Source organism: Arachis stenosperma, chromosome 6 (assembly GCF_014773155.1).
Source record: "Arachis stenosperma cultivar V10309 chromosome 6, arast.V10309.gnm1.PFL2, whole genome shotgun sequence".
NCBI classification, from domain to species: Eukaryota; Viridiplantae; Streptophyta; class Magnoliopsida; order Fabales; family Fabaceae; genus Arachis; species Arachis stenosperma.
The window spans coordinates 129,583,123-129,655,211 of record NC_080382.1 but is presented as its reverse complement, the minus strand read 5'-3'; the positions used below and the strand labels follow the sequence as shown (position 1 = coordinate 129,655,211).

Here is a 72,089-nt window from a genome sequence, read left to right as displayed (position 1 = left end):
ACATTTGCCGGTGAGTTTTGTGTCGGATCGTTTTCCGCACATCAAGTTTTTGGCGCTGTTGCCGGGGATTGAAATAGATTGACAATGATTAAGTGAAGTGGATATCTAGATCAAGCACTTTTTCTTTTCTGTTTCTTTTTTTTTCTTAACACACTAACTGTTTGAATTTTTGCTTAAACTAACAAAAACTTCACTCTAGCAGTAGATTGAAATTTCACTGGTTTTCTGGATCCGTGTGTTTCTTATTGTGTGTTTGTATGTCAGGTACAGGAAGAGCTTCCCCTATTCTCTCCGAACTTGACCAAAGAACTCTTCGAAGAATAAGAAGAGCTGAAAGAGGGAAGAACGTTATTGGAGAGGAAGAATTTGAGGAGGAATTCCAAGAAATGGAAGGAGATCCATTAAATCCCAATCAACCAGAAGGAGGGGCCAACAATAACCCACAACAAAGAAGAGTACTGGCTTCCTACACATTTGCAAATGCTAGACACTGTGGGAGTAGCATCCTTACCCCCAATGTCAATGCAAACAACTTTGAACTAAAGCCACAGCTCATCACATTGGTCCAAAACAACTGTTCTTTTGGAGGAGGGCCATTGGAGGACCCGAATCAACATTTATCTACCTTCTTAAGGATTTGTGACACTGTCAAAACCAATGGTGTGCCTCCTGACAGTTACAAGTTGTTGCTCTTTCCATTCTCTCTCAGGGACAAGGCCACTCAATGGCTAGAAACATTTTCAAAGGAAAGCATCAACACTTGGGATGATTTGGTGAGCAAGTTTCTTGCCAAATTTTATCCCCCTCAAAGGATCATAAGATTGAAGACTGAGGTGCAGACATTCACTCAAATGGAGGCTGAAAATTTATATGAAGCATGGGAAATATATAAGGCACTATTGAGGAAATGTCCACCAGAGATGTTTACTGAGTGGGATAAGTTATAGAACTTCTATGAAGGACTTACTCTGAAAGCTCAAGAAGCACTTGATCATTCAGCTGGAGGCTCACTACAACTCATGAAAATTACAGAGGAAGCTCAAAACCTCATTGATATGGTGGCCAACAACCAATATTTCTTTGCTCATCAAAGGCAACGCCAACCATCACAAAGAAGAGGAGTAATGGAGTTGGAAGGAGTGGATTCAATTCTAGCTCAGAACAAGATGATGCAGCAGCAGATTCAACAACAGTTTGAGCAAATGGCCAAAAGAATTGATGGCCTGCAAGTAGCATCAGTGAGCGCCACAAGCCAACCATCAACCACATGGGTGCAAAATGAAGAAACCCAAGAGGAGCAACAGCAAGAGCAAGTCCAATACATGCACAACCAAAATCCCTGAACAAATGAAGTCTATGGTGATACCTACAATCCATCTTAGAAGAACCATCCCAACCTCAGATGGGGAGACAACCACAATCAAACTCAGCAACCATGGCAAAGAAACTCAAATCAAAACAATTGGAAAAACACAAACCACAACAACCAGCCAAACACTAACCAGAACACATACAGAAAACCACAAAACACTTATCCCAACTCAAACCATTATCCACCCAATAACCAATCAACTAACCAAAACACCTACCATCATCCAACAACACCCCAAAACCAACCCATCTCACAAGAATCACAGAGGATTACTAATCTAGAGCTGCTCATGGAGAAAATGATGAAGAACCAAGAATTGACAACAAAGAACCAAGAAGCTTCCATGAAGAACTTAGAAAGGCAGATTGGATAAATCTCCAAGCAGATTTCTATTGAGAGACCCTCAAGCTCACTACCAAGTGACACCATTCCTAACCCAAAGGAAGAATACAAAGTCGTGCAATTAAGGAGTGGAAAGACATTGGTGGATGGCAACCAAGGAACGACCAAGAAATTTATGGAGAATGACAAAGAGCCAACAGAGAAAGATGAAGCTAACAACAAGGACATAACAAGCAAGAATGTCCCAGAAAAGCTCACAGAAGAAAACAACCAACCAAAGAACTCAAGGAAGGGAAAGCAGATCATGGAAGAACCAAATCCAAGACAGCAGCAAGTGGAAAAGAGTCTTACACCTCCACTACCTTATCCACAAAGATTCCACAAAGAGACAAAGGATCAGCATTTCCACAAATTTCTTGAGACTTTCAAGAAGCTGGAAATCAACATACCTTTGGCTGAGGCATTAGAGCAAATGCCTCTATATGCCAAGTTCTTAAAGGAGCTCATCAATAAGAAAAGAGACTGGAACGAGAAGGAGACGGTAATGCTCAGTGAGGAATGTAGCGCTGTGCTCCAAAAAGGAATTCCACCAAAGCTCAAAGATCCAGGGAGTTTTGTAGTATCATGCACCATAGGCAAACTAACTTTGGACAAAGCCCTCTGTGATCTTGGAGCTAGTATCAACTTAATGCCCCTGTCCATGATGAAGAAGCTTGCTATAGAAGAACTCAAACCCACCAGGATGTCACTAGTCATGGCCGACAGATCAATCAAGACACCCAATGAAATTGTAGAAAATCTGTTAGTGAAGGTTGGAAAGTTTATATTCCCTGCGAATTTTGTGATCTTGGACACCGACGAGGAAGGAAACAATTCAATCATCTTGGGAAGACCATTTCTAGCAACTGCGAGAGCCATTATAGATGTGGAAAAAGGAGAAATGATCTTTAGAGTACACAATGAGCAGATGATCATAAATGTTTTCAAGTCAATGCAACACCCTCCTGAGCAGGAAGATTATTTGAGAGTGGATATGATAGAGAGCCTGGTGGAAGAAATGTTAGACACTAATCAGCATGAGCAAGAAGAAGAAAATCAAGAAACAGTAGAGGAACACGCAGCTGAGATCTCTATTGACAAAGAGGTGGAACCAAGCAAGAAAGAAGAAGTGCAAAAACAGGAATTAAAGCCATTACCTTCCCATCTCAAATATGCATTTCTTGGCACTTCAGAGAGCTTCCCAGTGATCATCAACTCATTCCTGACAAGGAAAGAAGAAGGAGAGCTTCTTGATGTTCTCAGAGCTCACAAGGATGCTTTAGGATGGACCATTGATGATCTGAAAGGCATTAGCCCTGCAGTGTGTATGCATAAAATTCTCTTGGAGGACAATTCCAAAGCAGTAATTCAACCTCAGAGAAGGTTAAATCCTGCAATGAAAGAAGTTGTCCAGAAGGAAGTAATGAAATTGTGGAATGCAGGGATAATATATCCTATCTCCGACAGCTCATGGATAAGCCCAGTTCAAGTAGTACCAAAGAAGGGTGGAATGACAGTAATTATCAATGAGAAAAGTGAACTCATCCCCACAAGGACCGTGACGGGATGGAGGATGTGTATTGACTATAGGAGGCTAAATGATGCCACACGCAAAGATCATTTTCCACTTCCTTTCATTGATCAGATGCTTGAAAGGTTGGCTGGCCATGCTTACTATTGCTTCCTGGATGGCTATTCTGGGTATAATCAGATAGTGGTAGATCCAAAGGACCAAGAAAAGACTTCATTCACATGCCAAGTTGGAGTTTTCGCTTATAGAAGAATGCCATTTGGACTATGCAATGCCCCAGCTACTTTTCAAAGGTGTATGCTCTCCATTTTTTCAGATATGGTCGAAAAGTTTTTAGAGGTTTTCATGGATGACTTTTCTGTTTTTGGTGATAATTTCAATACTTGCCTGAAACATCTAACTCTTGTTTTGAAACGGTGCCAAGAAACTAATTTGGTTTTGAACTGGGAGAAGTGCCATTTCATGGTGCCTGAGGGGATTGTTCTTGGTCATAAAGTTTCAAGAAAAGGGATAGAGGTTGACAAGGCAAAGGTGGAAATTATAGAAAAGCTCCCTCCACCAACTAATGTGAAATCTGTTAGAAGTTTCTTGGGGCATGCAGGATTTTATAGAAGGTTTATCAAGGATTTTTCTAAAATAGCCAAACCTTTGAGTAATCTGTTAATGATTGATAATCCTTTTGTTTTTGATGAAAATTGCCAGCATGCCTTTGAAACTGTAAAACACAAACTCACAACAGCACCAATTATCACACCTCCGAATTGGGAACTACCCTTTGAACTCATGTGTGATGCAAGTGATATTGCAATTGGTGCTGTACTTGGACAGAAGAAGGGAAATTTGCATCATGTCATATATTATGCAAGTAAAGTATTGAATGAGGCTCAAAAAAATTACACCACAACAGAGAAGGAATTGTTAGTTGTAGTCTATGCATTTGATAAGTTTAGATCATACTTGATAGGATCTAAAATTATGGTTTATACTGATCATGCTGCCCTCAAGTATTTGATGTCAAAGCAGGATGCTAAACCAAGACTTATCAGGTGGATACTACTCCTACAGGAGTTTGACATTGAGGTAAGGGACAGGAAAGGCACTGAAAACCGAGTTGCTGATCATTTGTCAAGGCTGCCACAAGAAACAATTCAAAAAGCCTCACCACCTGTGAATGAAAGCTTCCCAGATGAACACTTATTGCTGGTTCAACAAACACCATGGTTTGCTGACATAGCAAATTACAAAGTAGGGAGAAAAATACCTCAAGAATTCTCTAAGCAACAAGTGAAGAAGCTAATCAATGAAGCAAGGAAGTTCTTATGGGATGAACCTTTTCTGTTCAAGAGATGTTCTGATGGAGTAATTAGGAGATGTGTCCCTGAGAGTGAAATAAGAGATATATTATGGCATTGCCATGGTTCAGCTTATGGTGGATATTTTGGTCCAGAAAGAACAGCTGCAAAGATATTGTAAAGTGGGTTCTATTGGCTAACTATCTTCAAGGATGCCAGAGAATTTTTCCACCAATGTAATGAATGCCAGAGAGCAGGAGGATTGACAAGAAGGAATGAGATGCCGCAGAATTTCATTTTGGAATTAGAATTATTTGATTTATGGGGCATTGATTTCATGGGACCCTTTCCCCCTTCCTATTCCTTCAGATATATCTTGGTAGCAGTGGAGTATGTCTCAAAGTGGGTGGAAGCCATAGCAACAACTACTTGTGATGCACAAATTGTCCTTCAATTCCTCAAGAAGCACATCTTTACTAGATATGGGGTACCCAAGGGTCTTATTAGTGATGGTGGTGGTCATTTCTGTAACAAACAAATGGAGAAACTTCTTCATAAATATGGAGTTATTCATAAAGTAGCCACACCATATCACCCTCAGACTAATGGGCAGGCTGAATTAGCAAACAGAGAATTGAAGAAAATCCTAGAGAAAACAGTAGGAAGCACAAGAAAGGATTGGGCTAGGAAGTTGGAAGATGCACTCTGGGCATACAAGACAGCTTTCAAAACTCCCATTGGGAAATTCCCATTTCAGCTATTATATGGCAAATCCTGTCACCTACCTGTAGAGCTTGAACACAAAGCCTTTTGGGCTACCAAACTCCTAAACCTTGACTCTGAAGCAGCAGGGGAGAAAAGGTTGTTGCAATTAAATGAGCTGGATGAATTTAGGCTAGAAGCCTATGAAAATACCAAGATATACAAGGAAAAAGCCAAGAGGTGGCATGACAGGAAGATCTTGAAGAAAGAATTCAAACCTGGGAAACAAGTACTCTTGTACAACTCACGACTCAAAATATTCCCTGGCAAGCTTAAATCTAAGTGGACTGGTCCGTATTTGGTAACAAAGGTCTTTCCTTATGGGAGTATTGAATTGCTGGACGAAGCAACAAAGAGTCAATTCACAGCAAATGGTCACAGAGCAAAGCTATACCTAGGAGGACAATGGGACAAGGAAAAAGAGGTTCAGAATCTAAACCCCTCTTGAAGTAAAAATAGAAGATGTCAAGCTAGTGACAATAAAAGAGCGCTTGTTGGGAGGCAACCCAACCTGAGGTAGTTTTCTTTTCATAGCTTTTTCAATAAAGAGGTTGAATAATTGGTATGCATTGCAAGGAGCTAAGTTTGGTGTTGCACACCAAAACAACTTAAGGGAGAATGAAGAATTCTAAGTTTGGTGTTCCACCAAAAATTTCATTTAAAAGCACATTCTCACCTCTTACATAATGCTAGCTCCAAGCAATCGAACAAATTTTTCAACTATTTAACTGCTTTCTAGCTTTAATCCCATAACCTTTAGCAAGGATACAAGGTTTCAAATATAGTTAACTTATTGCATCAGAGGTAGTGGCAATCAATTAAGTTTGGTGTTCACACACCAAAATAAATCCAAAAGCTACACTCAATTTATGCATACTAACCATACACTTAAGGGGTTGAGAAGCAAGCAACTTTGAGCAGTATGCAGGACATGAGTCAACAATTGAAGATATTGTGCATCTTAACTTAAAGAAAACACAACAGAAGGAAGAATCACAAGGCTGCAACTTCAAAGGTTGTATCTAAACTTAATCCTTGCTGCTGTGTATTATTTTGAACATGGGAACCATTATATATCCTGCTAAAGTGTTTATCTAGTTGCAAGTGAAGTTGTTTGATCAAGTATGATAATCTGCATAATACTTGTCATTCATCACTTAGCTTGAATTTTGTTTTGTTTCCCATATGCTTGAATAAAAGAGATTTTGTTTGAATTGAAAAGTAAATATCCAATGTTGCATAACTAGAATGGAAGCTAATGGTGGTATATGTGTTTGATTAATTGCATAACTCATGAAATAAGTGCTGCATAGTATCATGTTCATTGAAGTGTGAGCTAGCTTGCTGTTATGAAGGGTCCTATCAATAAAGAGAAAAAACCCTTGAGAACAAAAATAAAACAGAAAGAAAAGGAAGGAGAAAAAGCCAATGTGGCAAGAAAAACAAAGAATAAAGGCTGGACACCAATAGCTTGGACCCTAGGACACATGCCTGTGGTGTTCTTGTACTAGGATATGCTTGGATAAGTAAATTCTAAGGGGTATTTTAAAACCTGGTCACTTAGATCAACTGATTTGGGATGGCCAATTGAAAGTCCACAATAAAGAGCAACCTAGATACAGAACATTTAGTTATCCAAAGAGATGCTGGGCATCAATGATCCTAGGAAGAAGTAGTGAGCCATGTGTCTGTGGTGGAAGATGTTGATTTAAAAATAAAGCCAAAGGCTACTACTACAACATTAGACACCAAGCCTTCAAAAAAATTAATAAGCTTGATAAGCAACATGAGAAAAGAAAAGTTAGCAAGGGAGCAAAGAAAGAATAAACCTTATAACAGCAAGTTTAGCAAGCCTTTGAGGAAGAATGTATATTATGTAACAGCAACAATAATTGAGTTATCATTATCTGCATAAAAACCCCATGAATCACATTCTGCTATATGCCTAATAAGGATATGTTTCTTTTCTTGTTCATTTCATTTTCTCTTAGTTTTGATGCTTGCTTGGGGACAAGCAAGATTTAAGTTTGGTGTTGTGATGACAGGTCATCATATACCCATTTTTCAAGCTAATTTCACTTGTTTTACTAGTCTTTATGCACTTTCTTGCATCCTAAGTAAGTGATTTGGAGTGAAAATGCATAACTTCTTTAAATCAAACAACCACCATAAAATTAATGTTAACTCATGAGGTTTAAGCTGAATTTAATTGATTTTAATTGATTTATAAGCCTTGTGAATTTAGTGATACTTTGAGTGGTTGTTTTGGTTTATTGTAGGTGAAGAAAAGAAAAAAAGAGGAAGCGTGGCTTAAGAAAGCGTGGCCCAAGAGAGAAAAAGTGTGGCGCATAAAAGGAGGAAGTAAGCATTGCCCTCCACAAGGGCACACTGCCCTCTAGGAGGGCAACATAAGGAAACAAGGCTTGAGAGGCAACACTACCCTGCCCACAACAAGGGCAGAGCACAAATTGGTGCCATGAATCAAGAAGATCAAAAACACTGCCCTGCCCTCCTCAAGGGCAATATCGGGCTCACCAAAGGAAGAAATTCAAAGAAAAAGCTCACCAATGCTTGCCACAAGGATCGAACACGGCACCATGAGGAAACAAAAAACTAAGCCTTACTTTGGTGCCAAGAAAACCAAGGAAAAGTGTAGCGTGTGCATTGCCCGAGTTTCGAACACGGGGCTTCAACTTTGGAAACATTGCCCTGCCCTCCGCAAGGGCAGGGCAGCATCTTGTGGTGCACGGCCAGCGCACCAGATTGGCGCACCAAGGGAAGTCTCGGCAGCAACGGCACGCACGCACGGGCATCATTCTGGCGCACCAAAAATTTCTGCCCTGTCCTCCACAAGGGCAGGGCAGCGTCCTGTAGCACCAACTCACACGCAACGCTCGCACCAAGGCCGCACGCATCAATTCCTGCCCTGCCCTCCACAAGGGCAGGGCAGCCTCCTGGAAGCAACTTTTCTTGGGCTGAAAATTGGATTAAAAATCTAATTTAATTCATTTCTTCACCAAATCAAAAGCCCATCCAAATCCCAAGATCCAAGAATAGAAAGTGTATAAATAGGAGATAGTTTGATGTAATTAAAACCTTTTTTTGAGCTTTGAATCTTCACTTTTATTTGGAAACTTTTGAATTTTCTTTGAGAGACTTCACTGAGACTTCTGAGAATTTGGGAGGAGAATTGATCTCTCTTCTTCCTTATTCTTGCTTGAGCATCTTTACTTTTCTTGTTTGAGTCTTGGGTGTTAAGAATTGAGGAAATTCTGTCTCAATCTCCACTCAAGAGCTCTTTAATTTCTCTTCTGCATAATTGAGTTCAATTACATTCCCTTTACTGCTTCTTCTTTAATTTCTTGCTAATTGCTTTGTGAACTTGGATCTGGGAAGGCAATTGAGATCTAGACCTTGCTATCTAGTCTCTGGAGTCCTGAGACCCAATTTTCCTTTTGGTTCTTCGGTGAACCTCTACTGCAATTCAATTTCCTTACTGTTTGAGTTTTAGTTACTTCTAATTCAACCTCTGCTTTATTAATTGTTGCAATTCAATTTCCCTTTGCTTAAATTCTGATATCCCAGTCCTCAAATCCCTTTTTCATTCAAGCAATTTATATTTCTTGCACTTTAAGTTACTGCAATTTACATTTCTTGCACTTTAAGTTTCAGTCATTTAATTTCTTGTTCTTTAAGATTCAGTCCTTTTACTTTCAGTTCCTTTTCATTTCTGTAATTCTTCCCTTCCCCCTTTACATTTCCTGTTGTTTAATTACTGTTGGATACAAAACACTCAACCAATACTTGATTCGCTTGACTAAATCAACCACTAAACTAAAATTGCTCAATCCTTCAATCCCTGTGGGATCGACCTCACTCATGTGAGTTATTATTACTTGATGCGACCCGGTACATTTGCCGGTGAGTTTTGTGTCAAATCGTTTTCCGCACATCAAACGCCAAGTTGTAACGTGTTTTTGGCGTTCAACTCTAGTTCGTGACGTGTTTCTGGCATTTGACTCCAGAATGCAGCCTGAAACTGGCGTTGAGCGCCAGTTTATGTCGTCTAATCTCGAATAAAGTATAAACTATTACATATTGCTGAACAGCTCTGGATGTCTACTTTCCAACGCCATTGAGAGCGCGCCATTTGGAGTTTTGTAGCTCCAGAAAATCTATTTTGAGTGCAGGGAGGTCAGAATCCAACAGCATCAGCAGTCCTTTGTCAGCCTTCTTATCAGAGTTTTGCTCAGGTCCCTCAATTTTAGCCAAAAAAATACCTGAAATTATAGAAAAACACACAAACTCATAGTAAAGTCCAGAAATGTGAATTTAGCATAAAAACTAATGAAAACATCCCTATAAGTAACTAGATCCTACTAAAAATTACCTAAAAACAATGCCAAAAAGCGTATAAATTATCCGCTCATCAATTGGCATCTATAGGAACTCAGAATTTTAGATAGTGTTATTGATTCTCCTAGTTCAATATGTTGATTCTTGAACAAAGCTACTTTATGAGTCTTGGCCGTGACCCTAAACACTTTGTTTTCCAGTATTACCACAGGATACATAAATGCCACAGACACATATCTGGGTGAACCTTTTCAGATTGTGACTCAGCTTTGCTAAAGTCCCAGTTAGAGGTGTCCGAAGTTCTTAAGCACACTCTTTTTGCTTTGGATCATGACTTTAACCACTCAGTCTCAAGCTTTTCACTTGGACCTTCATGACACAAGCACATGGTTAGGGACAGCTTGATTTAGCCGCTTAGGCATGGATTTTATTTCCTTGGGCCCTCCTATCCGCTGATGCTCAAAGCCTTGGATCCTTTTTACCCTTGCCTTTTGGTTTAAAGGGCTATTGGCTTTTTCTGTTTGCTTTTTTTATTTTTCTTTTCTCTCTTTTTTTGCCATTTTTTTCACAATCTTTCTTATTCACTGCTTTTTCTTGCTTCAAGAATCAATTTTATGATTTTTCAGATTATCAATAACATTTTTCTTTGTTCATTATTCTTTCAAGAGCCAACAACTTTAACATTCATAAACAACAAGATCAAAAATATGCACTGTTCAAGCATTCATTCAGAGAACAAAAAGTATTGCCACCACATCAAAATAATTAAACTAGTTTCAAGATAAAATTTGAAATCCAAGTACTTCTTGTTCTTTTGTAATTAAGCACATTTTTCATTTTAAGAGAGGTGAAGGATTCATGGAGTTATTCATAGCTTTAAGACATAGACACTAGACACTAATGATCATGTAGTGAAGACACAAACATGGATAGATCCTACAGCATAAAGCTGAAAAACAGAAAAATAATAGACAAGGAGATTAAGGAATGAGTCCACCTTAGTGAAGGTGGCGTCTTCCTCCTCTTGAAGAATCAATGGTGCTCTTAAGCTCCTATATGTCTCTTCCTTACCTTTGTTGCTCCTCCCTCATAGCTCTTTGATCTTCTCTAATCTCATGGAGAATGATGGAGTGCTCTTGGTGTTCCACCCTTAATTGGTCCATGTTGTAACTCAAGCTTTCCAAAGAAATGTTGAGTTGCTCCCAATAATTGTGTGGAGGAAATTACATCCCTTGAGGCATCTCAGGGATTTCTTGATGAGGGACTTCCTCATGTTCTTGTTGAGTGCCACGAATGGGCTCTTTAGTTTGCTCCATTCTCTTCTTAGTGATGGGCTTGTGAGATGAATCTCTCCATCTCCCATGACTCAGAGGTGGAAGCAGTTGCCTTCCCTTTTCTCTTTCTAGAGGTTTCTCTGGCCTTAGGTGCCATAAATGGTTATGGAAAAATAAAAAGCAATACTTTTACCACACCAAACTTAAAATATTTGCTCGTCCCTGAGCAAAAGATGAAAGGAAGAAGAAGAAAATGGAGGAGATGGAAGGTGTAGGTGTTTCGGCCAAGGGGAGGGGAATTGGGTGGGGGTTTTTTTGGGGAAGAGTTAAGGAAGTGATTGGTGAAAGGTATTTAGGGAAGAGACATTGAGGTGATTGGTGAAGGGTATTTGGGGAAGAGTGTTGTAGAAAGGTGTGAAGAGGAGAGCGAGTGAGTTAAGGTTGGTGGGGATCCTGTGGGGTCCACAGATCCTGAGGGGTCAAGGAATTCTTCATCCCTGCCCAATTGGGTGTTCAAAACGCCTTAGAGTGCAATTCTAGCGTTTAAACGCCAGTCTGCTGCCCTGTTCTGGCGTTTAAACGCCAGCTTTCCTTCTTGTTCTGGCGTCTAAATGCCAGTTTGTTGCCCTGTTCTGGCGTTTAAACGCCAGTCTGGTACCTTATTCTGGCATTTGAACGCCCAGAAAGGTGCCAAATTGGGCGTGTAAATGCCCATTTTACTACCCTTACTGGCGTTTAAATGCCAGTAAGTCCTTTCTCTAGGGTGTGCTGTTTTTAATGCTGTATTTTATTTTTTTCTTTATTTTTGTAATTTTCTTTGTGACTTCACATTATCATCAATCCTAAAAGAAAACAAAATAATATAGATAAAATTAAAATAAAATTGGGTTGCCTCCCAATAAGCGCTTCTTTAATGTCAATAGCTTGACAGTGAGCTCTCATGGAGCCTCACAGATGATCAAAGTACGGTTGAGATCTCTCAACACCAAACTTAGAGTTTGGCTGTGGTATCCCAACACTAAACTTAGAGTGTGAATGTGGGAGCTCTGTTTGACTCTGTATTGGGAGAAGCTCTTCATGCTTACTCTCCATGGTTACAGATGGAGAACCTTGAATCTTTACTACAAGGCATTCTTCATTCACATGAAGGATCAACTCTCCTCTGTCAACATCAATTACAACTCTTGCTGTGGCTAGGAAGGGTCTTCCAAGGATGATGGATTCATCCTCATCCCTCCTAGTGTCTAGGATTATGAAATCAGCAGGGAAGTAAAGTCCTTCAACCTTCACTAGCACGTCCTCTACTAGTCCATAAGCCTTTTTCATAGATTTATCTGCCATTTTCAATGAGAATTTGGCAGCCTGTACCTCATAGATTCCCAGTCTCTCTATTACAAAGAGGGGCATCATGTTTATCCTTCACCCCAGGTCACACAGAGCTTTTTCAAAAGTCATGGTGCCTATGGTACATGGTATTAAGAATTTACCAGGGTCCTATTTCTTTTGAGGTAAATTTTACTGAACCAATGTATTTAGTTCATTGGTGAGCAAGGGAGGCTCTTCCTCCCAAGTCTCATTACCAATTAGCTTGGCATTCAGCTTCATGATTGCTCCTAAATATTGGGCAAATTGCCCTTCAACAATGTCTTCATCCTCTTCAGAAAATGAATAGTCATCAGAGCTCATGAATGGTAAAAAAAGGTCTAAGGGAATTTCTATGGTCTCTGTATGAGCCTCAGATTCCTTTGGTTCCTCATTAGGAGATTCCGTACTGTCCATTGGACGTCCCCTGAGGTCTTCCTCATTGGGATTCACGTCCTCCTCCTCCTCCTCCAAGGTTTCGACCATGTTGATTATATCAATGGCCTTGCACTCTCCTTTGGGATTCTCTTCTGTATTGCTTGGGAGAGTGCTAGGAGGAGTTTCAGTAACCCTTTTACTCAGCTGGCCCACTTGTGCCTCCAAATTTCTAATGGAGGATCTTGTTTTAGTCATAAAACTAAGAGTGGCCTTAGATAGATCAGAGACTATGTTTGCTAAGCTAGAAAGATTTTGCTCAGGATGCTCTGTCTGTTGCTGAGATAATGAAGGGAAAGGTTTGCTATTACTAAACCTGTTTCTTCCACCATTGGATAATTTTTCCATGAAGGATTGTAGGTGTTGCCAAAGGCTTCACCCATGTAATTCACATCTGCCATTGCAGGGTTCTCAGGATCATAAGCTTCTTCTTCAGAAGATGCTTCTTTAGTACTGTTAAATGCATTTTGCAATCCATTCAGACTCTAAGAGATCATATTGACTTGTTGGGTCAATATTTTGTTCTGAGCCAGTATGGCAATCAGAGCATCAATTTCAAGAACTCCTCTCTTTTGAGGCGTCCCATTACTCACAGGATTCCTCTCAGAGGTATACATGAACTGGTTATTTGTAACCATTTCAATAAGTTCCTGAGCTTCTGCGGGTATTTTTTTTAGGTGAATAGATCCACCTGCAGAGTGGTCCAGTGACATCTTGGAAAATTTAGACAGACCATCATAGAATATATCTAATGTGGTCCATTCTGAAAGCATGTTAGAAGGACACTTTTTGGTCAGTTGCTTGTATCTTTTCCAAGCTTCATAGAAGGTCTCACCATCTTTTTGTCTGAAGGTCTGAACGTCCACTCTAAGCTTACTCAGCTTTTGAGGAGGAAAGAACTTGGCTAAGAAAGCCGTGACCAGCTTATCCCAAGAGTCCAGGCTATCTCTAGGTTGTGAGTCCAACCATGTTCTAGCTTTGTCCCTTACAGCAAAAGGGAAAAGCATAAGCTTGTAGACCTCAGGATCAACTCCATTGGTCTTAACAGTATCACATATCTGCAAGAACTCAGTTAAGAACTGATAAAGGTCTTCCATTAGAAGTCTATGAAACTTGCAGTTCTGTTGTAGTAGAGAAACTAATTGAGGCTTTAGCTCAAAATTGTTTGCTCTTATGGCTGGGATTGAGATGCTTCTTCCATAAAAGTTGGAAGTTGGTGTAGTAAAATCACCAAGCATCTTCCTTGCATTGTTGTTTGGTTTGGCCATAATTGTTTCTTTTGCTGCTTCCTTTTCGAAAAGTTTAGTGAGGTCCTCTTCAGAGTTTTGTGCTTTAGCTGCTTTTAGCTTCCTCTTCAGAGTCCTTTCAGGTTTAGGATCAGCTTCAACAAGTATGCCTTTATCTTTGTTCCTGCTCACATGAAAGAGAAGAAAACAAAGAAAATATGGAATCCTCTATGTCACAATATAGAGATTTCTTGAGATGTTAGAGGAAAACAAGAATGGAAGGATGAGGTAGGTAAGGAAGAATTCGAACACACAAAGAGAGATGGAGTTCGAATTGACAATGGAGGAGGAATGTTAGTGTTTAAATAGAAAAATATAAGAGAGGGGGAAGAATTTTCGAAAATAAAAAGAATAAAATTTAAAATAATTTTTTTGAAAAATTGGTTGTGGTTTTGAAAAAAGATAAGAAATAGTAAAACAAACAAAAAGTCAATTAGTTAGTTGAAAAAGATTTGAAAATCAATTTTGAAAAGATAGGAGGTTTAGAAAAGATTTTTGAAATCAAATTTTTGAGAAAAAATATATGATTTGAAGAAGATATGATTAAAAAGATATGATTGAAATTTATTTTGAAAAAGATTTGAAAAAGAAATTTTAAGAATATTTGATTTTGAAAAAGATATGTTTGAAAAGATATGATTTTGAAAAAGATATGATTGAAAATATTTGAGTTGAAAAAGATTTGACTTTAAAAAATTATGAAGATTTGAAAAAGATTTGATTTGAAAACAAAATTCCTCTCCTTGTGTCATCCTAGCGTTAAACGCCCAGGAGCTGCATGTTTTGGGTGTTTAACGCCCAATTGCTGCATGGTTTGGTTGTTTAAACGCCCAGCCAGGTACCCTGGCTGGCGTCTAAACGCCAGTTTTCCTTCTTCACTGGGCGTTTTGAACGCCCAGCTTTTTCTCTGTAATTCCTTTGCTTTATGTTCTTGGATCTTCATTTTGCTAAATCATTTATTCAAGAAGATATGTTTTCAATTTTGAAAAATAACAAAATGAGTCAAAACATATAATTCTTGGAACAAAACACAAGATATATGCAAGAATATTATGAATGTCAAGATGAACACCAAGAACAATCTTGAAGATCAAGATGAACATCAAAAACTCAGTTTTCTTAATGAAAGAAAACATGGAGGACACCAAACTTAGAACTTTCTCATGTTTGGGCCACATGAATACAAGAATGCATATGTAGAACATCATGCAGTGCAAATCAATAAATCATGAAGATCAAACAAGGCAATTCATCAAGAATGACTTGAAGATCATCAAGAACACAATGTATGTGTTTCGAAAATTGCAAGACAATTAAAATCATGCAATTTACACCAAACTTAAAATTTGGCCCTAGATTCAAACAAGAATCATGAAATGTTTTTGAGTTTTTATGATTTTATGAATTTTTTGGATTTTTTTCAAAAAATATTTTGAAAAGAACGAAAAAGAAGAAAAAAATTTGAAATATTTTTGAAAACTTTTTGAGAATAAAATAAAGGTTGAAACAAAAAGAAAATTACCTAATCTGAGCAACAAGATGAACCGTCAGTTGTCCAAACTCGAACAAACCCCGGCAACGACGCCAAAAACTTGGTGCACAAAATTGTGATACACAATGGCGCCAACAACTTGTACGCACAATTGTAATCTCACTCTTTTTCACAACTTCGCACAACTAACCAGCAAGTGCAATGGGTCGTCCAAGTGCAAGCTATGGTCACCTTGTAAATCTCAGCCAGGCGGATTCAAATGGGTTATGGAGTTTTCATAATTAAAAGATAAATAAACAGAAAATAAAGATAGAGATACTTATGCAAATCATTGGTGGGAATTTCAGATAAGCATATGGACATGCGTTATTCCTTCTGAATCTCTGCTTTTCTACTGCCTTCATCCAATCCTTCATACTCCTTTCCATGGCAAGCTATATGTTGGGTTTCATCGGCGTCAATGGCTACCTCCCATCCTCTCAGTGAAAAAGGTCCTCTACGGTTGCCCGCATGGCTAATCAGCTGTTGGTTCTCGATCATGTAGGAATAGGATTTACTATCCTTTTGCGTCTGTCACCACGCCTTACAGTCACGAGTTTAAAATTCGTTACAGTCATCCCATCCCAGATCCTACTCGGAATACCACAGACAAGGTTTAGACTTTCCGGATCTCAAGAATGCTGCCAATGGATTCTAGCTTATACCACGAAGACTCTTATCCCAAGGAGTTGAAGGCTTTATTGTCAGGAGAGGCAATCAACACGCATGAGTCAGGAGTCCAAGAGATACACGCTCAATCTTAAGTAGAACGGAAGTGGTTGTCAGTCACGTGTTCATAGGTGAGAATGATGATGAGTGTCACGGATAATCACATTCATCAGGTTGAAGTGCAAGTGAATATCTTAGAACAAGAATAAGCTTGAATTGAATGGAAAATAGTGGTAATTGCATTAATACTCAAGGAACAGCAGAGCTCCACACCCTTAATCTATGGTGTGTAGAAATCCCACCGTTGAAAATACATAAGTGATCTGGAGGTCCAGGCATGGCCGAATGGCTAGCCTCCCCAAATATGAAAATATATCATCCAAAATGTCTCTATGATCCGAAGATGAAAATACAATAGTAAAAGGTCCTATTTATAATGAAAACTAGCTACTAGGATTTACAGAAATAGGTAAATGATGCAGAAATCCACTTCCGGGCTCATTTGGTGTGTGCTTGGGCTGAGCATTGAGCTTTACACATGTAGAGGCTTCTCTTGGAGTTAAACGCCAGCTTTTATGCCAGTTTGGGCATTTAGCTCCAACTTTTATGCCAGTTCTGGCGTTTTGACGCTAGAAATGGCAGAGAACTGGCGTTTTGACGCATTTTACGTCATCAAAACGCACGCAAAGTATGGACTATTCTATATTTCTGGAAAGCCCTGGATGTCTACTTTCCAACGCAATTGAGAGCGCGCCACTTGAAGTTCTGTAGCTCTAGAAAATCTACTTCGAGTGCAGGGAGGTCAGAATCTAACAGCATCTGTAGTCCTTTTTCAGCCTCTGAATCAGATTTTTACTCAGGTCCCTCAATTTCAGCCAGAAAATATCTAAAATCATAGAAAAACATACAAACTCATAGTAAAGTCCAGAAATATGAATTTTGCATAAAACTAATAAAAACATCCCAAAAAGTAGCTAGATCCTACTAAAAACTACCTAAAAACAATGCCAAAAAGCGTATAAATTATCCGCTCATCAATATGCATACTATGTGAATTGATTGAGATTGCCTATTTGTCTTCATATTACTTGCTATTTGTCTAAATGCGTTATATGTTCCTATTTGTATATCTCTTGTCTGATATAACTGTGTTTGCTATATTATACTCCTGCTGGTGGTTGGGAGGTCTGAAGGAATTGGAAAGGGAGGTATTAGTTAGACTGAAGAATCTTTAGTCCTTTGCCATTTATGGTTTAAGCTTTGATTTTATCTGGAGATAGTTCTAGGATTGCCTTCGGCTTTCCTCTGTTATTACATGTTTTATATGTGGGAACTGTTACCATGATAGGAACCTCTGGTTCTCACCCATGCGGATTTTTTTATTTTCAAATGCAGGACGTGAGGTTTCTCACTGAGGCATGCTGAAGACTTCTGGATTAGCAAAGATCCTTTATTCTCGGGACTTTGTTTTGGTTTATATGTCTCGCTTAGATACTTCTTTCTCCATTAAATAATACAAACGGTGATGACTCCTCTTAGAGGGATTTTGGAGAATAGGTTTTCTGTATTTGTGTCCCTTTGGATTTCCTTAGGGTATCTTATTCTATTTATATGTATATATTGCTATGCTCAGACCGTTTATCTTTGCATCTGGATTTGAGTTTTGATATTCCCGTTTTTGACACTCTTTTGTATATATATATATATATATATATATATATATATATATATATATATATATATATATATATATATATATATATATATAATCTCACGTTGGTTTATCCTTGTTTGTTACGTTATCGATCGAAGTGTTGCGCTTTCGAGTTACGAATTTTGTTTTACCCCTTTTTCTTAAAAAGGATCCTAGTTATAATCATTTTTCACAATACTATTCGTACTAAATTTTTATTTCTAGAGGTCGTAATACCTTACCATCTTTGAATTATGACTTAAGCATAAGACTCTGTATGGTAGGGTGTTACATTATGGTATCAGAGCAGTTCGTTCCTGTAGAGCCTGAGGGACGGACTGACTATGCTTCTGTGCATTCTCTGTATGTGTGTTATGTGCTATTAGTATATCTGTTTGATATAATTGGCATAAACGTTCATGAGCATGCATTTGGGACTTTGAAGCACTAGACTTCCAATATTGAAACTAATCAACTTAATATCGATTTTTTGGTGTGTATAGGGACCAGATGGCACTTCGTGGACGCGATAGAAGCTGTGCTAGAGGTCGTACTAATGCTCGTGCGCCGGAGGTTAACCCAAATGACCCGGTAAATTTTATGACGGTGTTGGAGAACATGGTTGCTGCTATGCAAGCCACTGCTGAGGCTCTTGGGCAACAAATGAACAACCATGGCAATGACGGAGGTGGAGCTCAAGGCCCGATGACACTGGAAAACTTCTTGAAGGTTAATCCACCTAAGTTCAAGGGGACTACTAGCCCGACTGAAGCCGATACATGGATTCAGGCTCTGGAGCGAGCACTACAAGCACCGATGGTGCCTGAAGGACAGCGTGTTGAGTTTGCTACCTATTTTCTCACTGGTGAAGCGTCGCATTGGTGGCAAGGTATCTGACGTCTTCTGCAGTAGGGTGATGACTATATCGCCTGGAATGTCTTCCGAGAGGAGTTCCATAAGAAGTACTTTCTGACTTCTGCTAAGACGGCTAAGGAACTTGAGTTGCTGCAGCTGAAGCTGGGTACTATGTCCGTATCTGAGTATACTGACAAGTTTGAGGAGTTGTTCAGGTTCTTCCGTATGTGCCAGGGGACTCTGGGAGACTATGAGGAGTGGAAGTGCATTAAGTATGAAAGAGGACTCCGGAGCGATATCTTCAGCTCAGTGGGACCAATGGAGATTAGAACTTTCTCCGAGTTAGTGAACAAGTATAGAGTTACTAAAGAGTGCGTGAAGAAGGCAGCTGCTGAGAGAGGGAGTCAAAAAGGATCATTCCCACAGAACTGAGGGAAGAGCTTTGCACCTAGAGGTCCGTCTTTCAAGAGGGGAGGCTCTTTCAGGAGGCCCAACAACAACAACTCCCAAGGAAAAGGTTTGGGAAGCAGCCACAGAATGAGCAAGCTTGTGCTAGGTGTGGGAGTCACCATCCGAGAGCCCCGTGCAAGGCCGGATGGGGATTGTGCTACAATTGTGGAAAGGCAGGACATAAGGCCGTAAACTATCCGGAGAAGCAGAAACAAGGTGTTGGAAAAGCACAACAGACTGGTCGGGTGTTCACCACCTCAGCTATAGATGCCGAGGGATCCGAGACACTCATTCGAGGTAACTGTGAAATGGCTGGTCAAACTTTAAATGTTTTATTTGATTCGGGAGCATCGCATTCATTCATTGCATTTGAGCAAGCCCATGAGTTAGGATTGAAGATCGTAACCTTAGGTTATGACCTAAAATTGTATAATGCTACCCATGAAGCCATGGTAACTAGAATAGGATGCTCGAAAGTTTCGTTTAGGTTCAAGCAGCGTGATTTTGTCCATAATTTAATCTGCTTGCCGATGATCAGTCTTGATCTTATCTTGGGATTGGACTGGTTATCTGAGAACCATGTCCTGCTTGATTGTTCTACAAAGTTGGTGTACTTTATGCCAGAAGATACAGAAGGGCCGGTCGTGGTGAATAGTTATTACTTGAATTTGATGATGGTGAATTGTTCTGGAATCGAATGTCAGGGTATCCTATTGTTAACCGCGGGTGTTTCGGGTGATGATCAAAGGTTGGAACAGATTTCGGTAGTGTATGAGTTTCCAGAGGTGTTTTCCGATGACATTGATGAATTTTCACCTAACCGAGAGGTTGAGTTTGCTATTGAATAGGTGCATAGGGCGGGACCAATCTCAAGTGCTCCTTATAGAATGTCACCGTCAGAGATGGCCGAGCTAAAGTCTCAGTTAGAGGATTTGTTGGGTAAGAACTTTATCCAACCAAGTGTTTCCCCGTGGGGTGCTCTAGTGTTACTGGTAAAGAAAAAAGATGGGAGTATACGGCTCTGTGTGGATTATAGGCAGCTGAACAAGGTCACAATAAAGAATAAGTACCCATTGCCGAGAATTGATGATCTCATGGATCAGTTACAAGGAGCTGGGATTTTCTCCAAGATCGATTTGCAATCTAGTTATCACCAGATAAGGGTGAGGGGGTGAGGATATCCTTAAGACCGCTTTCAAGACTCGTTATGGTCATTACGAATACAATGTAATGTCCTTTGGGTTGATAAATGCTCCTGCAATATTCATGGATTATATGAACAGAGTGTTCCGTCCGTTTCTGGATAAATTCGTTGTTGTCTTCATTGACGACATACTGATTTACTCCAAGACTGAAGAAGAGCATGCGGAACACTTGAGGACCCTGTTGTAGATACTAAAGGAAAAGAAACTCTATGCAAAACTGTCCAAATGTGAATTTTGGAAGGAGGAGGTAAAGTTTTTGGGGCATGTAGTAAGTAAGCAGGGGATAGCAGTTGATCCATCTAAGGTGGAGGCAGTGATGGAATGGAAGCAACCAACCATAGTAACTGAGATAAGGAGTTTTCTGGGCTTAGCTGGCTATTACCGAAGGTTCATCAAAGGCTTTTCGCAATTAGCTTTGCCATTGACAAAGTTAACCCGCAAGGACACACCATTTGTTTGGACTCCCGAGTGTGAGGAGAGATTTCAGGCATTAAAAAAAAAGTTGACCATTGCACCTGTGTTGGTGTTACCTGAGCCGTTAATTAGATAGGTATCATATGCTTTAGTATGCTTGTTATATGGATAATTCGAGAGATTTCGTCTAATAATTATGTTTATGTTATGTTGAAAACTTTCTTTCTTCAGTTTGCATGGAGAGTCTACGATGACCCCGCCCTACAGGCTTTGTTTCTGCCCTGGTTTCATGAGGAGGAGGAGTGGGGGACATGGTTGTCAGCCGTCCCCCTATTATGCTTCAATATCGTCTGATTTTACCACGTTGATCGGGTGAAACGGCATGTTATCTTTATTTTATTTGGATTGATGTCATGTTATCTTTATTTTCATAGTAACGGATAATTCAGAGATATGACGAACAAACTATTTAACAGTAAAGAACTGAAGGATAACGGTGACAATAAGAACTACAACATGGAATGTAATATTTTCAAAATGAAACTCAAAAAGCAGTAAAGTACAAAAAAAATTATTCTTACCCAACATCTATAACCAAAATAAAATATCATACAAAACTACTCAAATTCACAATTAACTTGAACTACCAGTATCTGAGATTCTGACGAAGGGCCACACGAAGGCTCCATTGACACCCACTGTCAGCTTGACGCCACTGCACAAGGTACTTTAACCGGTCGGACTTGATCACCCGATACTCAGCACTCTTGCAAATACTGTAGTTCTTCACACCTTGAAGCACCGCCTCTCGGCTTTTGAACCTGTGTCCGACCTGAAACTCCACACCACCGTCTAGGTTGTAATCCACTCCACAGGTGTCCGAAACCGGTATCCTCTCATGCATGACGTCCAGATCTACACTGTGATAGTGACTTGGCACAGCGGATAGCGCCGGAATCGGGTGAGGTGGAGGTAGCACATGGCGCGGCACAGCCCCTGCAAGTGTCTCCAGCACAAACTCATCCTCATCGCCACCATCGGAAGACTCACTGTCCGCCATGTAATCCTCGTCCGACTCCTCCTCACCCTCCTCTGCCTCATGCTTTGGAATCGCGACATGAATGAGCGGTGGTGCGAGAGGTCGGTCGTCCTGCACATAAGTTTCGTGTGCGAAACCCCCAGTACCACCGTGACCCACCTCAGCGGACAGCTCCATTACTTGTTCACACATGATCCTCCCATGACTGTCGAAAATGCTCGTCCCCGTGAAGTCAGAATAGTCGAAACTGGAAGATTCTATTTTCCATGGGTGCCAGCAACCTATACGCCACCCTTCCGATTTTTCTCGCTTGTGTCTCACCAATCTTACTCAATATCAAACACTTCGAATCCGACAACGTCTCCACACGCTGAGTGCGAAACAATATCGGATCTTGACACTCAAATGTCACCCTGTTGTCACCATTTCTCATACGACAATTCGGATAAAGAAGCACAATTATGAATGGATTGTTATTGGTCATTCAGCTTTGTTTTTTGAGACAAAGAGGAGACTGAGAAAGGATATAAAATGTGTGTGAAGAATACCAAGAGTTACACATCCTTTTATAATGTTGAATATTTGTCTTTTATATATATATATATATATATATATATATATATATATATATATATATATATATATATATATATATATATATATCGTTTACAGTGTAAATGAGATGACGTTTTCACGTATCTCGTTTACAGTGTAAAGGAAATATACACGTGTCAGCCTAACTTACCATATCTCGTTTGTACTGTAAACGAAATACGTGAGAAATCATCTCGTTTACACTATAAACAAATATAACAAGAATATTTAAATCAGTAAATTTTCTAAAAAAATATTTATTTTAGTAAATATTACATTTATTTTATTTATTAAAATAAAAAATCCACAACTTAAATTGAAGATATATAAAACCAGTTTTATCAACACAAATAAGAATTCAATTATATTAGTTATTTTGTTTGTTTGTTTTATTTTGGGTACGTACATGTACATTTCAATAATTATATTACTTAACAACACCGATGAGCAACCAGCCTTAGCTTCTTTATTATCATATACTAATGTTCAATGTATGCTGTTTCCGTTTGAAGTGCAATTTGAAACAGAGCTTTTTTTTTTTTAATTAAGTGGAATGGCTATTATTATAATGTTTATTTCTTCGTAACAATAATGATGACTTTTTCCTTAAAAGCGTGAAGCTTATAGTATAGACTATAGAGGCGGCTTATCTTCATATTGAACCAATACAGGAACAAATTTAAAGATATTTATCACAAATAATTTTGAAATTGTTTAATCATTAGCAACTATTTATTTATCAAGTCAACAAAAAAAAAACATTTATTTATCATATCATTAGCAACGTTTTTCTCTACTTAATTAAACTACAACTATGAAACAAAGCTTTTTTTAAGTGGAATGGTTCTTAATATTGTTATCTTTTTAATGCTTCACAATGAATTTCTTTTTAAGAAAAAAATTAAAACCTAAGTATATAACTAAATAAGATTATCTTAATTTATTAGCAATTTTTTTTATTTTACAACCTCTATTTTGAACGTTGCTCGAGGTTGAAAGGACACCAAATCTACAATACCTAAAAGATATATATATCTTAATATTCAGTCAAAATAATATTTTTTAGTCGCCTTTCGAGAGTTACCTTAAAGGTTGATTTGGGCCTAGACATGAGGTCCAGATCCCTTAGTATAGCAGCGTCCGATCTCTTTAATCCCGAAGTGCCGCTTATCCGAATTTTTCATGAGGAGGTGGGGGGTGGTACATGCAAGAAACTCCAATACTTAAGTTAGCAAGAGCTTTAAGCAAGTTTTTAGTAGATTAGGACGTGAGTTATACCTGGGGGCTCCAGTGTATTTATAGTAGAGTAGATAACCACCTTTGTTGAAGTAGTTCTTTCTTTTATGATAGATAAGCGTTCCTTTTATCTTGAGAGTTTGTTGGGATCTACCTTCTAGATGAGGTAGAGTTAGTTAGAGAGACTTAAGAAGGCAATTACTTGTTAGGTCAAGTAGAACTGGACCTCGACGTCATTATCCGACCTCTTTAAAGAGGTCGGGCTTATTGTGAAGTGCCCCCTTCATTGGTGGGCCCTTTTAAGATATTTGGGCCTGACCTTTATCTGTTGGGCCAAGGTATGAATAGTGTTCCTACTTGAGTCCGTTCCTTTTATAGGTCGGACTCAAGCATTTCGTGGCCTTTGCTGTGGACGTCAGGTTTAGCCTTGTCGGTACTACCCGACTTGTTTGAATTTTGAATGTTGGTGGAGCTTTAACGACTGTCGAATAATGTGCGGCAGCCAGCAGTTGTTCTTGGGGATCTGTGCACGCTTAAAGATGAGTGAAAGAGCTGTTTCTTGACCCATTGCTTCTTATAAAAGGCTTTTTAACTCTTCTTCTCTCTTTTTACTGCTTCTGAAAAAGAATCTACTCCCTTCATTTAGCGAATAACTTTACTGCGCTTGTTTCGACTACTTTTGTCCCTTTCAAGGTTATTTTCTTCGTGTCTGAGGGTTCTCGTCATTATGAAGGGGATCGTCGGTGCATTTGGTGTTCAGACGTGATCTCTCCCTGTGCTCTTCTTCGAGGTTTGGTTTCGTCATCCCTTTCTCTTAAGCTCTTCATTTCTGTTTTGATTGGGTTTGATTTTCTTATTTTGAGTTTTCTCCCTTTGTTGTCGTAGCCTTCTTTTCTTTTGTTGTTTTCGAGAAAGTTTATTTCGATGTCGAGCGTTTGAGCAGAGGAATTGTTTGAACCAAAAGTTTTGAAAGACTCTCTCCTTTTTTTTTGAAAGAATCTTTGTTAGTGTAGCTATTATCTTTTATGCATTGTACTGCCCCTAATGGTGCTAGTTTTGACGTAATGTTGTGTCGAAGAGGCCCCATTTGGTTGCTGTGTAGAAAGATTTTTGAAAAGAATGACTTTCCCTTGATTTAGTTGCTTTACCTAACCTCTTTTGAAATGATGTCCGGTTTGCTTAGTAACGGTCTTCTTTGCATTTGTATTTGTAGGTGTAGCCTTTATGTCTCACCATATTATTAAGAATATGTCAACCAGAGTTTTCCCTAATCTTCGTACTTCGGTAATAGTGTCATCCTTTATTGTATTCCTGTTACCGATAGTGAGTATTGCGAGAAATTTCGTAGGCACCATAACATTTGTGAGAATAGGGAGGAGGAGAGGAACTATGTGTTAGAAATGCCTGACCCCGAGGAGAGAGTGTGTTTCTCTCCTTTAGAGGATTCAGAATGACCCTTCTTTTATGCTTATGATTATTTTTTCACTAGGTTGAATGTACGACTTTCGTTTACTGCCTTTGAAATTGAGGTTCTTAGGTCTTGTAATCTTGCCCCTAGTCAATTACACCCGAATTCTTGGGCTTTTATGAAAATGTACGAGCTTGTATCCCGGGAGTTGAATGTTGATCCTTCTCTGAAAGTTTTCTTTTATCTTTTCGTTGCAACGAAGCCTTATAGTTCTTCTAATAAGTCGGGATGGATATCTCTCCGAGCTGTACAAGGTCGGAAAGTATTTTCTAATTTTTATGACTCCTTCCATGACTTCAAAAATCATTTTTCAAGGTCTAAGCTGTTGCTGACATCCGACCTTTTTTTCTTCCCGAGAATCAAGAGTCCCTATTCTCTTTGTACTAGAAAGAGTCCCTTGTAATTCTTAAGGTAGACATATCCGAGTTAGACGACCTAGAGAGGGAGGTGGTCGACTTTCTGTTGAATGCATGGGGCCAATCTCCCCATTTGGATACGAAAAAGATTCTAGGAGACCCCAGCCTTCTGAAATCTGAGCTCGGTAGCTCCTTTTTCCGTTGCTTTTTGTATTCTAATATTTGTAATATGTCCTTTCTAAGCATATGTTATTTTGCTTTGTAGAAAATATGGCTCCAAAGTCAGCTATGAGGGTTCCTTGAAACACTAAGAAGAGTGTTATGGCGCGCAACCTTGAACAATAGAAAGAGGCCGAATCTGGGCCATCTGTCCGATCTCTCTTAGGAAAAGGTCGGGTTTGGATCTTACTGATCTGAAAGTCATTATCCCAACTCCCCTTCCCCGCCTCATCTCCTCAGAGTCCACTCCTTCATCTCCTTCTTCCATTGAGCCTCCCTCCAAAAAAACATAAAATTGATGAAGAAGAAAGCATTTACACCAAAAATTTTGATGCTCTGACTTGGGGTGAGGAAAACCTTCTCCCTCACCACCGTGTCACCATGGACGATATGGCAATTCATAACCATCTCCAAACTCTTGCTCGCGGGGGGCTTAGCTTGGTGGGAGTTTGTTCCCAACTTTCCATGGAGTTAAAGAGCTTTCCTATCCAAGCTACGTCGAGGGCCTTTATAGCTGCCTGAGCCGATGTGGAGAGACTGAATAAATTTAAAGTAGAGTTGGAGCAGGAGAGAAGTACTTTAAAGGCCGACCTAGAGAGAGCTCGGGAGAGGGCAACTAAATTGGAGGCTGCTACCGCTTTAGCTGAGGAGAAAGCGAAGAAGTATCAAGAGAGCTACACCCATGTCTTTGGGGAGAGGATGGCTCTTGAAGAGGAGTTGGAGAAGCAAAAGAAAAAGTACGCCGAACTTGAGGAGACGACTGCTCTTGGAATGGACGAGATGTTCGAGAATCTCAAAACTTAGGTCAAGGTCTTGGCTCTCGACCTTGACCTTTCTTTCTTTAGTACCGACAACATTGTGGTTGATGGCAAAATTGTTCGAGCTCCAGATGAGGATGTCCATCTTCCTCTCAATCTAAAGATACCAGAGCCTCAGGTTGGTCAGTCTTCCATGTCGGATATTCATCACGAAGCTGTCCCTGTAGAGACTTCTGCTCCTGGGGTCGTATCTGCCGTTCCATTCTCTATGCATCCTCCAACTCCCCCGGTCGAAGGTCGAGACGTTGTGACCGGCAAGGCCCTTAACCCTCTCATGGGCAAGGGGTCTTAGGATGTTTTAAGTTTGTGTATTTTGTTGGCCCGACCTGTGGGTACGTATGACAATTTGGCTTTGTAATAGCTGGTAGTTTTTTTAACACTTTTACTTTTATTGCTTAGTTTCTTGTTCACAACTTTTGTTAATTAGTGTAAGAAAATTTTATCATAGTTTACTTTTGTTGAGTACTTATGGTAAGTCACAATTTAATTTGTCCTTTGAAGGACTTTATTAGTTTCCTTACGTATGCACAACTTTATGCAATCTGTATTGTTTATATAACTTCTTATATTAACTTGTACCTCTTCGCTTTATCTTGCCGACCACTTTAGGTCCAGCAACGATTTTTGCGATTTATCGAGCTTAAGTTAATGCATTTGAAAAATAGGAAACTTTTAAAAAGAAATAAACCATGAATCTCTTATTAATGTCTAAGAAATTCCTTTACAAAGCTTTTTTGCTAAAGGCTTGGGTGCCCTTAGCTCTTGTACTAGTGCCTCATTAAAAAATCCTTTCTTTCTTGGGAAAAAGAGTGCACCTAAGTACAAGGCTTTTTAGCTATAGTACCTTTTTAGGTTACAAGCGTGCCAAGACCTCAGAAGCTCCCATCCCTAGAGGTCAGATACCTTATAAGAACCTTTGTTTAGGACCTCTATTATCTTGTAGGGTCCTTTCTAGTTTGCAGCTAGCTTCCCTTCACCCGAATTTTGTGTTCCGATGTCATTCAGAATCAGGATAAGGTCGTTGGTAGTGAAGTTTCTCTTGATCACCTTTTTATTGTACCTTAGAGCCATCCTTTACTTCAAAGCTTCTTCCTTAATCCGAGCTCTTTCTCAGACTTCGTATAGGAGGTCGAGCTCTTCTCTTTGAGCCTGGGTGTTGGCTCTTTCATTGTAGAAAAAAACTCTAGCTGATTCTTCAGCTACTTCTATGGGGATCACTGCTTCCATCCCATATGCTAGTCGGAAGGGTGATTCTCCAGTTGTGGAATGTGGAGTAGTCTGATAAGCCCACAAGACTAGAAAAAGCTCGTTAGCCCAAGCTCCTTTCGCATCTTGCAGTTGGCGCTTTAACCCGGCCAATATGACTTTGTTGGCAGCTTCAGCTTATCCATTGGTCTGGGGTGTTCCACAGATGTGAACTGGTGTTTTATTTTCAAGTCAGACACCAGGTTTCTGAAGGTCGAGTTGGTAAATTAAGTTCCATTCTCCGTGGTGATGGAGTGGGGAACCCCAAACCTTGTGACAATGTTCTTATATAGGAATTTTTGACTTCTTTGAGCAGTGATGGTTGCTAATGGTCTACCTCAATCCATTTAGTAAACTTGTCAATCCCTACTATGAGATATTTGAGTTGGTCTGGTGTTTGGAAAAATGGTCCAAGTAGATCAAGACCCCATTTCGCGAACGACCATGGGGAGGTAACATTGATAAGCTCTTCGAGAGGCACCACATGAGAATTGGCATGTTTTTTGCAAGGCGGGCATGTTTTGACGAACTCAGTTGCCACTTTTTGCAAAGTCGGCCACAAAAAGCCAGCTCGGATCACTTTTTTGGCTAGTGACTGAAATCCTAGGTGGTTTTCACATATGCCACTATGTACGTCCTCTCCTTTGTACTGGAGGTCGGGATGCATTTTAAGAGTGGTGTTGAATTCCTCTTTTGTATAGGATATTGTGGACCAGTGTATAATTTTGTGCCTCTTTTTACAAACATTTTGGCCTCCTTTTCATCCTTGGGAAGCATGTCAAATTTGAGGTAGTTGACTATGGGAGTCATCCACCCTAAATGTTGATTGTGTATAGTCAATACTTCCTCTTCATTTGATATGGACGGCGTTTGTAGAGTCTATTGAATGAGACTTCTATTGTTTCCCCTAGTTTGGTACTGGCTAATTTTGATAGAGCATCAGCTCGGGCATTCGACTCCCGAGTAATATGTCAGACTTCACTTTCTAAAAAGTGTGTCAGTTGTTCTCGTGTCTCATCCAAGTATTTCTTCATAGTGGGGTCTTTGGCTTGGTAAGTGCTATTAATTTGTGAAGTTATTACTTGCGAATCACTAAACACGACCACCTTTTCTGCCTCTACTTCTTTAGCTAACTTCAAGCCAGCAAGGAGAGCTTCATATTCTGCTTGATTATTAGAAGCAGGGAACTCGAACCTTAAGGATAGTTCTATTTGAGTTCCTTTATTGCTTTTTAGAATGACACCAGCCCCACTTCCAGATTTATTTAATGACCCATCTACGTACAGACTCCATGTACCGGGGTTCCCGAGACTTTCAATGTATTCAGCGATAAAGTCAGTGAGGTATTGTGATTTGATGGCTGTTCAAATTTCATATTTTAAATCAAACTCGAACAGTTCCACCGCCCATTGTAAGATCCTCCCAACTAAGTTCATCTTTTGTAGGATATTTTTTTATTGGTTGATTAGTACAGACTTTAATAGTATGAGTCTGGAAATAAGGATGAAGCCGTCTGGATGTGAGAACAAGTGCATAAGCAAACTTTTCCATCTTTTGGTAATTTAGTTCTGCCCCTTGTAATGCTTTGTTGATGAAGTAAATAGGTTGATGCCCCTTTTCGTCTTCTCGGACTAGGGCCGATGCTATGGCCCGACTTCCAACTAATAGGTATAGCGGTGGTTGCCCCAATAAAGTCTTGAAGTCTTGGAAGGCTTGTTCGCATTCTGGTGTCCATTCGAATTGTTTCCCTTTCCTTAGAATTTAATAGGGGGGAAGTGATTTTAGAGCTGACCCTGCTAAAAATCTGGATAGAGTGGTCAACCTTTCATTTAGTTGTTGGACCTCTTTAACACAAGTCGGGCTCTTCATATTAAGGATAGCCTCACATTTGTTAAGGTTAGTTTCTATGCCTCTTTGAGTCAACATGAACCCTAAAAACTTTCTTACCTCAACCACGAAGGTGCATTCTGAGGGATTTAATCTCATTTCATGCTTCCTTATAGTGGAGAAGACCTCCGAGAGGTCGGACAATAGTGTTCCGTCCTCTTTGGTCTTAACGAGCATGCCATCCACATATACTTCCACGAGTTTTTCTATGCGAGAGAAAAATACATTATTCATCAGTCCCTGGTAGGTAGCTCCTTCATTCTTTAATCCAAAAGGCATTACGATGTAGCAATAGTTTTCCTTTGGAGTTATGAATGAGGTCTTTTCTTGATCTGGCTTATACATCGGGATTTGATTGTATCCCGAGTAGGCGTCCATAAAGGACAAGTACCTATAGCCTGAGGCAGAGTCGACCAAAGCATCAATGCTAGAGAGTGGATAAGGGTCCTTAGGACAGGCTTTATTGAGGTCAGTGTAATCGATGCACATTCTTTATTTTCCATTTTACTTTTTTACCGACACAACATTGCCCAGGCAAAGCGGATATTTGACCTCCCTTATAAATTCTGCTTCTAGCAGAGCCTGCACTTGCTCTTCTACGACTTGTGTTTCCTCTGGTCCGAGCTTTCTGCGCTTTTGCTGAACAAGTCGGTTGAACAAGTCAGGAACCTGGGTATACAGCAAGCCTATGGCACATCAAGTTGGGATCTATACCGGGCATGTCAGAGGCTTTTCCGGCAAAGAGATCAGAGTTTTCCTCAATAATTTAACGAGCTATTTCTTGAAGCTTTCCTCCAGGTTTGCCCCTATGCTCGTTGTCTTGTCGGAGTGGTCTCCGATTTGTATGTCTTCCATTTTGCCCTCAGGTTGGGGTCGTAGCTCTTCTCGATCTCGGACTCCACCTAACTCAATGGTATTGACTTTTTTGCCTTCCGATCTACCTTTCAAACTAAGGCTCTCGTTATAGCATTTTCTTGTTAATTTTTGATCTCCTTTAATGGTGGCAATCCCTTCAGCTATGGAAAATTTCATGCAAAGATGTAGGGTGGAGACAACACCAGCAAGTCGATTCAAAGTTGTCCGACCTATTAGCGCATTGTAGGATGAACTTACATCAACTACTATGAAGTCAACACTTAATGTCCTTGACCTGGAACCTTTTCTAAAGGTTCTGTACAACAAGATGTATCCCATACATCAGATTGGGGTGTCTCCCAGTCCAAAAAGGCTATCTGGGTATAACCTTAGATCCTTTCTCTCTAACCCGAGTTTGTCAAAAGCAGTTTTAAACAGGATATCCACCGAGCTACCTTGATCCACCAAGGTTTGGTGGAGGTTAGCATTTGCCAGGTTTATAGTTATCACCACTGGTTCGTCGTGCCCTGGTACTATTCCTTGAGCATTTTCTTTGGTGAAGGAGATAGTAGGTAAGTCGGATGATCGACTGTCCTTCCCGACTTGATATACTTCCTTGAGGTGCCTTTTTCATGAGGATTTTAATATTCCTCCTCCTGCAAATTCTCCGTTAATCATGTGAATATGCTGCTCGGGGGTGTGAGGACGGCGTTCTTGTCGTCCTCTTTCTTCATCCCTTCTTCTCTTCCTCGGGTCGTCCGACCTATCCATCAGATATCTATTAAGTTGGCCTTCTCTGGCCAACTTCTCGATAACATTTTTCATATCGTAGCATTTATTAGTGGAATACCCATACAACTTGTGGTACTCACAATATTCTATCTGACTTCCACCTTTCTTGTGCTTAATCAGACGAGGTGATGGAAGCTTCTCCGTGTGACATATCTTTCTATAAACATCGACCAGGAAAACCCTTAGAGGGGGTATAGTTGTGATAATTTCGATGTTTTTCTACATTTCGCTCATCTTTCTTCTTGGGTTTCCTTTTTTTGTCCCGAGCTTGATAGTAGGGCAAGTTAGATCGCAAATGAGGTTCCCTGAGTTGAGAGTTTTCCTCCATGTTGATATATTTTTCTGCCCTTTATTGAATTTTATTTAGAAAAATCAGATATCTCTTGAATATTGACTGAGAAAATGACTCTTCTCTAAGGCCATTGACTAGACCCATGATTATAGCTTCAGTTGATAGACTCTGAATTTCCAAGAAAGCTTTGTTAAACCTCTCCATATAGTCACGAAGGATTTTTTTGACCTCTTACTTTACTCCTAGCAAGCACAGGGCGTGCTGCGTTTTGTCTTTCTGAATGGAGAATCTGGTAAAAAAATTTGTCGTCAGGTTCTCAAAGCAAGTGACCAACCTGGGAGGCAGACTGTCAAACCATTTCATCGCAGCCTTGCTTAAAGTGGTCAAGAAGGCTTTGCAACGAGTGGCGTTAGAAGAGTCAGCCAAGTACATTCTGCTTTTGAGGTTACTAAGATGGTGGCTCAGGTTAGACGTTCCGTCATAGAAATCCATGTCGGGAGATTTGAAGTTCCTAGAAACTTTTGCCTTCATGATCTCTTCTGTAAACGGATCTTGCCCTCCCAAGGGACTTTCCTTACACTCCGCCTGATTATTCCTCCTTTGTACAATAGTTTCCAATTTCCATAACTTGTCTTCTAACTCATTTCGTTGCCTTACTTCCTTCAACAACTCCCGTTCTGCTTTCCGTTGTCGTTCAGCCTCGTGTTCGAGCTGTTGCAGCCGATCTCCTTGGCCATGGACGAGATCCAGAATCTCAGTCACATGAGGTTGATCCTCTGCCTCGGGATGGTGGACCTCGGACTGGATCCTCCTTTGTTTGAAGGTTTCCTAAGGTGCCTTCTCCGTGAGGGTCATGGCGAGGTGGAGGAGGCAGAAGCAAGAGGGTTTGGTCTTCTGGCTGGTCGTCCAGTTCAGACTCAGATGCCGTATAGCCATCTCTGAGTTCAGGTTCTGTCATCTGTCAGAGGGTGAATTCTAGGTCCCCAGCAACGGTGCCAGTGGTCCGAGGATTACTTGAAACGTTGATTTTGGCCTGGACATGAGGTCCAGATCCCTTAGTATAGCAGCATCCGACCTCTTTGAAGCCGAGGTGCCACTTGTCCGAGTTCCTCGTGAGGAGGTGGGGGTGGTACCTGCAAAAGACTCTGATACTTAAGTTAGCAACTTTTTAAGCAGATTTTTAGTAGATTAGAACGTGAGTTATACCTGGGGACTCCAGTGTATGTATAGTAGAGTAGATAATCACCTTTATTGGAGTAGTTCTATCTTTTATGATAGATAAGTGTTCTCTTTATCTTGGAAGTTTGTTAGGATCTACCTTCTAGATGAGGTAGAGTTATTTTGAGAGACTTAAAGAGGCAGTTACTTGTTAAGTCAAGTAGAGATAGACCTCGACGTCATTGTCCGACTTCTTTAAAGAGGTCGGGCTTATCGTGAAGTGCCCCTTTTTATTGGTGGGCCCCTTTAAGATATTTGGACCTGACCTTTATCTGTTGGGTCAGGGTATGAACAAGTTGTATGTGTTAGATATAATTATTTATATGCCTTTATCTATTAGTTTAAATTTTTAGTCCTATTGTACATTTAAGTATTTTTGTCAACCAGATCCAACCAAGTTGGTCTAAATCTAACAAAAATCACTCACATAACGTACACGTGAATCATATACTTTTCATTCTTTATGTTCTTTCTTCTTCTTCATACGTTTTTCTCCTCATCATCGCTCTTTTATTGTTACTGCTATTACAAGATTTTTTTTCTTCTCCTCCTCTTCTTCTTGGGGATTATTGTAGTATTTTTTATTTCTTTTTTTGTTTGATTTTTTCTTCTCTTTTTCTTGTTTATACTCTTGTTAATTAAGAGGGTAAAATAAGAAGAATTATAAGAAGGTGAACCAAGAAGGAAAAGACAAAGAAAATTTTTTTCTTAATTTTGATTGAAAAAATTTTTAACTGTGACATAGGTTCTTGTTAAGAAGGTGAAAGAAGAAGAACAACAACAACAATAAAAAAAAGAAGGTGGTGGTAGTGCTGGTGGTGGTGAAAGAGGAGAAGAAAAAAATATTAAAAAAAGTCAAACAAAAAAAAAAGAAAAGGAGGAAATGATAATAATAATGAAAGTGGAAAAAGAAAAGAAGAAGGAAGATCGGATAAAGAGGAAGGAGAACGTAAAAAATGTATGTACATACATAAATTTAACTTGATTAAATTTGATTGTCTGATATTTATATTAAATTTTTTGAAATAAATAATTTCGTTTATATAATAATAAAAAGTTTAGAGATTGATGTTGTTATTCTAAAAGAGAAATCATTTAAAAATATAAGATAACTAAAAAGAGATATATATATATATATATATATATATATATATATATATATATAAAATTAATCAAACTTAAAAGTATCTAATAAACAAAATTATTATGTGAGAAAACTTATTAAATATAACTATTCATATAACTTTAATATTTTTTTAAGTTTTTCATTCAATTAGTTCCATGGGATTCACTATATACTCTTAATATTGAGCAGTATTATTTTGAATATTATATATATATCACGAGACTATATAAATATTATTAAAATTAAAATTATATTTTTTTAAATATTATAATCACTACTGTGAAAAACATACTAGAATGCAATATATATATATATATATATATATATATATATATATATATATATATATATATATATATATATATATATATATATATATATATATATGTATGTATATGAAGAGTATTCCGTTTAATCTATCTAGCTGAATTATTTATTTATTTTCTTTGTTTTTTATTTATTCGAAAAAAAAAAGAAAAAATAGAGAGAACAAAAAATCAAGGGCAGCCAACAAATTGTTTTTTCACCCTGTAACCTTTTTGTTTTTGATGTATCTTCAACTACCCACTATATTCTAATATTGTTAGAAAGAACAAAAGCTATTGACTTTATATAGTTTTCTCCCCCCAATCTCCAAGATCTTAATTTTAAAATTATTCTACTGTTTCAGCACTCATAAAACTAATAAATATTAATAAATAATAAACCCATTTAAAGCATGTGCCCGGCGGCTGGTTAATTAAGAAAGTAGAGCTCTATTTTGTCTTCTACTTAATATTTGACAATAAATAATCAAACAAACCGATGAGTGTGATATGATATGTAAATTTAATAAATAAAATCAATTTATATTATAGGTAGGAGTTTAGGAGAGCGTAATGCAGGCTTATTAAATTAATGTTATACTCTAATTAATTTTAGGTTTGTTCTGTTACAAACATGAATGCTGCCAAAATTTCATTGAGGCAAATAATCAAATAATAAAATTCTATGGTAAAAGCTTAGCATAGATACAAGTATATAGAAATGTAGTGGTTTCTTGTTAGAGTGGCACATGGAACCTCAAAACATGGCATCATGTTGATTTGATCCAGCATGCAACCAATCAGACTTTTAAAACAATTTTACTATTCTAGAAATTGAAGTTATTAAATAAAAGAATATAAACAATTATATATTAAAAAAAGAGTAAATTTAAATATAAGACAAGAGATAAGAAAAAAAGATAATTATATGAATTTAATTTGTTTATCTTAAAAGTATTGTATACATACATTTAATTATATATATTATGACATTTTAATTGATTATTGTTTTTATTATTTATTACTTGAATAGTAGTTATTAGTGCATCAAATTTTTAGTGATTGACCAAACTTTGTTTTTTTTCCGTAAAGTCTCAAAATAAATTAAAGCATTATTTCTCCTAGCTAGAATATCAAAATTAGACTACAATTTAATAATGCAAAAAAAGGATAAATTAAAAATTGATCATGTACAACGTATAATGAGGGTTAGCTAATTGATGATGGGTGGTGATAATGAATGGAGAAAAGGATAAAGCATTAAATTAAAGGAAAAGTATAGGTAATTAATAATATTGGTAGATAATATGAACAATAGATATATTGAATGTTTATTTTATTAAGTGTGGGAATAATTATTCTAATATTAAAATTTAGGTAGATAATTTAAAAGTATAATATAATTTTATTTTATTGATAGTTGTTCATATTGTTAAAAAAATTATTAATTACCTAGTATTATCCTAAATTAAAATATTATCACAAAAAAGGGAAGATATGGTAGTCGTAGGCTAAAAAGAGAATGCACTATATAGATGAGGATAAGCACTATGAAAAAAAAGAAATGATTATCTAAGCGCCAATCAGATAATGAAGTCAAATTAACAGTAAAACGAACAAGGATAAGTATTTTAATTTCATAAATTCAAGTTAATAGATGTTGCAAAGGTATTGGTTCAATGATCATCAGTTGAGCATATAAGGACGTGAACCTCATAACAAGGTATATCTTCAATAAGATTCCAAACCTATAACATCATTGTAAAGCACATAGCTAGCTACGTGATGATCATATTTATTAATCACATGTCTCTCTTAAATTAATGGGGAGTGTGAAATTTTGCTGGAATTAATCATATTTATTCTTTTAACGTATATATTTTTATATTTGATTATGTGTTAAATCTGTTAAAAAATAAAAATAATTAATTATAACAATTTATGATACTATGCAATTTTTACAATCTATTATACGGATCGTATGCATTGAATTAGCTGTTTTAATGAAATCTTTTCTTTTGGCAAGAGGAGAAATTACCAAACGTCTTGCATTTTCTCACGCTTGGTGCCAATGAGTCCTTTAAAAGAAAAAGAAAAAGACTATGCCTTCGCCAAATAAATATTAAGTAATAATAGCATGGCACTTTGAGTTCGATATTAATTTTTTCTTAAAAATCATTCGATTCTGTATAAAGATTAGTATGAAAAAATCCGTAATTACTATTTCATATGATCTATCGGAAGTCTATTTCAATGTCACAAACTGTTTAGTTTTTTATTTTTATACTAAAAAAATTTAAACAATATTTATGTTATGCAAGAATATATATATTCTAACTATTTGAAAAAAAAGACACTTTAGGATTACTAAATAACAGACAAAATAATAAAACAAAAGAACCATCATAGTATTTTAAAAATATTTGTTATTTAAATATAATATTTTTTTACATATATAAACAAATAATTAGAAATGAGTATAAAAGAATTTATATTGATAGTTATAAAATTAATTTAAAATTATTTTTTTAAATAATTAAATCTTGATTCTAATTATTAATCATAATATTAAGATTCTTTCCAAATAAAAAATAATAAATATTTGAAGGAAGAAAAGTAAAAATATAGATTAAAAAGATAAGTAGCAAAAATTTAAAACTGAATAAAAAAAACAAAAAAGTATGCATATAATAATATATTTTTTTATGTGAATAATATTATAGAATTATTTTTTTAATTATATTTAATTATAAATTTAATGTAGTTTTTATAATTTTATGAATTTATTTAAATTATATTATTTTATTAATTTTATTTTTTGTAGAATAAAAAGGTAAATAGAGAAAGAAGAAATAGGGAGTTTATTATTTTTGAAAGAAAATATTTAATTTTAATTGTAATAAAAAAATATTTCGTGACATATTTTGATTTGTCAAATTAGTAATATAAAATATAAAATATAAAATATAAGTTATATATAGAGTGAAAAGGGTAGAAAGAAATAGAAAAGGGGAGAGAGATAGATAAGAAGATGGAGGAAGGGAATTTATTAATTTTGAAAAAAATATTTATCTCAATTTTAATAAAAGAGTGTTATGTGATATATTTTGGTTGTTAAATTAGTAATATATAATACAGTTATATTTTAATTTTAATTTTAATATTAAAATTTTAATTTTAATTTAATTTAATTTAATTTTAATTAGAGAATATCATGTTACGTATTTTGATTGTCAAATTTATAATTAATGATTAATAATAATATATAAGAGAGATAGAATGAGTGAATGAAAGAAAAAGAAATATATAGAAAAAGATAGAGAAGAGTGAAATCTTAATTTTAGAGAAAAAAATTTTATTTTAATTATAATAAAAAATAAAACGTAATAGATTTTTGTTGAATTAGTAATATATAATAAATATAAATAGGAAATATAAAATAATTTTATGTATAAACCCTTATCTTTAATTTATTATCTTCTCACACGATATATCGAAGCACTCATGAAATTACATGGGTAATCCATATTTTTTCCTTGTAATTATATACCATGTTATAGCTTGGAATTTAATTTATTTTCATTCATATTATATATTAGCATGCAACTAACTAACTAGGCCTTTCCAAAAGGTTAATTATTTGCATTTAATATTTTAATTAACACCCTTTACATGCAACTAAGGGTTCTGATATTAAGTGCATGCTCCTTCATATATATATCTTATAATAATATGAATAATTAAACGAGATAGTAAAGGAGAAAAAAATAAAATAAAATAAAGCTTTTATATACAGAAAATCATCATATACAATTTCCAATGGTTAAATTATATTCTTAAAAAGAAAAAATTACCACAAGAGCTGTATTATAATATTTTCCTAAAAATCATCACTATAATGAACTGTGAAATTTGTTGTTTTTCCAGATATATGTTTGAGATTCATACATTTGAACAATTCATCAAGAAACTAAAAACATAGAAACTATAAATAAATTATATATATCCTATATGCCCTAATCAACAATAATAATAATACTAATAAATTAGGCCCTTTTTGTATTTGAGTGTAAATTGAGGCCTAATTGAAGATCTAAAGCTTTGTTATTATTACTATGACTTTGTATTTGATGATTTGAAGAATCAGGAAAGTTGCAAGGCTCGAAGATGTTGTAAGCCCTATTATTATTATTATCTTCTGTACTAGTATTAGAGAAATTGAACATACAAGAATCTTGTTGTGAAGAAGAAGTAGTTTGATATGATGATGGTAGAGATGAATACCAATTACTATTTGATGCTTTTTCGACCAAAAAGTTTGAATCTTGATCATTGGGGTTGAAGCTAATTTGGGATTCTTCACAAGCTGTGAAGTCAGAATAGTAGTTGTAGGAAGAAGGATCATAGAACCAAGGTGTGTTACTGTTATTATGATTCTGATTATGGTAAGAAAAACCATGATAATGATTGTTGTTTGGAAAATTGGGCTGTTGAAGATAGTAGTTTATGGTGGCTTTCCTTGCTTGAAGCTGCAACCTTTTCTTCTTCATTCTCTCTTTTTTGTGAGCATTTTGGTGCCCACCAAGTGCCTGTGAATTTGCAAATTCCTTCAAACAGTATTGACACTCAAACTTCTTTTCATTATTATTATTAGTGATTGTGGTTCTTTGATCTTGTGCTGTGGTTTTGTCCCCTCCTGAAGAAACTGAGTTAGATGATGAATTCACACTTTCATCTGATCCTTCTGTAGTGTTAGGATCTTTCACACTGTTTGAAGGTGGATTCAGCTCAAATCCAAATAGCCTTAGCCTCTTCTCCACAGAATTATTGCCATTTTCACAATCCCATGTGGGAGAAAGATCACACACATCCCTTTCCATTTTTTTCCCTCTCTCTTAATTATTAGGTTTGGGTGATATTTTGAAGTAGAAATGTACTATGATTAGTTGTTTGGCATGTGTTCCTTTTATAGAAAGTTAGAAACCTCTTAGGTTATATCATGCATTGCATCTATTAAAATAACTTTAATTTAGTATTTTTTTTAATAAAAATGTTCTGCGTATACAAAAAACTAATTATTGAATGAATTATCATGTATTTGTGTATAAATATAAATGTTATTTAATTTATTTTTAAAATATATTATATATTATTAATAATAAATTTTTTATATGCACTTGACATAGTTATTTTTTTAAACAAAATATTTGTTTATTTTTATTATTAATAATTTAATTAATTTAATTTTAATTTATAAGTCTTATTAAAGAATAATATTTTTCATTTTTGATTTTTATTTTTAAGTAAATTAAAACTCAAAACTTCTGATTAATAGATTAAAATATCTATGCTACGATCAATAATCTAGATAAGTTGATATATCCATTAAAATAATTAGTTTTTTAATACATGGGCAGCATAAGGGGACTACCCAACGGATCAATAGAATAAAATAGGACTTAGAAAAATGAAAAAAAGAAAAAGTCAGATAAGAAAAATTAAAAGCCGTCTCTCATGCAATGTTTTATTATATATTAAAACAAAAATATTATTCGTATATTAAAATTAATTACTAAAATTAATTATTAATATATTTATATATAAAAATATATAAAATTTAATTTATTTTAATATATATTTATATTTTAATATATATTTTATATTAATAATTAATTTTAATAGTTGATTTTAATGTATACGTATCGCAATCAATATTAAAAATACTTTCGTATTGTATTAGATACACCTCAAACTTCTCAATCAGAGAGGATTCAGTGTGATTAAATTAGTATAGAATTAGATGGTTCATAAGCACTTAATAATAATTATAGCTCCACTTGGGGAGAAATCCTTAATTTAAAAAAGAGATATATTCCATGCCTAAGACATGATTAAAGTTATTAAACTAACTGTAGCTGCAAAAGTCAAAGAAAGGAAGGGTGCACTAACTTTATAACATATCTACTACTGTACTAAAATGCATATCTAATAAGATTATTTTAGTAACCAGCCAATGACTTAATGGCTTCATGTATTGTCCGCTAACTAATAAGCTTATAATAAATTAATATATTATTTTAGAGAATGGCACAAATAAATATTATTATTGTTAATATGGATTCCTAGCTATATATATATATGTCTAGGCTAGTCTATCTAGTCCCATTAAATACAGTTAATCCAATTTAAGTAATTAATAAAAAGCTAATTAACTGTAGAGATGTGATTAATCAGCACTAAATGAAGCTTCTTTTGTAATTATCCATCCCCACCACCACCCACAACCACATTAAAAAGAAGATTATTAGTCTGTTTTTCTTGACCATGTTTTATGAATGTGATATATATAAAAAAAATATTAATTTTTTTTTCTCCTAAATGAAGGAATAAAAGAAGTGGTTGATGATGTAAGCATATATTATATACTACTAATTAAGAGTCTTCCATAAGATCTGGGCATATCTTCTTAGAGCAGGCAAAGCCTATATTTTATACAACTTATGTTTTCAGGTGAATGCAAGTCATCAACTATAATGTTATTCAAATAATAAACTTAGCATTTGCGTTAGACAGTTGTTCTAGCATGGACCCTACACTATGTTGCTTTTGGGACAATTTAGAAAAAAGATTAGATTGTGTTTTTATTCCATTGTCTATAACTAGATCTTCCATTGGTTGACTTCTTCCACCAATAAATCTCTCATGCCAATCAATTCCCACTCCTTTCTCCCTCTTATCCTTCATGTTATTCAATTCATTAACATGATTTAAACATTTAAAAAGAAATATTGATAAATTTTAGAATAAAAATATTCTATTTAATTATAGTTTTATATCGGCTCTTGAATTTTTTTTAGTGAGTACCGTTAAAATTAATTATGAATTTGTGATGTTAGATATTCTGGCAATAGTGCTCGAGTTGATTTTACTTGTGTTAGCAGAGATTGAAAGGGAATGTGATAACGAGACTGTCTGAAAACGATTAAGAGTTGTAGTATTTTGCAAGGAGAGTTGTTTACTATTTAGAGAAGTTTTCCTTTAGCATGGAACTCAAAACAAAGAGACATTATATATGAGACAGACTGTGTGAAAGTCTTTACTATTGTCAATAATTTACAAGATTGCTCTGGTTTATTGATCTTTTGGTGTTAAAAATTTAAGATATCATGTTTTAGAAATGGCATGCTAATCTCTGGTTGATTTTAAGAAATATAAATACAGTAACAACTTCATGGCAAAGATTACAATGATAATCCTTTCTCCTCAAGTGGAGCTTCCGTTACATTGGAAGGAACGAATTTGCGAGTAGTATTTAGCGACACTGCTTTTATTAAGCAATTTTTTTTATTTCTTTTTTTATTGTTATTTGTTTTTTTTTTTAGTCACAAAAAATACCTCTAAATTAAAATTCAAGCTATAAGTGATGAATGCTCTCACCACTATTTGTTTGTCGACTAATAGTAGAGAGTCTGTACCCCAAAGACACATGTCGTAGCAACATTTTCAGGAAGGATAAGTTCTGTGGAACGTTTTAAAGCGCTATTTAAAGAGTGCCTGAAATTATCAAAAAAAAAAAAAAGAAAAAGAAAAGAGCCAACGATGCACTCCAGTCAAATATAACAAATTAATAATTTGAACGTTAAAATGAGAATTTGTCTAAATATAAAAATGATAAAAATGAATATCAGCGATGATAATAATTTTAATGTTAAATAAATAAATAAAGAAAGAAAATATTTTCTTAATGGTTTCCTTTTCTTGCATTGCTTTAGGAGGAGAATTCCAAGTAGGCATGCTGTCATGTAGCATTTCACTATCCTAACATGTGGAATAAAAAGAGAACATATGGGTTGTGGAGTCTAAGTGGGTGGGTTAGCTGATTGATTTAACAATTTTCAATCTAATTCCATTTTCATTACACGTTAGTTTGAGAATCAAACCATGGTCCCTACTCTATCAAGCTAAACCCAAAATAAAAATAAGCTTTGCTCTCCCACCACTGGGTATATATTGGTTTCACTTTTGGACAAATCCAAAGTGGTTTATAATTCTAATATTTTATTTATCTGGGGGCCCTCATAGGATACCAAAACTGACTTAGGGAGAAATTAAATGTACTGGAATATATGATAATTCAATCATGTTACTTCGGAGAAACAACACATTGTTAGTTTGGAATGATGTCTACTACTTATTAAGCTGAACAGTGATTAGTGATGCTGCATCAAACGCACTTAGACAATACAAGTTATGTTAATTAATGTTATCAATTAAATCATAGGAAAATTCAACCGTCACTATTTTGTTGGCTAGTAGAGTTGTAAATTGTAACTACCTCGTCAAGACTCAAGACTCTGGCTGCTGTATATGAAATTAGGAACAGGGACTTCAGGGTTCATAGTGTTTGGACCTACTTATTATAGCCGAATTGTTCATAGCATGACATCAGATACAGTACGGAATATGAGAGTCTTCTTAGTTCTTAAGGCTTTGGAGATTTTTTATTTTTTATTTTTTCAGTCAGATTTCTATTAATAAATATCATTACTAATTTTCTTGTTAGTTTATAAATATCTCAATTAGTGGGTGATGTGTGTATTTTTATAAAAAAATGTTATTCGTACAACAAAATCAGCCACCAATATATTTGTGTATAAATATATGTGTTTGTTTAATTTATTTTTAATATATATTTGTGTTCTAATATATATTTTATACTGGTAGTTGACTTTAGTGGCTGATTTTAGTGTACACGTAATGTAATCGTTTTATAACACGTTCTTTGTCTTTTTTTTTTTTTCAACTTGTAAAAATCATTAATAAGGTTTAGATTATTTTAACAATATTTTTTTATTTCCAAAGTTGGACAACTCTTATAGCTCTAACTAATCATTTAGCCCCATGTCAATAAAATAACTAAGGTTTTTAAAAGCGGGGCATGAGAGTTGATAATTAATTATCATTTCCTGTCAACCCTTACAAGTTACTAGTCGCCAAAAAAAAACCTAGTTAAGGCTGAAAAGTAGTACCAAAGCAGTGTGAACCATTGTCAGAAACTGTTGAACCTAGTTGATGTTGAAATGAGACATCATTGTTGGTAGGTATGGAAAAGATATACGAAGCAGTATCTACATGTAATAGAGCTAACACACGATCAACCTACTACGCTGCTTTTTTTTTTTTAAATGCTATATATGCGACTATATTTGACAAGGTTAGAATTCTAACCCACAATGCTATATGAAATCTCACTTTTAACTATTGAATCTTATTGAACGACTAGACACTCCGTGCATATAAAATTAATTTCAAATACGGATGAATTATGAATACCTCTACGCTATTTCTCATAGGTCCTCAGTTTATGCTAACATATAACACCTCCTTTTCTGGGTATAATAATGCAATTAATTGCTCAAGGCATACACCTACCTCAAAACCCATTTGGTCTAGTCGTGTTTAAAAAATAAATTAAAAGAGAGAGAGAGAGAGAGAGAGAGAGAGAGAGAGAGAAGGCACATGAAGACCAAAAAATTATAAGTCATTGTAGGACAAGAGGGGCAAATTATACACCACAGCAACAGCCTTTGAAATTTCTTTTTACGAAAGCCCTAGTTGGAATTATCAACGCAAATTAAAGTACTAGACTGTCTAGAATTCGCTACCGCAAATCCGCAATTAGCCTGATTTAAAAGAAAATCACTTTGAATATATTTTATATAGGGGCAAAACATGTAAATGACGGAAAAAAAAGCAGCACAATTAACAATTTGATGTGTCACTAAAATTGCATTTGAAAGAGAGACTGAAATTGAGAAACTGAGATTAGAAAATATAAACAGAGAGACAAAAATTAAATTTGTATTATATTTTATGTAAAATATATTGGACTAAATTATGTCTCAATATTATTAATTTAAGATAAATATAAAAATTAAAAGATAAATTTAAAATTTTAAAAATTAAACAAAAATAATTTTAAAAAAAATGTTAATAAAATTTCAATTTTTATTTTCAAAAATTTCAATCACATATTTTCACTTTCTAGAAATACTGATGAAACTGAAATTTTATGTCCCAAAACTAAATTCTGACCACTAAACACAATATTAAATCCCAATTTCAGTCTCTAAAAACAACCGCTACCTAATATTTTCTAACCACACATTCAAAATATTCATTAGCTATGCAGCGCCAATTATTCCACGTTATATGATTGACTTTTGATTTTAAGAAAAGCAAGCAATTGCATAGTTGCCGGGAATATTGAGATCCACTGTTCTGCCGTCATTCTTGCGAAGTATAATAATCACTGTTCATTTTCGGTCCAATCAGGAAAAAGAAGGCATGCAGATATTTTTGCACCATAAATTGTAGAGCCAAATGCCGTGTTTAAAAGGGTGGTAAACTTCAAAGCATCAATGCCATGCACTTTTTGGTAATGACACTCCTCACTTCAAATCTTGCTAGTCTAGCAGGAGTGTGATACAGACCGGCAATACTCACTCACTTTTTGAAGTTTTAGACACCAAACTAAGTTACTATCCTTATCATGTAGAACACAATCAACATATTAGTTTGGTGTGTGGAGTGTCACAATCCAATGGTAGAGAAGAGTAGGGAGTTTCACTCAAGTGTCCAACAAGAATGAGAAGTGTCATTTTTCTTGATAAATAAAAGAAATATTGGAAACATTTTAATACACTCCAAACCCATGCTCCATGCAAAACATTTGTTTAAGACAGTTAGATATCGATCAACCTTAGCTCAGTATAAATTGATTCCATTTCCTATTTCTTCAAACGAAGAGGAGAGAAAGGACAGAGTATGTCACAGATCAATATTCCCCAACAGACTACAATGTTAACAAATAGTTGTTTTTAAATGCAAAAATGGGGCACTCAAACCCCATATGAGAGAGAGCATGTTGTACAAACTGAGATATGTACTTTACCATCAACCCAAGAAAAAAAGAGAGAAAAAAGATAAAAAAGTCGAAACAAAAACCAATAACCTGGTGATCCAACCATGTGTTAAATTTTACTTCATGCAGTAATATCAGTATATCACTGTTGACGTTTTGCACGAGGCAAGAGAGCGAGAAGAATTTTCTTTCTTGGACCCTGTAACAGAAGCAAGTTCCATCAGACACACATGACACCACCATATTTCCGTCGATTACTCACAAGATGCAGCAAGCATACATACCAATATGCATTAGTGAATGAGTGCATGCACACACATATAGGAACATCTACACTAGAACAAATAAAGACGCAGAATCTTAAACTAGTAAATCTGCATCAGGTTCAGATTGCAAAATGGTAAGGAATGAATTTAGCCTGGACTGAAATGAACTTTCATATGCTTTTTTGGGAAGATTTTTGTCAGATGTGTAAGATCTAAACAGCATATTTCCCTGAAGTGTGAACGAGGGAAGTTCACAGCTTCCTGTAAAATAGCAAGGCATAGAGATTTTTTGGGTTACAAGTCAGTGAAAGTCTGAGATTTACATTGAACACAACTGTAAACTATAGATAATATGGTGCAAGCGGGAAATAGTGGGTACGGGAAAAAGCATCTTCGTGAAGGTTACATTGGATATGAGATTGTTTATGTTTTACATGGTCAACAACGAAATACTTGGACATCCGATCTGCAGATGGTAGAGAAAGAACAAGAGAACAAATGGAAATCAATGATATTGGATAAGGCAGATTGCACTGAGAAGATGAATCCTCCAAAAATGATACTAAACATTCAAATAAATAAATAATTAAAATAAAAAATTAACAATACCAAAACATTGGGAAATCCAGCAGCACCATTCCCCTAACAAAGCCCATACAATGTTGTCTGAGATACACACAATATAGCAATGTGTGATCGGAACATATTCTATAAATGGAACTTAAAAAAGGACAATTACCATAGGAATTCCAAGCTCCTTGAGGTCATGTTCTCCCATCTGCTTCAATGCAGTCATATCTACCTGCATGGACACATCAGTGTAATGCCAATTAGAAACGCCCTAATTCACAGACAATGCATCAAAATCATGACGATCTTCAATAATGATTAATTCGAATATCTGTACTTATAATGTTAAGATACAACCATTTGAGCACACAACCCAAACTGCATTAATGAGGAGTCTGACTACATCAATAATTCAATATTAATATAAGTGAATGGAACTCTCTTAATTGTCAGATATGAGTGGAGCTAAAATCTTATTGAATCGTTTTACGAGAATAAAAGTTTCTCAAATTCTTTCGGGGTTCTGAACCTTTGAAGGTCAATCTAAGAGAGAAGGTAATATATGGGCTAAAAAGTGGATATAATTTGGGCATGATCAATTACTTTTTAAGGGCTAAAATTTTCCTGTATGTTTCTTTTATACACACACACACAGACCAAAAAGGAAAACAAAGAAAGAAGAAAACCTTATGTTAACACTCCCAATTTACATAAAGGTGCACAGGACATCCCTGGTTACCTAGGATCCAGGGAGGGGCTGCACCCCAAATTTACATACCTTTCTATAAATCAGAATACATATACACTAAATAAGATAGCAATTTGCAGAACCCAAATTCTCAGGTGATCCACCATTTAATAAAACATGAAGCATTATACATGTCAGTAATATTTTGAAACTTGTCTCCCAACCCTAGTAGAAAAAAAGCTGGTTGTTACCATGAAAACAAATCAGAGATAGCTCACTATAATTCAATAATGCAGTGAGAATAAAGAATAAACTGAAGAAGAATAGAAATAAAAGAATTAAGCCAAGTTGCAAAATACTGCTTAAAATGATCACTTCAAAAGATCTCGAGATTTGTATTTAGCATTCACCAACAATTTTCTAAAGTAGAATTCTTCTAGCAGCCAATTACCAAATGCTATTAACATTCAAGTTGAACAAATAACATACAACAACAAAAAACCACACAATTACATTTGAAAAAGGATACATAAACAAATGAGTTACGTACTTCTTCAGCCTTGAAGAGAATGGCATATTTTCCCAGTCCTAGAGCATGTAACAGGCCATCAACAGTTTGGTGAGATTGCTGTTCGTCACCCTATATGATAACCAACAAAGCACGTATCAGGACAGATCTACAGAGAATCTATTCAGATAATTCAACGGGAAAGGTGAACATTTTTCTGCGACTTTCACACCAAAAGCTTTCGGGATCAGATCAAAGAGATCGTAATAACTGTAATGCATATTAAATAAATTTCCCATTCAAAATTGTAACACCTTTGTTTAACCGCCCCCCCCCCCCCCCCCCCACCCTCTTTCTTTTTTTTTTTTTAAATAAAACACTATCATTACGATTGAAAGAAGGATAAGATCAAAAAATGGGAAGATAAGAGATCCTCCTTACAAGTTTTAAAGCCCAAACAAAAGAAAAAGCTATTTATGACGCGTAGCTTTTAAATATCTCAAATGTTTCAGAGGGGAAGTCCTTTGAAAAGATCATGAGCTTTACAACAGACAGAAATAGAGATGTTTAACACTTAATTTTAGAGTCATGTTAGAGTGTAGGGGCAGTAAATTCCAACTCTTCCTAAATTACAAATGTCAAGGCCAGAAAATAGTAGTAAATTTACCATCTCAGGAGAGATCATTCTCAAGATATACACACAATCCATTTATCCTCCAAATCCAGCCCCTCGCTTACATTACAGAGGCATCTATGAATATACCAACAGTCAGGCAAGACAATCATGCAGCCCACACAACGAACTGTTTGATTGTCATTTCGTATTTTTCTTTTTCTTTTGGTTCCATGTTATCAGCTTATCATATCTAAGCATCATGTAAGCTTTTAGAGGAGCATATGAAACCTACTGACCAGAAACAGGTCCGATTAGATATAAAATGGACCAATAATAGCAGTGAATCAGCTAAGTGTTTGAATCGTGAATTAATCGTTGAAACAGGTCCGATTAGATATATGATTCAAATCGCACAGTTCCAACAATTCACGAGCAAGATGTGTTTGTTCTTTGTTGTGTATTTTCTGGTATTTTTTTGGGGACAAATTAGATATCAACATTAAAAAAAATTAGGAAATTAATTTAAATAGATCAAAAAGCATCCTCCGCTTCTCAAAACTGCTTCTCTGCTTCCCACTTTCTCATCGTTCTACCACTTCTCTTCACGTTCCCTCTACTCTGCAATCATTGTTCTCTAAAGGTAGCGTTTGGTAGAGAGACAGAGACTGAAAGACTGAAACTGAGAGACAGAGACTAAGAGACAGAGACTGAAATAAATTTCAGTATTCTGTTTAGTGCAAAGTGAGAGACAAAAATTGAAACAAGAATAAAACTCTAATTTAATTTGCACAAAGGATAAAATTAGAATTAATTAATTAAAATGAGGGTATTTTAGGTATAAAATGTTATTAAAATTTCAATTTCCGTCTCTAAAAATTTCAGTCTCCTGTGTCCCTACTTTTTGGAGGTACTGAAATACTGAAATTTTAGGGACAGAGACAGAAATTTTAGTACCAGTCTTTGATCCAACAAACATGATACTGTGTCTCAGTCTCCCAGTCTCTGTCCCAGTACCTCAAAACAAACGCTACCTAACCTCTCATCTTCACATTCCCTCTACTTTGCTTCATGTTCTGTCCTCGGTTCTGTTGCTTCTGTGTTTTTCCCACTATTAATGGCTCCTATGGTGGCTACTGCTCAGCCCAAGAAGACAGGTAAAGAGGATGCTGGTATGGTAATATGGTACTAGTGTCTTGATTTATATTGACTTTTGCAATATTTAAGTGCTTTTTTATGCTTTGGATATATATCTTTGTTATTTATGGTTTTTATGAATATGGTTGTGTCATACAACTCTAAAATTGGTCAAACAATTCATGTCATGATTCACAATTTGACAACTATGATCAGAAACAGCTAACAACCAGCATATCCATAACTTGTGGTCATCATATACGGGCCAATTTTACAACTATGAACTCAAGGTGTTAACCAAAACTACACAATTTTACAAACATAGATTCGTTCATTCAAATCCTCACAATGCTACTGCAGATTCGGATTGCAACAAGAGGACTGATGCCCTATCACAATATAATATGCAGATTGCAGAGAAATCACATGTACTGAACTAAAAGATCTCATACCTCTAAATCAGTTCCCCAAGCAGAAGATCATGAATAAGCAATTATATTGAGCCATCCTAAACAATTATTTTTCTGTTATGATTACTATTAATTGGAATGTTTAAAGAATCTTTTAATATACAACAACCAATTTCACCTGCATAAAGCATTTCTGACTATAATAACACTAAAAATCTTGTGCCATTAAGTCCTGTTTTCATAAACAATCCTTCGCATATGGAGTAGCCAGCAAGGGCATAAAGGAATCAACCATAGCATCTATCAGATGGTCATGGGGAAAAAATCTCCAAGACCAAAAGCAGTGTTATAGGAAATGATATCAAGGGGCAGAAGGTAGGTATTACTCACCACATATGAAGCTCTTTGTGCAACACTGCTTGATGGAGGAAGTTGGCCAAGATGAGATGTTACAGGCTTAGCAGTTACAGGAGGCAAAGTGGACATTGTTGAGCGTGCCGCAAAAGATGCAGGTGTAGTGCCAGGAGGCCTTGAAGATTCAACATCCCTAGTTACATAAGGTACCGGTGTAACACTTTCATATGTCCTATTTAGTGGCCTCCTCTGTAGGTCTTCCACATTTCTTTGAGGGGAAATCCTCCTGGAACTACTTGGAAACCCATCTGGTGATCTTCGCCTAATATGGTCCAATGTCCAAGGAGAGTATGAGCTTCTCATGGATTCCATACGCATTAAATCATCAGAACTTCTAGCTGAGGGAATTCGCCTAATCATGCTTGTTTCCCTTGGTTCAAGTTCACGCTGCTTTGAATTAAAACTGGTCATTGGAGAACGAACTGCCTTGGTCAGTTTTTCACGGAGATCTATCTGGCTCCTATCACCATTGCTCTCAGCTCGCTTAGATGCACTTTTGCGCATAAGCTTCAACCGAAGATCATCTTTGTCAATACGCCCATCTAAGTAAATTTAGCCAAAAGATATCAGAAATGCAGAAACGATGAAGCTATGTAAAGATGCAAGAGTAAGTTCACTGCTGAGAGGGCCTAAATACCGTCAAACCCATTTTGTATGCTATTATCTCCTCTGTGTCTGCAGGGAATATTAAAAACACAAAAGTAACAAACAAAATCAAATTTCAATTGAAATTGAATTATACAGACGAGACATCCTAATATGCCTCTGTTACTGAAATAAAAAGTTATATACCACAGAAGCAGCAGCAAACACACCGTTTGTTGTTGCTGTGTCCATAACCATCTACATTATTTCCAATTCTGTCTCTTACAGGCCGCTTAGTTCCAGCCAAGGAAAGAGAAGAAGCATACGATACGTCAGCTGAAGATAAATCCCTCTTGACAACCTAAAACTCAAATGGCACAATACAAAAATGAACACAATCATTCATCATATATTGGAATAGGACCCTATTCAGTGCTCAAAAGTCAAACTTAAGTAAATGGAGGCGAAACAACAAAAATCGCATTCCTGCATTCCCCAAAGCAGAAATTTAACAAAATAGCACTTGCAGAAAATCAATCCGAAAATTTTTAGCATGTAAAATTTATTGGAAAGCACAACAGAAACAAGCAAGTAAAAACAAGGAAATCCCAAAACAAAAACATAAATCAAAGTAGCAGAAATCACACAAACAAGTTCCTTTGAACAGAAAATATTAAAATTATAAATAATAAAATGAACAACGTGATTTTGAATTAGAAGACGTATCAAATTACCTGACCACTACGGCCAAGAGTAATGGTAACTCGACCACTATCGGACATGACGAAACCCCAAACTTTAACCTATCAATGGAGCAAAAATTTCGGAATTCACAACATGAATACGCCAGCAACTCGCAAGCCAGGCATCAGAAGAACTGAGCGAGTAGGAGAAGCACAAAGGGTTGCCCTAACCCTAACCCTAGTTCCATTGGCGCGACCCGAAGCAGAGACAGAAAAACAACCAATAACAACACCTTCGTTGGTTCAGAAGCGAAACGCGTTTCGAGATAGAAGTTCAGAGATAATTTAGCTCAAATTTTGGAAAGTCTAGAATCAGAATTAGTAAAGACAGGGTTGCGAGGGTTATTGCGCGGTGCTTTTGCGTAGGAGGAGAAACCGTGGAGCTCCGAGGTGGTGGTAGTGCTGCGGTGCTAGACAGTGGGGGCGCACAGGGGATTATGCTTCATTCCTGATCGAACTGGGGCCGTTGGATCAGATTACCTCTTTTTGGTTTAGATTAGATTACCTTAAGAACCCAGTAGCCCACTAAGGAGACCACAAAATATTTTTAACCCAGAAAGAGCCAAGACCAAAAAAAAAAAAGAAAGAGGTGTGGGGTCCAGCCCATACTTAAGTACAAAAGAAAACAAGCCACGACCAAATACAAACTCCAAAGCGAGAAAAAAAATAATAAAGAGAACCCGCTGAAGCTTCGGTGGGAAATGGGAATCTTGATGTTTTTAATGTTTTTAAATGTTATATCTATACTGTGTTTGGAAAGCTTAGAATTATAATTCTTTTGAGAATTGAATGTTTTTTTGAAATATAAAAATACTTGAATTTAAATTTTTGCAAAAATTTTAATTTTCATCTTCAAACAAAAAGTAAATCAGATTAAAATATATCTGATTTACAAATTCAACCTAGTAAAATTTGTATTTGAAGTTAAAATATCTAAATTAACTCTAATATAATTTAGTTTTTTAAATATATTCATTTCTTTTTTTTTCTTTTTTTATTGAGAGTAACAAAGTAATATTACATATATTTTAACTATTTTTTCTTTTTAATTTTTTTATTCTAAAATTAAAAATTAATGTGAGAATTCATTACAAGACACACGCCGAATAGCGGAGATTTTTTTATGGATCTACGGCAGTTTAAAATTACCGCAAAACGAGATATCGATGGTTCCAAAAGCGTTGCGGGTTAAGTAGGTATGGCAACACCTACCCCCGGGGGCGGGGACATGCCCTCGTCCCCCGCCTCCATATCCAAATCCTATCCCCTCCCCGTCTCCGTCAAGGATAACGGAGATCCTGTATCCGCCGGGGATCAGAGACTCTACAGATATCCGCGAATTTTTAAAAATTTAAAAAAAAATGAAAATATTTAGAAAAAAATGAAAAATCATATGAATAATCATGTTCTTTGTCTCCAAAGACATTAATAACATTGACAACAACAAAGACATTAACATGTTCATAATCTCCAAAGACATTAACAACAACAAACAATATCAAACATATCCATAACACACCAAAGTATCAAACATATCCAAAAACTATAAAGCATAATTCATCACATTATAGAATTCTCAAAACTTTTTTCATGATGTAATGGTAGTGATGGTAGATTCCGATTTGTTTGAATCCTACATCAAAAAGAAGTATACAATTAAAAGTTAAAATCGTAAAATAAATCAAGAATAAGTCAATAATATGAAAAAAATAGTATTGTATATAACCCAAAATTCAGAAATATAAATTAGAAATAAAAAATTCAGAATCAGAATCTCATTAACCTAACTCCAGATTAACCCAAAATTGACTCAGAAACATAAATCAGAATCAGAAATCAGAATTACACTAACCTAATTCAGAAATATAAATTAGAAATCAGAATCAGAAATTTAGAAATCAGAATCTCATTAACCTAACTCCAGATTAACCCAAAATTGACTCAGAAATAAAAATCAGAATAAAAAATCAGAATCACATGAACCTAACTCAGAAATATAAATTAGAAATCAGGATCAGAAATTCAGAAATCAGAATCTCATTAACCTAACTCCAGATTAACCCAAAATTAATATAGAAATATAAATCAGAATCAGAAATAAAAAATCAGAATCAGCTCAACCTAACTCAGAAATTCAGAAATCAGAATCACATTAGGGTTGACTTACCCAACGAAAAAGAGGCAAAGACCAGCGATTTGGCGGACGAACGACAAAAATGCGACGACTGGTGACGAGGAGAAGACGATGACCGGCACGACGTGACGAGGAGAAGACGACGACTGGTGACGACGCGACGAGGAGAAGAAGACAATGTGGCCGTGACGGTGAGCTCGAGAGGTGTGGTGAGCGACCGAGCCACCAAGGTGGTGGGAGGTGGCGCTGAGGGACTGAGAGGGTGGGAAGTGGCGGTCGACGGTGTTCAGGAAGGAGATAGGAGGGGACCTCTATCCCCGCCCCGCCCCGTTTGTTATAGGGGCCCCGCCCCTTGTCCCCGCGGGTAAAAACCAGTCCCCGTACCTGTCCCCCGACGGGTAAATCCTCGAGGGTACCCGTCCCACCGAGAATTTTTGCCATGCCTAGGGTTACGGAGTGAAGATTTAATTTTGCAGTGGTTCTAAGAAACCGTTGGTACAACCACTACAAAACCAAGGATTAGCGTTGTTTGATTTAGCACCGGTTTAAAACCGCTGCTATTTCAGTGATTGGATTTAAAAAATAAATTACATCAGTTACAAAACTGCCATAGAATTATGTGTGTTTTTTTAAAAAAATTGCGACGGTTTTGAACCACCGTAATTTCATAAACGAACTTAAAAAGAATTGATTAATTACAATAATTTATACCATTTTTCTTTACTATAACCTATTTTCTTTACATCATGTTTATTAAACTTGAGATATTAATATAAAAAACACTAAATAAACAATATTAAACTCAGATAAATCCAAAATGTTAACTAAAAAAACACTTCTCTGTAAAATTAAAAAACATGATACTCGAGCACTACTTGTGCACATATGTGTGTGTGTGTGTGCGTACGCGTGTGCGCGTGCGCGTGTGCGCGTGCGCGTGTGTGAAAAAAATAAAATTAAGGTGGTAAAAATTTACTTTAGAAAAATCTTAAATATTGAAGCTCCATTGAGGGTCATCACTGACAAATATAAACCATGGGACATATTTCATTTGGATCTTTGTGTAAGTCTTTGCGTCTCATTTTAATTATTGTTGAGAGTTTCCATGAGAAGGGTTGGAGCATACTGTGCTATCCCATTCTCTTCAAAATCCTGGCAATATGAGAGAATGATGGTATTAATTGATTACATCACAACAACTCTAAAGAAAAGAGTTGTGATAATGTACCCAAGAACTCAGCAAATTTGCATTGCATAAAATCTAAAATGAGGTTTAAATAAACACTGTTGAAAACTTATTTTTTTGAATTCTAAAACTATGTGTTCATAACTAAAAATTGAATCATCATATCTAATATTTAATTTTAAATAATAATTCATCTCGACGTTATACTCATTTAATTATATATCATAGAAAACATACCAAAACAAGCAAGAGTTTATGTGCAACTCTATACTAAATAAATTGCATAGCAAATCCAAGGGAGTAAGCTTGATAATAGAATCTACATTCAATAACACATTCACATTCTCAAATATGACTATAATTGCTATTGCAGGATTTTTATTGTGATTGTCATAATTAACTATTTACCAAATGGGAAACATGATTATTAGCTTGCTTTAGTCAGATTAATAATCAGATTTATAATAATAATAATAATAATAATAATAATAATAATAATAATAATAATAAACTTACTGGCCCGCTACATGTAAAATGACAAACCTTTGAGGAGATGAGTAATAAAGTATGTTTGCATGTTAGCCATATTTTCACTTGAATTGATATTAAACTGCATAAATGAATCAATAACCAGCAATAAATCAATAGCCAGCAGTCTAGCAACAATACCAAGTCAGCAATAAATCAATAAACAGCAAAGATTAAAACAATTCAACAAACAGAACATTACCTAACAAACAGCACACAATGAACAAATAAAGTAAACAATGAATCAACAAACAACAATATCAACAATACCAATGTTGAGTATAATTTAACCAAATTAACAGTAACAATAAGGTCAAAAATACCAATAGCAGACAATACCAATAGCAAGGTTAAACAAAATCAGGCTTTACACTAGTAAACAACACCAATGACAACAAACAGCAACAATGAATCAATGATTTAACCAAATTAGATACCTGACTCGGTGGCTCGGATTCCATATCTGACTTAAATCGGTGGCTGGGTGGGAGACTGGGAGGAACATGGGTGCTGTGTTGAATCAGTGACTGGTGGATGCTGTGTTGAATCGGTGACTGGGTGGGAGACTTGAATCGGTGACTAGTGGGTGCTGTGTTGTGGGTGGCGAGGGTGGTGCTCTGCTACTGTTGGGTGCGAGACTGCGAGGGTTGTGTTCTGCTACTACTGGGTGCGAAGGACGAGGGTCGTGCTCTGCTACTGCTAGGTGCGAGGGATGAGAGTCGTGCTCTGCTAGACTGTTACTACTGTGTGCGACGGTCATTCAGGCTATGACTGGGGCTTCGTGGTGCTCTGTCCGTGAAGAGGTTCGGCGGCGTTGGGAGGAAGGCTTCGCTGCAAGGTGGTGGGAAATTGGGAGGAATGTGGGTTCGCCGCCGTGAGAGGAGAGCGCGACCGTGAGAGGAGTGCGCGACTGTGAGAGGCTGAGAGCTTTCGATTGGGGTTGGGAGGCGTGGGGTTAGGGCTCACTGCTCAGGACTCGTGCTCAAGGGAATTGGGGGTGGGGTAGGGGGAGTGGGGTTGGTTTTTTAGGGTTTTTTACTCCACCGGTTCAGTTAGGATTTTTCTGGTCAGAATCGAAAACCGAAGCGAACCGCAAAAAAAAATTGCAAAACACATTTTTTCCAGTTTTTGGTCTATTCAATTTTTGGTTTTTTCAGTTCTGTTAGTTGATTTAGTTCGGTTTGGATCGATTTTGAACACCCTTAATAAAAGGTTAACAAAATGCTAAAGAAAGAAGAATATATCAACAATGTTATTGCCTCATCTAATGGACTTCCATTCTGATTCTATGATTTAGAAAAATCTTGCAGTGTGATCGAAATGGTTCAATTTCTAAGGTTTATTAAACTCCTCTCCATAGTTTTAAAATAGATACTCATGAGAGGATATCTGAGTATACAGCCGTTAAAATATTTAACAAGAATAATGAACCAAAAACAAAATGTACCAGTGCTCTGCTTATATTGTTTCCGATAAGATGTAGCTTTTCAAGACATCACATAGATCAAGTAAGAGATTATAAGTTATTTTATTAAAATAATAATATGGTCCATATAATTAATGAAACTAATTTTAATTATAGTGAGTTAAATATGATGGCTGTTACCTAAAAAAAGAAATAGAATTAGTGAGAATTTTAAAATAATAAAAATAAAGGATATCTCTTCCCTCCTACAAAACAAAAATATAGAAGTTATAATTTTTTAAAAAAGAGATGTGACAAGAAAAAAAATCTTTCTAAAATATAAAATTCTTTTATTTTTTTCTGTGTCATCAACAAGAAAGTAAAAGGAAAGAAGATAGAGAGGGGAAAACATCTATAAATATTGGGAGGTTATCCAATAGTTCAGTTGATTAGAGTGTTGTATGTCCAACTGCTCACAACACAAAGGTCACTAGGAGCAGTAGAAACGTAGTGTGTTCATAACCAACAAGTTCCTGAATTAGAACCAGACTTTGATATCAAAGAACAACCATAACTCAAGAACAGTCTAACATGGATATGGGTATATTTTGAATTATGCTCTTATGATGTAATAATCATAAATTTCAAGATCTTATTTATTATTAGAAATAGTTTCTATATAGGTTGTAGAAACTAAAACTAACAAAAAAATACAGAAATACTAACAAAAGATACAACTTAATCAACTTGAGTAAGTCGAGTCATCGAGTGGTAAGCTCACTCGTCCGCTTAAATAATTGTTGGGGTTTCGAATCCCACCTTGTGCATGCAGCAACCCATTAGCCAGTGACAGACCTTTAAATTGAACTCCGATCCGCAACAGATTAGTCCTTAATTTGTCGAATTGGGGGATACCGTGTGGATAACAAAAAAAAAAAAGAAGATACAACTTATTTTTTTATTTTTTCTTTCATAATTCATATTTTTCATAATTATATTTTTATTATTATATATATTTTTAAATTTTTTGGATGAAAAAAAGAATAAATTAGACTATGTTAATTTGTTCTAGTTTATTTTATTACATACCAAACAAAATATAAGAACACTAATTTTTGTATATCTATCCTTTGTATCTTGTTTTTAATGTTTTATTTTGTTATGTTCTCAGAATCAAACATAGCCTTAAAGAACAACGCAAAAGAACACAGTAGATGCTTTCTTTGTTACTTTAGTATTTTGTTGTTTTTGGTAGCTTTTTTTTACAAAGATGAGTCAATAAAAATAAGGGTTAAGTACGATTTTAGTCCCTAAGATATAGACCGAAAATTTTTTTCGTCCCCAACTTTTTTTGCATATAAAATCGTCCCTAAGATTTAACTTAGTTTCAAAATTGTCCTTTTCACTTAAATTTTAAATTTTATTACTAAATTATCTCTGTTTAAAAAATTATAAAATAAAAAAAAAGAAAAAAGAAGAGAAAGAGAACGCATGAAGGAGAAAAGGAATCACGCGAGGGGGGAGGAAAGAAGAAAAAGGGGGAAGAAAAGAAGAAGGGAAAAAAAGGAAGAGGGGGGAAAGGAGAGACGACACCGCGTGAGGCTTGGAGTCGCCGTTGCTATCGGGAATCAGAATCAGAGGGAGAGAGAGCCACTGCGACTGCGCCGATCTCAGCTCTTCTGCGACAATTTCCGCTCCGTCATCCGTGTCGCCACTGGCCAACCCCTCATCGAGCGTCGCATCGTCGCCGACAATTTCTGCAAGGTCTGGAACCTTCTAGAGACTTCTAATGGAGACTTGCTCTGCCTCATCAACATCTACGATTCCAAAGGCACCGACCTCTCTCTTACTCCAATTGCTAAAAGACCGTGCTAAAGCTGCAATGGAACTTGGTTAATCAGATTGAAAAACCTATCCTCCTAGGGTTCCAGTTCTACTCCTGTTTCTAATATTGTTAATAAGATTGTTAAATCCACCTATTCTAATTTTGTAAACCCACCAATTCTAATTTTAATTTTGTTAATCCTTGTTAATTATATTATTTTCAATTCTGATTCTGTTTCTTATTTTGTTAATCTATTGTTCTTCTGCTTCTGTTTTTTCTACTTTTGATTCTGTTTTGTTTTTTATGCTTCTGATTCTGCTTATGTTTCTATTTTTATTTTTGTTTTCAATTCTACTTCTGTTTTTGTTTTCAATTTTGCCTATGCTTCTATTTTTATTTCTATTTTTTATGTTTACTACATTGTTTTTGCTTCATTGTTGTTGTTGCTGAAGAAGAAGAAGAAGAAAAAGAAGAGATGTTGTTGTGATGAAGAAGAAGAATAGAAATTGAGTATTTTGATGAGGAAGGAAAAGAATATTTTAGTCTGAAGGATAAGTTTAAAACTAAGTTAAACCTTATGGACAATTTTATTTGCAAAGAAAAGTTGAGGATAAAAAAAAATTTGACTTATATCTTAAGGACTAAAAATCGTATTTAACCCAAAAATAAACTTCAATACATTTACTTTTTCTTTACTTTTGGATGTTTTTATTGTTTGATTCTAAATATTTTTCTCTCTGTATTTTCGGATGTTTTTTATCGTATAATTTCAAATATTCTCTTCTATATTTTTAGATATTTCTTCTAGTATATCAAAAAGTTTGCTCATTTTTTTTTAAAAAAATGAGTAATCACTCAAATCAATCTCTAAAGATTTTAAATGTGAACATTTTAGTCTCCAAGAAAATTAATACACAAATCAATCTTCAAGGTTTTACTCTGGCAAACAAATCAGTCTCCAATTCATTTTTCGACAGAATAATTACCCAAATCAGTCTCCAAGGATTTTAAAAACAGACATTTTAGTCCAAAAAAAAAAATTAATGTACAAATCAATTCCCAATGTTTCTCTCTATTAGACATAACAGTCCTCCGTCCAAAAAAATAATTATTATTATTATTAATTGCACAATAATATTATACTATAATTTTTTGTATTTTTTAGACAAAAAAATGATAAATTTATTTATTAGATTCTTTTATATATATATATAGTCACTCAATAATAATAATAATAATAATAATAATAATAATAATAATAAATAAAATTATTAGAGATTATTCTACAAAAAATTTAAGATTAAAATTATTTGATATTTTTGTATTTAATATAATAAAAAAATGTCCTATTTAAAAAAATATGTTTGTATTAAAAAAATATGTATTAAAAGAAAATATTTTAATTTGGATTTATATTAAATACATGTTTTTTTTAATACAAACATATTTTTTAAAATAGTACATCTTTTGATTATATTAAATACAAAAATATCAAATGGTTTTACCTTAAATTTCTTGTAAAATAATCTCTAATAATTTTATTGATTATTATTATTATTATTATTATTATTATTATTATTATTGAGTGAATATATATATATATATATATATACTTATAAGAATCTAATGAATAAATTTATTATTATTTTTGTCTAAAAAATACAAAAATTTATAGTACAATATTATTATGCAATTAATAATAATAATAATAATTATTATTATTGTTATTATTATTTTATTTTATTTTATTTTTGGATGGAGGACTGTTATGTCTAATGGAGAGAAACGTTGAGGATTGATTTGTACATTAATTTTTTTGGAGACTAAAATGTCCATTTTTAAAATCTTTGGGAATTACTCTGTCGAAAAATGAACTGAAGACTGATTTATTTGCTGGAATAAAATCTTGGAGATTCATCTGTGTATTAAATTTTTTTGAAATTAAAATATCTGCTTTTAAAATTATTAGAGACTGATTTGAATAATTACTCAAAAAAATATTAATTGAATAAGAGTTTGTTACCTAAGCTTTTTCTTTTACAAAATTATTGTGGAAAAGCTTGGTTCCGCCTTAGAGTTGAGCTTTTGGTTGGGTACGTATTGTTTGAAAGACTAAATACTAAAAATAGGATTAGGAGGTTTGGAATAATTATTCCGAACGGTGAAACTCATTGTGTATTGTGTTGTTCTGACTTCTGAGATTGAGACGGTGCGCTATTTGTTTTCTGCATGTATGAAAACATGATCAGTTTGGGATTTTATTCTCGAGTTTGACCAGATGATGAAGCAAGAGATAATTCTTTGTGCAAGGAAAGAGAGCAGAGAAGGATGCAAGTGAAGGAGTAATGTTTTTTTTTCTTTTTACTTTGATTGTATTATTATGTAATTTAGCTTGTGCCTTATTAGTTCTGTTTTTCTGGAAGTACTTGGTAGTTTGATAGTTGTATATGGTGTTGGTTTGTTCTCGAGCAGAGACCAAATGAAGCATACTGCATGAATGTGATTATTGTGAACTTAGAAGAAAACAAAATAGCTTTTTCCTCGCCTAATTTACCATAAAGCTGCCAAAATAAATGTATGACGTAATTTCCAGTCTATATGATATTTATGGATTATATATATCATTATTGCTCTCAAGAAACATATACGTCATTTCAAAATCGATAGTTCATTTGTTGGGTGATTCATATCCCCACTGAAAATATGTGTGTTTTGTGATATACATACGTACATGATATGATAAGATCCATGCTTATTACGGACACACAAGTACTTATTTGTTTAGTCTTAGTCACCACCTTCATAGAGCAATAATATTTCAGCAAACATGGTCCTACATCCTTTGTCACTGCATCAGTAGCTACTGTGTTCCAGAGTATAATACTGTGTTCCAGAGTATAATCGTTCAGTTGTCTCTCGATCGTCATAAAAAAATTACTTTTATCGACAAATATTTAGTAATAACTACATAATGATCATTATATATTGAGAAAAGTTTACTTTTCTCTCTTAAAAGAAATTAAAATAACACTCATCTTCTCTCTAGTTATAAAATGTATATTCTCCTCTCTTATAATTTTTAAATTTTTTTTTTTTAATCCATTTTAAAATTTTTTGTGTTAGCTATTATTAACTTTATCTTTATTTCAAAAAAAAATTATATTTTACAAAAATACCTTTTAGTAAAAATTTTATTTTTTATCATTAAATTTTATTTTATTTTTATAAAAAATAATTTATTTTTTCTTGAAAAATAGATAAAGTTAACATTAATTAATACAAAAAATTTAAAATAAATAATTTTTTTTTTAAAAAAATTATAAAGGAGGAGAACGTACATTTTATAAATAGAGAGAGAAAAAGTCATTTTAGTATCTCTTAGGAGAAGGATAAAATTTTTTCTTATATATTTTATTTAACTTATTTTTACAGTAATTATATATTTGCCGTTATTACTAAATGTTATAATGACAATTATATATTTTTTGTCGCTATTAAAATTTTTTTACTAATAATTGTGTGATTACTGCAAAAACTTTTTAACAATAAAATATAAGATGATCATTGTCTAGTTGTCACTAAATATATTAACAGTTATTTTTATTGTTACTAAAAACAAAATAAATGACCACTAAAAATAATTTTTTTAGTTGTGGGTTTAAAATTTGATTCTTGTTAGTTTAAAAAAGAATTTTAGCATAAAATTAATTAAAAGATAAAAATCTTATGCAATATTTATACAATCTTATAAAAAAAAGCTTTTATAAATAAGATATATTAAAAATATAATTATATATATATCTTTACTATTTATTTAAATTTTTGAGTTAAATTATTTCGTTACAGTAGCCAACATGTTAGCTGGTGGTTTGTTATAATATAATAGGAATATTATAGGGTAATTTAATATAATTGCATTGAGAGTATAATTTGATATTTATCTCATCGGTATTTATTTAGATTCTATCATCAACAATTCAACTATGTTATAGTTCAAAGAAATATATAACCGCCATCAGACTCGCGCGATGAAAGGGTTTCGGTGGTCTCAAATTAAGGTGATTTTGAACATAAGCTTTAGAGAGATTTTATATGTCTCAGACCAGATTATTGTTTGCGCACTCATAAATCATAATTGAGATTGCTCGCACAATGTACTTTTTCAAACGTTAATTATTGAACTTGAATAAAAGGACGCGCGGATAACGTGTACAAGAGCTAAACTAGATGAAATAGTAGAAGAAACTAAAAATATTTATACAATAAAATAAAATTTTATAAAAAATTAAATTAAAATTTATATATAATTTATATATAAAAAATTAAAATTAGAGAAGATTATTATTCCGTTCTTATTATATAGCTCGGTTACTGATGTATAAATTAAAAAATAATTAAAAAATATTGAAATCCTGTTTAGATAGAGTATTTTAAAATTTTAAAAATTTAATTTTGTGAAAATATTTTAGATTCTTTATTTAAAATAAATAAAATATTTCATAAAAATGCTTGGAATTTATAAAAAAATATTAGTATTCAAATAAAATATTTTAATAGAAAAATTTAAATTAAAAAATATATTCTGTCGTCTAAATATCTTATCCAAACACAATCTAATAGCTTATCAATCTATGATTAACTCTAACTAACTAGAGAGACATAATCAAGCATCCAATCTTAGCTAGCTGAATTACAAAGAACAAAAGACACATCTGAAAGCTAGCCATCAATTAAAGATAGGACAAGAACATATATAGCAGACTAAGGGTCTAAGGTGAGAAACACATGCATGCTTGGACAAATAATGATATGCTGGCAAACAATAATTTTGAATTAACCCAACAGAGTTTAGCGTCTGAAAAAAAAAAAGTAATTACTCCAATATGGTTTCAACCTCCCTTGATTTCTGATTGGAACAATAACAAAAAATTAATTTGCACTAAACTCCCTCCATATTGCCTCGTTTTTATATGTATTAATTTTGTTCCCTACTTCCCTTATCAATATCTTAAAAATGTCAAAAGGATTGTAAAATATGAAAATGAAGACAATAATAATATGAAGCAATAATGTGCAATAATAGGAGAAAAACACCCTAGCTATATTCAAAACTCTAATTAAATCTATGTCATGAGAAATTTAGAATTTATTATTAGTTGTAATTACTATAATAATACAATGAGGAACATAATGTTTCTCTGTGATAAAATTGTGAAAGAATAGGAAAAGAATAGATGAAGAAATTTTATTGATTGTTGATTGATTGAATTAAATTGTAAATTATGAAGGTAAAACTAAATATATATAAAGCATTAGTCTAAGAAAGATAAAAGCAAATAAAGATAAGATAAGAATAATTAAAGATAAGATAAAAAAAAGATAAGATAAGATAATAAAGGCTAAGATTGTAATTAAATTTATGTATTCTGTTGGGTTGAATTTGTGAGCCACGAGACTTTTTTATTGTTATCATGGGTTAAGGTAAAAGAGTAGTTTAATACTTTGGATTTGTAAAGTATGCATGCTAAACAAACTAAAATGGCGGAAGCAATTATTCTTGATCTATTGTTGGAACTTAAATGCAAAAGAAAAAAAAAAGAAAGCATCACAATAAGTGGCTTCATGGAGTTATTTTTAAGCTGTATGGACTTCAGCGACTGAAATGATTTACTTGTATGTAATAAGAAATAATCTAATGTTTAATTAATTTTACTGTGTTTTTTCCAATATAAAAAAGAAAAGAAGAAGGCATGTTATATTATTTGTTAATGATATGCATTGCAGTAGTGTACAAATTAATAAGAGCCTATTTATTTGAAGAAAAAAAGGAATAAAATTGCAGGAATAATTAAAGACACATACATGATGATGGGTATGGGTTGGGGTCATGAGACATTAAATAGTTATAATAGTACAAAGAAAATAGTAACATGGTTTGGAACAAACAAAGAGTTATTCATTGATGTGCAACATTTATTATGTTACATAGATGTAGAAATCCAGGTCCAACTGTAATCATCAGAAAGCTACAAATTGAAGCAATAAATTCCTGTCCGCAAAATCAAATTAAATTTACAAGAAATAAAAAAAAAAAAACTTACAAGCACAGAGTAATAAGAGGGAGAGAGAACTCACCAATTTCACCATGTTCTTGACGAGTACATATATATCTAGAAAAACACCAAACTTGAAAATTAATAACTACATACACAAGCGATGCTTCATAATATTAGAGATATAGTTCATCATCAGATAAGTCACCTACATACTTAAATCAAACCAAAGCTAACAAATCAATATGAGAAAGAGATATATAATATAATATAATTGGCTTGCTTGATGAAGCAAACAATATACATATCGGACCAAAACGCTTCAATTCCCCGAGAAGAGAGATCGAGATAGAGTAGCATGAAAAGAAGAAGATATGAAAGCACACCCTAGCTAGCTTGCTAGAGCTATAGCTGCTTTGATTTGTAATAATAATGGAAGGTATGTAGTAAGAGGGGTAGGGTTTGTTCTTCTTAATAAGTGGAGGCATAGAGTTGCTGTTGTTCTAACCGTTTTCATTGGCGGAAGAGGAAGAGGAAGATGGTGGTGCGGTTGGTGGGGGGTAAGAGATGCGGTGAGAATGATGATAAAAGTAAGAGTGATGAAGAGGGAGTAATGATGATGATGATGAGGAGGGTAACAACATTATCATTGCTGCCTGTTGCCCTTCTTTTTATTTTTATCAGATTCACCCAACCTATTCTATCTTCTATTGCCCTTCTTATATTACTTGCCATAATATACATATATATATACAGAGAGAGAGAGAGAGAGAGAGAGAGAGAGAGTTTTCTTTTTCTATATCTCTTATCATATTTTTCCTTCTTTCACATGGAGGAGCTTGTTATCCTTTAGAAGCCACCATGTTTTTATATATAATTTTATTTTGAAAAATTAAGAAAAATTAATTTTTAAGTAGTTAATATTAGTTAATATTTTATTATAAAATTATCTTTTAAACTTTTATTTTTGGAAGATTTATAGTAGTTTATGGTTAGAATTTAAAATATAAAATTTAAGATTTAAAATTTAAAATTAAAAAAATTTATTAATGTTGACTTAAAAAAATTGACTCCGACTTTAATTTAACTCTTTTAGTTTTTAAAAAATAGCATTCTTCTCTTATTTATTTATAAAATATATTTTTTTAAGATTTAAATAATATACATTTTAATCTATATTAGACTAAAATATTTTTTAATAATTATTATAATAATCAAATATAAATTAATAATAATTTACTTGGTTGATTTAAATAATATATATATTATTATTAATTTAATAAAATTTATTTATTTTTATTATTTTATTATTAATTATGAAATATATAAACAAATTTAAATTAAATATTTTAAAACAAATTATAGTATTTTATATTGTTATTTAAATCAACTAAATAATTATTACTAATTTATTTATATAATTATAATAATTATTGAATAATATTTTAGTTATTAAATAAATTAAAATGTTTGTTATTTTAATTTTGTAGGAGAGAAAAGTATATATTTTTCATAAATAGAGAGGAGAGAATCAAAGTGTTATTCAGAGATCTCACAGAAAAATAAAAAAGATCATTTTTCTTATATTTTTTGTTAATTTATTGTGTTAAACATTAATAAATCAAAGTAATATAATAATATGTTTAAGTAAATGTTTAAATGATAAGTTTAATATGAGATAAAATGTTGACATAACTAGCAAAACAAGCTAAATTAATATTTAACAGTTACGCTATTATTATTTAACAAAATAAACTAATATTAAAAATTTTAATATTAGAATATATTTTTAAAGAAATTTTAAGATCAAAATCAGAAAGAAGTACATTCAATATTTTGTTTCTTTAAACCCTGTTCTTTCCTGAGGTTATAATACACTAACAAAGAAAGGCTAGCTAAGGTTCTAGCTAGCACAACACACACTACAAATATATATATATATATATATATATATTATTTCAAAAATTTAAATTTAAAAAAATTGTAATAAAAAAAGATAATTACAGTATATTCTATTATAAAAAAATTTAATAAAAAATAAAATAGTTACAATATAAAATAATATTTTATAACAAATTTTTTTAATATAAAAATCAAAATTTATTATAAAAGTGATAATAATTTTTAACCTTTAAAATATTTTTTGTAATAAATATTTTTTCTATTATAAAATTTTATTATAAAATATAACTTAATTTTGTAATATTTTTTTAATATAAATTACATATATAATTTATCAAATTATTTTTTTAATTAACTGATATATTAACTAATTTAGTGAGCAAGTCAACATTTATATAATATGTAATAATAACATAGATAATTCAAACATGCATCATTTAACTAAGATTAGTTTAAAACAAAATAATATTAATATCTACATTTATTAGTTTCACAAGTTATATTTCTTCCACAAGTTCAATCGAAAGTTAAAGTCTAATATAGATTAATGTCTCTATGAATGAAAATATTTTTAGTCCTTTAAATAGCATGTTGTTACCATTTTAGCACTCCTATAAATTAAAAAATTACAATTTTTTCATTCACTTTTATTCAAATTTTTAGAAATATTTTGACAGAACCTCTCCTAAAATTTGAATATTTTCACCGTCTACAGTTTTATAAAAAATAACTAATTCATTACTTATTTCTCAACTAATACACAACCAAATTTATCAAATCAAATAACAGAATATTTGTCATTTTTTAATCATAACACAACTAAAATATAATAAATAAATCCATACACAATTAAACTAAATTAATAATACGTGAATTATATATTATTTTTTAAAAAAATATAAAATAATATCTATAATTTTTAAAAATTAATGAATACAAATAATATTTAAAAATTTTAATTTTTGAAACAAAATAAAACTATTTTTAAAAAATTATATAAATAATTTTTTTACTCTTAAATCTTTTAACATTTAAAAATAACTTTTTTAGTTATAAAAAATATTTATATTTTGTGACAAATAAATAAATTATTATAAATAATATTAAATTTTGAGATAAATTAATTTTTTGTTACAAAATAAGTTAAATTTTGACAACTAAGTTAAATTTTGACAACTATTTTATTTATTCTTTGTTACAAAATATAATAAAATTGAGAGAGAGAGAGAGAGAGAGAGAGAGATTTGAATGGATGTCAGCTATGTTTACCTTTTGTTACGAAAACTAAGGGAGGAGATTATTGTCAACTAGCGCTTGTATACATAGTAAAATAAAATGACTATGATACCAATTGTATCTAGAATCTCATGGAAAAGGAACAGCAATGAGATCTAAAGTCTATATCCTTGACAACTAAGCCAACATTCATATATAGATACGTTGAAATTGTATATGATAGTATCACCAAGGTCTTGAAATATTACTCTCTTTTCACATTATTTTTATGTCTTAATACTCCATGCTTAGCTTACAATCTGTGTTAATACTTAATATTGTTGTCTTCCCTAATTAATTTTAAAATCATCAAGCTTATTTCCACTATATATATTATTACGATAAGATAAAGGGTGTGTGTACTAGTTTAAGTTTATTTATTTCGGAAAAATTTAGTGACAGTAATTTTTGTGTTTTGTGGCTAGTACTTAACCATCAAAAGAGGAGTGAGTGATCTTCCACCGTTGAATATAATCTCACACCATTAAAAATATTATTGATGGCCAATTGATAGTTACAAAACACAAAAATTGCTGGCCCCTAACAATCCTCTTTAAAAAATATTATTTTAAAAAAAATAAAATTTCACAAATATACGTATTAAATATAACTTTAAGCTTTTTGAAGTAATATAAAAAAAATCTGAACAAAAAATAGCTTCTTTTTAAAAAGATAAATATAACAAATAATTTAATTTTGATATGCTGTGAGTGTAAAGTAGTTTTACATAGTACTAATCACATAACGCTACATTAGTAAAAACGACTATCTTTTACGTTTGACTGCGTGAATGATCATCTAAAAGAATGAATACAATTACACTACTATATAAAATACTTTTATACTGTTAATATATCAAAATTAAAACTTATAAACAAAGAGCAGCGTATTAGTTAGTTATAAAAATATACACATACATGTATTCAGTGGCGGATCCATAAATCTTATAAAGAGGAGGCCGAAAACAAAAAATTAAAAGTGTCATTAAAATTTAAAATGAAAAAAATAATTATATATTTTAATATTATTTTAAACTAAAATTAATTTAAAAAAAATCATTTATATCAAAGTTTTTTTCATAAAATTCTAATTTTTATCCTTATTATAAAAGATATAAGTCTTATAACATAAATAATATAAATTTGTTTCTCTAATACTTTTAATATATGTATTTAAAATAAATTAATGAATATAATATATAAGATATATTCATATTAATAAATAATTCACTTAATATATATATTTGATTTTAATATTATAAAAAATAAAATTTAATCTAATTTATTTTTATGTATTGTTGCGGCCTGGCCTAAACTGATTGTGGGCCGGCCCGGCACGTAGACCACCCGACCCGAATGGTCGGGTGCGAGCTGCTTAGCCACCGACCCGGACACGCGTCCTTGACAGCTCATCACTACAGCTGTATGAGGAAGGTGAGTCTTCTTCGGTGGGACCCACTTCTGACACAGTATATATGGGGAGGGTCCTACCCCTCCCCCAAGGTACGACACCTACCACTTTATCCCTTTTTTTGCCTGCACACCAAACTGACAAGGTGTCTTTGCAGGTGACACCCCCCTTCACACCCGGAGCCCGGGAAGTCGGTTATTCCAGCACCACCCTCGCGACCTGGTCCCAGGCCACACCCCACCTATCAACTCGAGGATCTTCCCGAATTGTCCGGTACCCGAACAGCTGAACAGCCTACAACATCATCCTAGGGAGAAAAATCATTAACTATCTTGGGGCAGTGATCAGCATGAAGCTGCTGGTAATGAAGTTTGTCGCTGATGATAGATCTGTAGGATCCATAAAAGGAGATTTGGAAATGGCAGTCGCTTGCGACAACGCCAACCTCTCATTAAGAAAAAAAATCTAAAGAAGCGTCAGGGGTGTTCCTCGCCGACCTGGACGCCAGGGTCGGCGACAAGCCCAGACCCGAACCAGAGGGGGACCTGGAGAAGTTTAAGGCCGGGACACGGAGGAGAAGTTCACGTTCGTAAACAGAAACCTCTCACATCAATTGAAAGAGCCTTTGGTAGAAATGATTAAGGCCAATTACGTTCTATTTGCCTGGACACCAGCCGATATGCCAGGCATAGACTCCCAGCTCATGTCACATCACCTGGCCGTCAAGCCAGAAGCTCGACCAGTAGCTCAAAGGAGAAGGAAGATATCGTAGGAAAGAGCAGAGGAGGTGGCCAGGCAGACAGCCAGCCTCCTAGAAGCAGGTTTTATCCGAGAACTAGACTACTCGACATGGCTGTCAAATGTAGTCCTGGTAAAAAAGCACAATGGGAGATGGAGGATGTATGTCGACTATTCCTATCTCAACAAAGCATGTCCCAAGGACTGCTACCCCCTTCCCAACATTGATGCACTTGTTGATACGGCAGCGGGGTACCGATATCTAAGCTTCATGGATGCTTATTCCGACTACAATCAGATACCGATGCACCGGCCTGACGAGGATAAAACAGCGTTCATAACGCCGAGAGGAATCTATTGCTACAAGGTGATGCCATTTGGCCTGAAAAATGCGGGGGCCACATACCAGAGGCTGATGAACAAGATATTCAGCGATCTCATAGGCAAGACGATGGAAGTCTATGTAGATGATATCCTTGCAAAGACCACCCGGCCTGAGGACCTCCTGAGCGACCTGGGGAATGTATTCACGTCCCTTCGACAACACGGCATGAGGCTCAATCCGCTCAAGTGCACCTTTGCCATGGAGGTTGATGCGGGATTTATAACCCACACTTACTAACCGGCAAGTGCACCGGGTCGTACCAAGTAATACCTTACGTGAGTAAGGGTCGATCCCACGAGGATTGATGGATTAATCAACAGTTATTGAGTGATAAGTGATGTGCGGAAAACGATCCGACACAAAACTCACCGGCAAGTGTACCGGGTCGCATCAAGTAATAATAACTCACATGAGTGAGGTCGATCCCACAGGGATTGAAGGATTGAGCAATTTTAGTTTAGTGGTTGATTTAGTCAAGCGAATTAAGTTTTGGTTGAGTGGTTTGTATTTAACAGAAGCTAAATTGCTTGGAATGTAAAGGGAGAGGGGAGAATTGCAGTAAATTAAAGAGCAGGAAAGTAAACTTGCTGAATCTTAAAGAACAAGAAAGTAAATGACTGAAACTTAAAGTGCAAGAAATGTAAATTGCAGTAACTTAAAATGCAAGTAATATAAATTGCTTGAATGTAAAAGGGATTTGAGGACTGGGATTTCAGAATCTAAGCAAAGAAAAATTGAATTGCAACAATTAATAGAGCAAAAATTGAATTAGAAGCAATTAGAACTCAAACAGTAAGGAAATTAAGTGCAGCAAAGGTTCACAGAAGAACCAAAAGGAAATTGGGATCTCAGGACTCCAGAGACTAGGTAGCAAAGCCTAGATCTCGATTGCCTTCCCAGATCCAAGTTCTCAAAGCAATTGACAAGAAATTGAAGAAGAAGCAGTAAAGGGAATGTAAATGAATTCAATTATGTAGAAGAGAAATTAAAGAGCTCTTGAGTGGAGATTGAGACAGAATTTCCTCAATTCTTAACACCCAAGACTCAAACAAGAAAAGTAGAAAATGCCCAAGCAAGAACGAGGAAGAAGAGAGATCAATTCTCCTCCCTATTTCTCTGAAATCTCAGTGAAGTCACCAAGAGAAGTTCCAAAGTTCAAAAATAAAAAAGAAGATTCAAAGCTCAAAAGAAAGATCAAAGTTCAAAAGTGAAGAAAAGGGTTGAAAGTAAAAATCCTAATTACATCAAAATAACTCCTATTTATACACTTTCTATTCTTGGATCTTGGGATTTGGATGGGCTTTTGATTTGGTGAAGAATTGAATTCAATTGGATTTTTAATTCAATTTTTGGCCCATGAAAAATTGCTTCCAGGAGGCTGCCCTGCCCTTGCGGAGGGCAGGGCAGAAAATTGATGCGTCTGGCCCATGGTGCGTGCGTGTGGTGCGAGCTTGGTGCGCAGGATACTGCCCTGCCCTCACGGAGGGCAGGGCAGAAATTTCTGGTGCGCCATTTTGGTGCATGTGCGCCAGTTTGGTGCGCTGGCCGTGCCACAACAAAATGCTGCCCTGCCCTCGCGGAGGGCAGGGCAGTGTTTCCAAATTGAAGTCCCGTGTTCGAGACTTGGCCGATACACACGCTACCCATTTTCCTTGGCTTTCTTGGCACCATAATGAAGCCTAGTTCCTTGCTTCCTCATTGTGCCGTGTTCGAGACTTGTGGCAAGCAAGGGTGAACTTTTTCCTTTGATTTATTTTCCATGAAGGCCCGATACTGCCCTTGTGGAGGGCAGGGCAAGGTTTTTCCTTCCTTTGATCCAAGGCACAATTTTGTGCTCTGCCCTTGTCGTGGGCAGGGCAGAGTTGCCTTCCAAGCCTTGTTTCCTTATGTTGCCCTCCTAGAGGGCAGTGTGCCCTTGTGGAGGGCAATGCTTGCTTTCCTCCTTCATACGGCACACCTCTCCTTCCTTTGACCACGTTTTCTTCTCCTTGGGCCACGCTTTCTTAGGCCACGCTTTCCTCTTTTCTTCTTTTCTTCACCTACAATAAACCAAAACAACCACTCAAAGTATC

General features: G+C 34.7%; 2 protein-coding genes and 1 non-coding gene across 4 annotated transcripts; 1 reads left to right on the top strand and 2 right to left on the bottom strand.

The window, feature by feature from the left end:
• The first annotated feature begins 13,532 nt into the window (after window positions 1-13,532).
• LOC130938566 (small nucleolar RNA R71) lies at window positions 13,533-13,640 on the top strand. Its single transcript, XR_009069727.1, has one exon. It is a non-coding gene; the product is annotated as a small nucleolar RNA R71 (small nucleolar RNA).
• A 24,657-nt stretch (window positions 13,641-38,297) lies between these two features.
• LOC130933104 (zinc finger protein 5-like) lies at window positions 38,298-39,269 on the bottom strand. Its single transcript, XM_057862614.1, has one exon. It carries the CDS (start codon window positions 39,196-39,198, stop codon window positions 38,365-38,367), a length of 834 nt encoding a protein of 277 aa, XP_057718597.1. The 5' UTR covers window positions 39,199-39,269; the 3' UTR covers window positions 38,298-38,364.
• A 5,799-nt stretch (window positions 39,270-45,068) lies between these two features.
• Window positions 45,069-51,649, bottom strand: LOC130936159 (uncharacterized). 2 transcript variants are annotated; one of them, XM_057866178.1, is made up of 7 exons: window positions 51,168-51,647; window positions 50,664-50,794; window positions 50,486-50,523; window positions 49,825-50,390; window positions 47,317-47,406; window positions 46,248-46,310; window positions 45,069-45,441 (listed from the first exon to the last, which is right to left on the bottom strand). In XM_057866178.1, the coding sequence occupies exons 1-7, from the start codon at window positions 51,213-51,215 to the stop codon at window positions 45,385-45,387; spliced, it is 993 nt and encodes a 330-aa protein (XP_057722161.1). In that variant the 5' UTR covers window positions 51,216-51,647; the 3' UTR covers window positions 45,069-45,384. The 2 variants fall into 2 exon arrangements, with proteins under 2 accessions (XP_057722161.1, XP_057722162.1); XM_057866179.1 differs by lacking the exons at window positions 45,069-45,441; window positions 46,248-46,310 and adding an exon at window positions 46,335-46,409 and having other exon boundaries at window positions 47,296-47,406; window positions 51,168-51,649.
• Between the last annotated feature and the right edge of the window lie 20,440 nt (window positions 51,650-72,089).

Coding starts and splice junctions, on each gene's coding strand:
- LOC130936159 (XM_057866178.1), bottom strand. CDS start 51,215: ATGTCCGATAGTGGTCGAGTTACCATTACTCTTGGCCGTAGTGGTCAG. Junction 50,795..51,167: donor CTCTTGGCCGTAGTGGTCAG/GTAATTTGATAC, acceptor TTTGAGTTTTAG/GTTGTCAAGAGGGATTTATC. Junction 46,311..47,316: donor TTCTCTTCAAGGCTGAAGAA/GTACGTAACTCA, acceptor GTGTCCATGCAG/GTAGATATGACTGCATTGAA.
- LOC130933104 (XM_057862614.1), bottom strand. CDS start 39,198: ATGGAAAGGGATGTGTGTGATCTTTCTCCCACATGGGATTGTGAAAAT.